The 71844-nt window shown below is 42.8% G+C and overlaps 3 protein-coding genes and 1 long non-coding RNA gene across 9 annotated transcripts; 1 reads left to right on the top strand and 3 right to left on the bottom strand.

Annotated features, from left to right (window-relative positions):
• Positions 1 to 286: 286 nt before the first annotated feature.
• On the bottom strand, positions 287 to 786 carry LOC130846181 (cornifin-like). The gene has a single exon (XM_057724268.1). The coding sequence runs from the start codon at positions 784 to 786 to the stop codon at positions 493 to 495; it is 294 nt and encodes a 97-aa protein (XP_057580251.1). The 3' UTR covers positions 287 to 492.
• A 21024-nt stretch (positions 787 to 21810) lies between these two features.
• Positions 21811 to 38230, top strand: LOC130846187 (uncharacterized). 2 transcript variants are annotated; one of them, XR_009051531.1, is made up of 4 exons: positions 21811 to 21931; positions 26845 to 26943; positions 33949 to 34004; positions 37899 to 38230. It is a non-coding gene; the product is annotated as an uncharacterized LOC130846187 (long non-coding RNA). The 2 variants fall into 2 exon arrangements; XR_009051530.1 differs by lacking the exon at positions 21811 to 21931 and having other exon boundaries at positions 26794 to 26943.
• LOC130846153 (cornifin-like) lies at positions 22110 to 23952 on the bottom strand. Its single transcript, XM_057724209.1, has 2 exons — positions 23846 to 23952; positions 22110 to 22762 (listed from the first exon to the last, which is right to left on the bottom strand). The coding sequence occupies exon 2, from the start codon at positions 22741 to 22743 to the stop codon at positions 22402 to 22404; it is 342 nt and encodes a 113-aa protein (XP_057580192.1). The 5' UTR covers positions 22744 to 22762; positions 23846 to 23952; the 3' UTR covers positions 22110 to 22401.
• SPRR4 (small proline rich protein 4) lies at positions 34260 to 65644 on the bottom strand. Of its 5 annotated transcripts, XM_057724253.1 has the most exons (3): positions 40145 to 40365; positions 34887 to 34963; positions 34260 to 34805 (listed from the first exon to the last, which is right to left on the bottom strand). In XM_057724253.1, exons 1-3 carry the CDS (start codon positions 40200 to 40202, stop codon positions 34713 to 34715), a joined length of 228 nt encoding a protein of 75 aa, XP_057580236.1. In that variant the 5' UTR covers positions 40203 to 40365; the 3' UTR covers positions 34260 to 34712. The 5 variants fall into 5 exon arrangements, with proteins under 5 accessions (XP_057580236.1, XP_057580219.1, XP_057580229.1 ...); XM_057724236.1 differs by lacking the exon at positions 40145 to 40365 and adding an exon at positions 65592 to 65644 and having other exon boundaries at positions 34260 to 34963; XM_057724246.1 differs by lacking the exon at positions 40145 to 40365 and adding an exon at positions 48666 to 48857 and having other exon boundaries at positions 34260 to 34963.
• Positions 65645 to 71844: the final 6200 nt, after the last annotated feature.

The raw sequence follows: 71844 nt of genomic DNA, 5'->3' as shown, positions 1-71844 counted from the left end.
TAATAACTTGATGATGGGTGATGCCTTAGAGGGCCAGGATGGGGAGGGTGGGGGGGGAGTCGTGGGAGGTAGGGGATGTGGGGATATGTGTATAAATACAGCTGATTCACTTTGGGGTACCTCATAAGCTGGTACAAGAGTGTAGAGCAATTATAGTCCAATAAAGAGCTTAAAAAAGGTGTTTTAATAGAGGTAGGAAGGGAAACATGCATTTCTTCCCATCCAAGTTCCCCCTTCAGATGAACCCTGAGCAACTGAAGACTAGCAAAGCCACGAAGGCCTCCTGCATAACTCAGAGCTCAGAGGACTCTTCAGAGTGTGTAAGGAAAACCTCATAGCACATATTTTTAGGATGTAAACAAGAAAGAGGCTGTGACTCAGTGTGAGACAATACTGATTACAAGATCGACACCATGAAGACACAGGAGCAGAAAGGAAGAAACTATTCAGTATCTGGAGGTTGGTTCCTCAAGGGCATGGCTGTGGATCATGTTACTTCTGCTTGGCCTTCTGCTGGGCTGGGCCTGGAATGACCTTTGAAGGGTATGGCTCTGGCACCTGGGTGTTGCCAGGCTGAGGGACCTTGGCGTATACCGGTTCAGGATCTTTGGTGGGACATGGCTCGGGAAATATGGAATAACCTTGCTCTGGAAGCTTTGGGTGGCATGACTTCTTGATTATGGGAACAAATGGCTCTTGAGGTGGAGGCTGGCAGGGCTGTTTCACTTGCTGCTGCTGAGGCTGGGGAGGTGGGATGCAGGGCTGCCTCTGCTGGTAGGAGCTCATGCTTCAAAGGTGACTGGACCTGGAGACAGAAAAGCCGACTCAGTGGTTTGGTAAAAGAAGGAGAAAGCCAAGTCTAATGACAAATATCTTATTTCATGCCCCTTCAGAAATGAGAGCCTCTCCTCTTTATTTTTGTTTCCCTGAATTTGAGATCAAAGGAAACTTTGGTGATTCCTGTACACTTTCAAGAGGAGAAGTTTAAAGGTGATTTATTTTGCTTCATGGGAGTGGATCCTTTCTCTATGCTTCCTTTCTTCCTGGTGATTCTGAAAACCTACATTAGCAACATAACATATTCCTAGGATTGATTGAGGCCCCAAGCTTTCAATAAGTTGAAAAAGTGATAAAATTTAAAATCTGGAGTCTACCCTCTCGTGTCCCTCACGTAGAGTACCTCAGTTCTTGTGGAAAAATCACTGAGCCCACGCAATTCCACCTGTGAGCCTCTGTTCATATTGTCTTCTCTGTGCATATTTCTGGAAGGCTTTCCATTCTGTTGCTGCTTGTTCACACACGCTCACCCCTCATGGCTCTCTTCCCAGATGCCCTCTGCCAGATCCCAAGTCATCCTTCTCCTTCTGCCTCAGCACAACACCTGCTTCATCCTTGCCACTAATCACTTTACATGGAGTGTGTTTGTAAATTACACCCATGTATTATGTTCTCTGATGGATCATAGGTTCACTGAGCAGAGAAAAACATTTCTTTTGAACATCCAAATAGCCAATGCAGTGCCCTGAATATTTCAAATTATCAATATTAATTAGAGAGAGGATTAAAATGTCACTAAAAGTGCCCTGGACATGGGCTGTAGTTTATATCCTCCTGCTAACTGAACAGATGATCAACAGAAACCATTCCCCTTTTCTGACCCCCAAGTTCCACAGCTGCAATCAAAGTGAGAAGTCAAGAAGATCTATAGTCACCTTAAACATAAATTACTTTGCATTTAAAATAAATATGTCACAGCATGGCAAAGAGATCCTAATCAAAATAGAACACCATTGGACAAATATTAAGAAAATTCAAGTGGGGAGTCTCACCTGGTATACAGGAAAGTTTGAGTTGTTTGGCCTCTTGGGTCTGGTGAGAAGTCTCTGGTCAGCTGGCATTTTATACAAAATATGAGTCTTGCCTTAAGGTAGTGGAATTTTTTGGTGGGGGCTAATCTATGTTCTTTCCAGCTTTTGTAATGAAAATCTCTAGCTTAGCATTTTGGGGGGCACTTATTGTTTGACAGTGATGTCACTTGGGTCTGTCCTCACTGTCTACCCTTTGCGGTGTGGCTGCTATGGCCAACAGGATCCTTGGGTGGTGACAAGTTAAATCAAGGAGAAGTTTCAGGCTCCTGGGACCAGAAATAACCATGCCTCTTTGACAGGACCCTAATATTTAGCTCAGATTAATTCTGTTCAGCATTTTAATTTCCCCAGTGGATATGGAGATGAACAGTAGGCACTACTGGTTCTCCTGGGAGGCCATGGAATGGTGGCAATAAGTGAACCATCTGATATTCCATCTCTTAGTGGATCCAAGCCTGAGAGAGGAAAAGAAAGGCTAAAATGCCTACTTTGGAAATGCCTCACTCTGGAGAGAGCCTTAAGATGCCATGTTGACCACAGCTAGTACATGTCATTGAGGATGGGCACTCATGATTGACTGTCTTTGTCCAACATGATGGCACAGTCCTGAAGACCCTGCTTCTCATGGGATCTCTCTTCTCTGTGGGAAACAAAGAACAAGAAAGCTCTGATTCTCTGAGTTTACATACCAGTCACATCCTCTGATCGGGATAAGATGAAACAGAGGTCACCAACCCAAAGCTGACGTCAATGCACAATCTCTTACTAGGTGTGGCCCTTGGGAAATCCAAACATTCTTAAAACTCAGAATGTGTCTTGGCTCCTCCCTTGCCATTGCTCTACCTCTCTTACCTCCCATGAACCTGAGTCCCAGGCACAGCCACCACCAGAATCTCCTTTCATCAGTTCCCTAAAGTCCTAACTGCTCTTTATCCCCTTACATTTTCTGGTAGATGCTCAGGTAATGGGTAATTATTGTTTTCCCTGATAGATATATAGGTTCACAGAAGGGAGGGAGGGAGGGAGGAATGAGGCAAAGAGCGAGAGAGAAAAGGAGGGAAAGAAGAAAGGAAGAAATGAAGGTATGAAGAAGGAAGGAAGCAAGGAAGGAAGGAAGGAAGGAAGGAAGGGGAGAAAGAGAAAGAGACAATAGCATTATTTTAGAAAGATGTCTAAAAACTGCTTTGACAACCATAAAGTGACTTCCTGGAAATGATTCACTATCTTATGACAGGCCTCATGGTATGAGCTGAGAAGCTGAGGGACCATCACACTCTTGCCCTGCTTCTTTCCCCACCCATATCCTTCCCTCTCTGCTGCTGTTTGCCCTGCCATGACCCTCTAGGGTGGTACCAGTGCCACTGTCATATGTAAGCTCTAGTCTCCGGTGTCACATTAGTTCTTCTCTTAGGTTGGTCCAGGTCCCTCCCTTTCCCAAAACCACCTCTAAGAGCTCCTGACACAGTAATCTTCGACCAGATCCTGCCCCACTTCCTGTAATTCGTATCTCCAGAGAAACTGCTTCTTGTTCCTCTGCATGAATCTGGGTCTTTCTCATGTCTTAAACTGATTATGGACCTTGGTTCTAGAAGAAATTCCTTTCTCATTTCCTGACTTCCTTCCCTGGTGGGCTCTCTTTTGCTCTGTCCTAACCCATGCCTGTTCACCCTAACAAAAAACTCTCTGGCATCAACCACTAGAACCTTTAGTTTATCCCAATCCTGCGGTTCCTGTTTAGACTGGCTGGGTGTTGAGGTTCTTTCTGTCCTTCAGAGAAGCTTGGTTTCTTCACCAATGCTATATGCACTAAGGAAACTGACCCCTATACAGGGTGTGAGTCGCATCACTTCTGATGGTGAGTCCCACCTCCAGAGGTACCTTTTCCACTGGACCCCTTTCCTGGGGGCAGAAGGCTGCAACTCTTTCCACATCAATGGCCTGGATCTTTCTTGGAACCTGTATATTGATGGTTTGGGGTACTTTAAACACTCTCCAAATCTTCTAGTCTTGCTCTTTTGCCAGCCATGATTGTATGGAATTCCCACACATGTCCTTAGACTCTGCCTTTCCTTTCTTGATCGTAGGTTCCAGAAAGCCACAGCATGAGATGTCTGTGGGAATTTTTAATGCATTTGTAGAAATGCAGGCTTGAATATTTAATGCTTGACAGCCACAACTCACCACCAGAATACATGAGCTGTTAGATAATTCTTTCCTCTCTCATCCCCAGAGAAATCGCTTCAGAAACACAATTTTTTTACATTTAATATGCATAATTAGATTAGTTTGGATGTATGCAAACTCTCGTAACATCACCTCCACAGTCAGTAAGATGGACATATCCAACACCTCCCAGTGCTTTTTTCTCTCTCTTTTGTGGTGAGAAAACTCATCTGTTCTCTTAAATTCAAAGTACACTGTACCATACTGTTAACTATAGGCATTATGTTGAAGAGCTGATCTCCAGACTTTATTCATCTAGCATAACTGAAACTTTATATCCACTGAATAACAACGCTCCATTTCCCCCATACCCTCACCCATGAAAACCACTGTTGTGTTCTCTGCTTCTACGGATTTGACTATTTTAGATGCCTTTTATAAGTGGAATCATAGAGTATTTGTTCCCATGTGACTGGCTTTTTTCACTTAGGATAATGTTCTCCAGGTTCATCCATGTTGTTGTAAATGGCAAGATTTCCGTCTTTTTAAAGGCCAGATAGTATCCCATTCTGCTTATGTACCACATTTTCTTTGTCCATTAATCTGTTAATGGACATTTGTATTGTTTCTATATCTTGGCTATTATGAATAGTGCTGCAGTGGACATGGGAGTGCAGATATCTCCTGGAGATGGTGATCTAAATTCTTTTGGATATATATATACACCCACAAATGGGAAGTCTGGATCATATGGTAGTTCTATTTTTATGTTTTTGAGGTATTTCTGTACTTTTTCCATAGCTGATTATTTTATATTCCCACCAACAGTGTACAAGGGTTCTAATTTCTCCATAGCCTTATCAACACTTATCTTTTATACTTTTAATAATAGCCATTTGGAACCACAGAAGAGCCTAAATTGCCAAAATCATCTTGAGAAAAAAGAATGAAGCTAGAGGCAACACGCTTCCTGATTTCAAACTATATTACAAAACAACAATAATTAAAATGGTATGGTACTGGCATAAAGACAACTTACAGACCAATGGAATAGAATAGAGAGCCCAGAAGTAAACCCACACGTATACAGTCAATCAATCTTTGACAAGGGTGCTAAGAACATATAATGTGGAAGGAATAATCTCTTCAACAAGTGGTGTTGGGAAAACTTGCTATCCACATTAAAATAATAATAATAATAATTGGACCCCTACCTTCCACAATTTTCAAGAATCAACTCAAAATTGATTAAAGACTTGAAACTATAAAACTCATAGAAAGAAAACATAGGGGAAAACGTTTATTACACTGGTGTTGACGTTGATTTCATGGATATGAAACCAAAAGCACAGGCAACAAAAGCAAAAGTAGTCATGCAAAATTATACCAAATTAAGAAGCTTCTGCATAACAAAGGAAATGATCAACAGAGTGAAAAGGCAATCTACAGAATGGAAACCATATATCTGATAAGGGGTTAATTTCCAAAATATATAAGGAATTCCTACAATTCAACAGCAAAACAAAAACAAAAACAAATAACCAGATTAAAAAATAAGCAAAGGACTTGAACAGACATTTCTCTGAAGAAGACATACAAATGGCCAACAGGTATGTAAAAGATCCTCAATATCATTAAGTAGTAGGCAAAGGCAAATCAAAAAAATTATCAGGGAAATGCCCTTGGTGGTTGCCTACTTTATAACATATTCTTTGTAATGAACTTGTGTTCTCCTTTGCCTAGTTTCACTCCTTTTTAAACCCTTCTTCCTCCTCCCAAACATTACATTCCCGAAGAAGAAATTAGTTGCACATAAGACTTTGTTGTAGACTCTGTTCTGGGAGGATCCAGGCTGGGACATGTCATGAAACACATGCTCTATTTGAGATGCAGAAAGAGAAACACTACTGCTCAGTGATGGAAATCCATGCCTGGGTCAGAGAAATCATGTGATGAATTGGTGTAGGAAACTTGGAATTGACCTAAGGCCCCTTTTTGGAGGTTCTGAAACTGGCTCTGGATCTAGGCTGTTCAATGGAGTAGCCACTAGTCATACATAACTATTTAAATTTAAATGTGAGCATTTGGGACCCACAATGTGGAAGAGCAGCCTAGTAAAACAATCTTGCTCATGGCTGAACAATTGGAAGTCTGGCTCAGACCCTACACTGGTATATTTATGCGTGCTTTTTTACACACAGATTCTGTTCTTGATTTATTTCTGTGGGATTTTAAACCCTCAGTTTGGCCTGAGTCTGTCTCAGTGAGCCAGGCGTTGGCTCTGGCACTCCAGGAGCATGCTCTGGTGTTCTAAGATCACGATCTCTGTTATCATCAGCATCCTGCTACTGTTCCTAGCTAACTTGGCCACCACCACCCAGCAGGATCCCACTCAGCAAATTACTGCCCCACAGTGATGGTAACATAGCCTTCATGAAATGGTATGTCTACAGGATTTCAAATTTCAGAACTTAGTAGAACTTGAATAGCATGCGATGACTTAGTGGATTATACCAATCACTTAAACTCTCCTCTTGCTTCTTACTCTGTAGGGTTTGCAAATCAGATATAGATGAAATAATCTTGTACATTATTTACTAGCACAGCTTGGTGCCACTGCCTTGATTCTTGCTAAAGTGCCAGGAATTTTACTCTTTTTCTCCCCATTCATATTGAACCATCTGTACAATAATAGGACAGTAAAAAGACAAACCATCGTATTATTTTGTTATCAGTGTTGATATCACAGCCTCCCTGATAAGATCTCTGGGACCCCCAGGGACCTGCAGGTCACACTTTGAGAATCGCTGGTCTAGCATCCTATCCATAATGTGCCTAGATATGTAAAAATAAGGCAATGCCTACTTTTGGCCCAGCCACATTGGCTCCTGGGGCAAGACAACACACAAAGCCTTGTGATGGGGAAGACCTAAAACTTCACATATTACCATCTCAATAAAAGTAGCCTCCCAGGACTGTCATATGCTAGAGAAAGGTAAGGTTGAAGGAAGGCTAAACAGCTGCTGAGGATTTGAGAAATAAGATCAAACTATTAAAAGAAAAATCTCAAGTAGGTGTGAAATATTCACTAGATTTTCAAGACTTGGTATTTTAAAAAAGTAAACTATCTTAATAATTTTATATTGATTGCATGTAGGAATGATCATAATTTGGATATATTGGGTTAAAATAAAGTGTATTACTAAAATTAAAAAACACCCAAAAGCTCAACTTATTTTTCATTTGTATCCCCTATTCTCACAGAAATTGGAAAACTGGTTACATTTGTGTAAGGTGTTTTTTTTTTTTAAATGCAGAAATCTGATATTTACAGAGGGGTATATATTTATATAGGGAAGGCTGCCTCCAAAAAGTTTTGGGTCTCAGAACTGCAGAGCACCAGAGGTGAGAGACTCCTTACTCTTTGCGCAAATTACTTACTCTTCCAACTTGTCTTCTCTGAAAAGGGGTAATCATGTCATTCTTCACCTATCACCCATTTGAAGATAACAATGTCAGTTTCAGTTAAGAAAATCCTTTAAATACATCTCCCCCTTCCATATATACCTTTTTTTTTGAAATTCTATGTGACACAATGGGAAACATATATAAATCACTTCTGCTGCCTTTCAAAGCATGATGATTACCTCAAGAAAAAGCCTTTGAGTTACCTGTAGTGAGGTGGATGGACCTAGAGTCTATCATAAAGAGTGAAGTAAGGCAGAAAGAGAAAAACAAATACCGTATGCTAACATATATATATATGGAATCTAAAAACATGGTACTGATGAACTCAATGGCAGAGGAAGAATAAAGACACAGATGTAGAAACAGACTTGAGGACATGGGGAGGTGGGGAAGGAGAAGCTGGAATAAAGTGAAAGAGTAGTATTGACATATGTATACTACCAAATGTAAAATAGATAGCTAGAGGGAAGCAACTGCCTAACACAGGGAGATCAACTCGACGACTGCTGATGACCTAGAGGGGTGGGATAGGGAGGATGGGAGGGAGGCTCGGGAGGGAGGGGATATGGGGATATATGTATAAATACAGCTGATTCGCTTTGTTGTACGGCAGAAACTGGCACAACAGTGCAAAGCTATTATACTCCAATAAAGATTAAAAAAAAAATCTTCCCCAAAAAGAAAAAAAGAAAAAAGAAAACAACAACAACAACAAAGGAAAGTGAAACAGGCACAGAAAATTGGTAAACAAACTTTTAGTTTTACCGAAGGGGAAAGGTGTGTGAAAGGGATATATCTAGAGTTTTGATTAACATATCCACAGGAATACACATTAAAGAGATAATCAACAAGGCCTTACACTGCAGCAAGGGAGGTGTACTAAACGCTCTAGAATAATTTATATGTGAAAACTCACTAACGTGGAATACATATATGTATAACTGAACAACATTTTGTACTAAACTGAAAAAGACGACATTGTAAATCATTTATTCCAATAAAAGTTAACATTAAATTTAAAAAAAAGAAAAAGCCTTGTGCCACTGAGTTTTGATCTGAACTAGCTGTTTCTCATGAAGCATAAACTTAATTTTTACTTGAAAGAATAACTGATGGGCAAACTGTGGGTAGTCAGACTTGAGTATTCAGCAGACATTTTTTCAACTATGAATTAAGTGAGCCTGTCACTTCAGGGAAAACAGCTCACAGTATTTGTGGCAGTCAGACCTTAAGGTGACCCCACAACAATTCCATTCCTGGCATTTATGCTTTATGTATTCCCCTCCCCTTGAGTGTGGACCTGTCATCTGTTACCTGCTTCTGACCAATGGATTACAGAAAAGGAGATGGGATACCACTCCTATGATATTGTCATGCATGTGACTCTGACTTGCACTTCCCTTGCAGGCTTGGTGAAGCAAGAGACCATGTGCACATGTTAGAGAAGTTCACTTGGCAAGAAATTTGGACAGCCTCTAGGAACTGCAGGTGGATTCTAGGACCTGAGAGAGGATTCCATTGGACAGCCAGCAAAAAGTTGGAGCCACAAGGAAACGAATCCTACAGACAACCTAAATGAGCTTGTACGTTGGCTACAGCCTGGCCAACATCTTGATCACAGCCTATGAGACCCCAAGCAGAGGACCTAGCTAAGTTGTGCCTTCTAACCCCTGGAAGCTATGAGATAACAAATATGTGTTATTTTAAGATGCTGTTTGTTGTCACTTGTTAAACAACAATAGAAAATTAAACAGTATTTATTACTAATGATAAAATATGAACTTTTAAACAAAATTATAATTTTAGAAAATGTGTTGTCTTGGCCACTTGATTACACTGTGAGCTTCACAGCTTCCAACACTTAAAGCCTTTTTTCATGATATAGTAGGGATATTAATAAATGTGATTTTTATAATATATAATGAAATATGCCAACATTTGTAAGATCTGAAAAATTAAGTGAACCAATATTTTCAATATGATCAATTTTTGACTCTATAAAATCAGATATAAATGATAGGTAAAAGTACAAGATAGACCAATGATTTTTAAAAAATATTTCAAAAGACTTTATATTGAAGTTTTATATCAGTTCCACATTTAAAACCTCTTTAATACTTTGTAATTGATTTATTTCACTTTTCCATTTTTGCAGATCTCTTTAATTTTTAGATAGATTTTCACATCAACATCTGCATTTGCTCTATTTCTATATGTATTTTTTAACTTTTAATTTTGCAGAAATTATAGATTTACAAGAAGGTACAAAGCAATATATACCTTTGCCCCATCTCCTTAGATGTTAACATCTTACATAATTGTAGCACAATATCAAAACCAGGAATTGATATTAATACAATCCATTAAGGCTTATTCAGATTTCACCAGTTATGCACATGCTCGTGTGTGTGTGTGTGTGTGTAGCTCTGTGCAATTTTGTCACAGGTGTCGCTTTGGGGTCTATATCTCTAGCACTAGAGGACACATAGGTACAACTACAGGTGGTAGCAGAAAAGGCTGCACTGTGTTTGCTTTTATTCAAACTTAGGAAAGTTCAAGGAGACAAACAAAGGTGTTAGCAGAGACACGAGAATAAATGCTCGTATAATAAACTGGTAAATTCTGTCTTATCTGTGAGGATATTCTTTGATCACCTAAAGCTATAATTATAATAAACAGCTTTTTATTTCTTCTTTTTTGACATTTTTTTCTTTTCAGCAATTTGTTCTGTATTACAAAGATCCTCCATTCTCATGTCATCATTCAAAGAAGTTCACCTTTTGTGTAATAGCAAATGTTGATTGAAAGCAATAAATTACCCCAGGATTCAAACTCTAAATTGTGTTAAGAAGAAATTATCATTATTATGTACCATGAAGCTAAAGTGCTTTAGAAAATGAGGCAGATGCTGTTCCCAGAGATCATAACTTGACATCTGCCATGTGTTATCTTGAAAAAAAAAAAAAAAAAAGACATGAGTATCAAGAATTCCAAGTCACCTGATCTTCTCATACAGACTGAGATTAAAGTTTTAAAAGAGTGGCAATTATAAGAAATAGTCATTTATAGGATCAGGTAGTCCCAGTCATGGAGAAGTGGAATGGCTGGGCTTATTACCTCCCAACTAACACACAAGCCCTCTGAAATTCCTAAATGGATTGGGCAGGCATGCTGCTATCATAGGGCAAAGGCTCAGAAGTGGGCTCCCTGCTTCACCTGGCAGTGGCAATTGAGTATTCAGAGAGCGAGGTTCAGAAGTTCCCCTCAAGTGCACAGCATCATCTGGGGGAGGTAGAGCCCACGCAGCATCTCAGCAGACAGCAAATAGGCCCTTGCCATTTGGCAGGCACTTGGCTCTGCAGAGGTGTCTGGGTGGCTGGGGTGGGGGAGTGTTGAACATACAACAGAAACGAGATAAAAGCCAAAGCGAGGACCAACGTTACAGAGATTCAAGCGCACTATGCAGGGGGATGCAGAAGCCACTGGGAAAGCGGTTGGCATAATACCCAGGAGAGAGTCTCTTCTGAGTCAGAAACAGCCTACTGTTCAATGGGAACTCCCTTACGGAACGGTCCTCATCTAAAGCAAATTGTCTTCTTTTTTCTTCAGCACACACAGAGACTCATGGTGCTGCTAGGACAGAGCAATGTGAAGGAGAGAAAACCAAGGCATACCCATGAAGAGAACCAAATGTGCATTTCTTCGTCTGCATAGGTGAGATCTGCAACCAGGTTGTGAACCTGCAGTTTACCAACCTGTGTGTAGTTTGTGCTCCAAGTTCCTCACACAAAAAGCAGTACCCTGCCCTCTAGTGTTGGCTAGGTGAATAGCATTCTACTTCCCAAGAGGAAAGGGGCTGAAGAAGAGGAGGGGCTGAGACTGGGAGAACTCCACCTCTGCCTGATAACCTCATTTAACCTTTGGTGGTCCTAGGTTCAAAGCCAGTGGGCAAGACTGGAGTCCGTGGATGTGAATGGGGTGGATGGAGTGGTGCTCTGGCGGGGCGAGTTCCCAAAAAGATTTAGAATTGCATTGGGGTTTGTGCGGGATCACACACGCACAGAAAGATGTAACCTAACACCCTTCCCCTCTTTGGGGGCCACGGGCCTGGGAACTGCTGCAGGGCTTTAGAAAGGTTCTGGAAAAAATGCTTCCTCTAGCTCATCAATATCTTGGACTACTTTTCTTTTTTAAAACATGTAAAAGAAGTATTATAAATAAATGTAATTTCAATGTGTGGTGTAGAAAATGTTTAAAAACGTTAGGTCAATTGACTTTTTCCTCTTATTTTTTTAACTGAAGTATAGTTGACATACAATATATTAGTTTCAGGTGTACAACATAGTGATTCAACTTTTATATATACATTACCAATTGATCACCACAGTAAGTCTAGTGACCATCTGTCACCATGAACTTATTGCAATATTAACTATTTTGCTACATCCCTGTGACTTATTTATTTTATAACTGGAAGTTTGTTCCGCTTAATGCTCTTCACCTTTATTGGAGTATAGTAGTTTTACATTTTTGTGCCAGTTTCCCCCATACAACAAAGCAAATCATCTGTATTTATACATATGTCCCCATATCCCCTCCCTCTTGAACCTCCCTCCCACTCTCCCTATCCCACCCCTCTAGGTCATCAGCAATCATTGAGTTGATCTCCCTGTGTTAGGCAGCAGCTTCCCACTAGCTAACTATTTTACATTTGGTAGTGTATATATGTCAATGCTACTCTCTCACTTCGTCCAGCTTCCCCTTCCTGCCCCCTCCTTCCCCATCCTCAAGTCCATTCTCTACAACTGTGTCTTTATTCTTCCTCTGCTACTGAGTTCATCAGTACCATTTTTTTAGATTCCATATATATATATATATATATATATATGTGTGTGTTAGCATAGGGTATTTGTTTTTCTCTTTCTGCCTTACTTCACTGTGTATGACAGACTCTAGGTCCATCTACCTCACTACAAATAACTCAATTTCATTCCTTTTTATGGCTGAGTAACATTCCATTGTATATATGCACCACATCTTTATCCATTCATCTGTCAATGGGCATTTAGGTTGCTTCCATGTCCTGGCTATTGTAAATAGTGCTGCAATGAACGTTGGGGTACATGTTTCTTTTTGGATTATGGTTTTCTCAGGGTATGTGCCCAGTAGTGGGATTGCTGGGTCATATGTAGTTCTATTTTTAGTTTCTTAAGAAACCTCCATACTGTTTTCCATAGTGGCTCTATCACTTTACACTCCCACCAGCAGTGCAGGAGGGTTCCCTTTTCTCCACAGCCTCTCCAGCATTTACTGTTCCTAGATGTTTTGATGATGGCCAATCTGACTGGTGTGAGGTGATACCTCATTGTAGTTTAGATTTGCATTTCTCTAATGATTAGTGATGTTGAGCAGCTTTTCATATGTTTGTTGGCCATCTGTATGTTTTCTTTGGAGAAATGTCTATTTGGGTCTTCATCCCATTTTTGGATTGGTGTGTTTGTTATTTTGATATTGAGCTGCATGAGCTGCTTATATATTTTGCAGATTAATCCTTTGTCAGTTGCTTCATTGGCAAATATTTTCTCCCACTCTGAGTGTTGTCTTTTCTTCTTATATATGGTTTCCTTTGCTGTGCAAAAACTTTTAAGTTTCAGTAGGTTCTATTTATTTATTTTTGTTTTTATTTCCTTTACTCTAGGAGGTGGATCAAGAAAGATCTTGCTTTGATGTATGTCATAGAGAGTTCTGTGTATGTTTTCCTCTAATATTTTTATAGAGTCTGGCCTTACATTTAGGTCTTTGATCCATTTTGAATTTATTTTGGTATATGGTGTTAGGGAATGTTCTAAATTCATTCTTTTACTAGTAGCTGTCCAGTATTCCCAGCACCACTTTTTGAAGAGGATGTCTTTTCTCCATTGTATATTCTTGCCTCGTTTGTTGAAGATAAGGAGGGTTTATCTCTGGGCTTTCTATCCTGTTCCATTGATCTATATTTTCTGTTTTCATGCCAGTACCATACTGTCTTGATTACTGTAGCTTTGTAGTATGAAGTCAGGGAGCTTGATTCCTCCAGCTCCGTTTTTTCTTCTCAAGATTGCTTTGACTATTTGGGGTCTTTTGTGTTTCCATATAAATTATGTAATTTTTTGTTCTAGTTCTGTGAAAAATGCAATTGGTAACTTGATAGGGATTGCATTGAATCTGTAAATTGTTTTGGGTAGTATAGTCATTTTCACAATGTTGATTCTTCCAGTCCAAGAACATGGTATGTCTCTTCATCTGTTTGTGTCGTCTTTGATTGCTTCCATCAGTGTCTTATACTTTTCTGCATACAGGTCTTTTGCCTCCTTAGTTAGATTTATTCCTAGGTATTATATTCTTTATGTTGCAATGGTAAATGGGAGTGTTTCCTTAATTTCTCAGTCTGATTTTTCATTGTTGGTGTATAGGAATGCAAAGATTTCTGGGCATTAATTTTGTATCCTGCAACTTTACCAAATACTGTGATTAACTCTAGTAGTTTTCTGGTAGCATCTTTAGGGTTTTCTATATATAATATCATGTCATCTGCAAGCAGCGACATTTTTACTCCTTTTCCAATTTGGATTCTTTTATTTCATTTTCTTCTCTGATTGCTGTGGCTAAAACTTCCAAAACTATGTTGAATAATAGTGGTGAGAGTGGGCACCATTGTTTTGTCCCTGATCTTAGAAGAAATGCTTTCAGTTTTTCACCATTGAGGGTGATGTTGACTGTTGGTTTTTCATATATGGCCTTTATTATGTTGAGGTAGGTTCTCTCTATGCCCACTTTCTGGAGAGTTATTTTTTTTTTTATCATAAATTGATGTTGAATTTTGTCAAAAGCTTTTTATGCATCTATTGATATTATCATATGCTTTTTATCCTTCAATTTGTTAATATGGTGTATCACGTTGATTGATTTGCGTATACTGAAGAATCCTTGCATTCCTGGGATAAACCCCACTTGATCATGGTGTATGATCCTTTTAATGTGCTGTTGGATTCTGTTTGCTAGTATTTTGTTGAGAATTTTGCATCTATGTTCATCAGTGGCATTGGCTTGTAATTTTCTTTTTTTGCAGTATCTGTCTGGTTTTGGTATCAGGGTGATGGTGGCCTAGTAGAATGAATTTGTCAGTGTTCCTCCCTTTGCAATATTTTGGAAGAGTTTGAGAAGGATGATGTTAGCTCTTCTCTAAATGTTTGGTAGAATTTGCCTGTAAAGCCATCTGGTCCTGGGCTTTTGTTTGTTGGAAGATTTTTAATCACAGTTTTAACATTAGTACTTGTGATTGGTCTGTTAATATTTTCTATTCCTTCCTGGTTCAGCCTTGGAAGTTTGTACTTTTCTAAGCATTTCTCCATTTCTTCCAGGTTATCCATTTTGTTGGCATATAGTTGTTTGTAGTAGTCTCTCATGATCGTTTGTATTTCTGCAGTGTCAGTTGTCCCTTTTTTTCCATTTCTGATTATGTTGATTTGAGTCTTCTCCCTTTTTTTCCTGATGAGTCTGGCTAATGGCATATCAATTTCATTTATTTTCTCAAAGAACCAGCTTTTAGTTTTATTGATCTTTGCTCTTGTGACCTTGACTTCTTTTTCATTTATTTCTGATCTGATCTTTATAATTTCTTTCCTTCTTCTAACTTTGGGATTTTTTTGTTCTTTCTCTAATTGCTTTAGATGTAGGGTTAGATTGTTTATTCGAGATTTTTCTTGTTTCTTGAGGTAGGATTTTATCACAATGAACTTCCCTCTTAGAACTGCTTTTGCTGTGTCCCATAGGTTTTGGGTTGTTGTATTTTCATTGTCATTTGTTTCTAGGTATTTTTTTATTTCCTCTTTGATTTCTTCAGTGATCTCTTGGTTATTTAGTAGTATGTTGTTTAGTTTCTATGTGTTTGTATTTTTTTTAACTCTTTATTGGAATATCTTTGCTTTACACTCTTGTACCCGTCTTTGAGGTACACCAAAGTGAATCAGCTGCATCTACACATATATCCCCATATCCCCTCCCTCCCGCGACTCTCCCCCGCCCTCCCCATCCTGGCCCTCCAAGGCATCTCCCACCAAGTAGATCTCCTTTTGTTATACAGCAACTTCCCACTAGCTATCTATTTTACAGCTGGTAGTGTAAATATGTCTATGCTACTCTCTCACCTCGTCCCAACTTCTCCTTCGCCCCCACCCCAGCCCTGTGTTCTCGAGTCCATTCTCTACTTCTGTATCTCCACTCTTGCCTGTCACTGGGTTCATCAGTACCATTTCTTCAGATTCCATATATATGTGTTAGCATACAGTATTTGTTTTTCTCTTTCTGGCTTACTTCACTCTGTATGACAGACTCTAGGTCTATCCACCTCATGACATATAGTTCAATCTCATTCCTTTTTATGGCTGAGTAATATTCCATTATATATATGTGCTACTTCTTCTTTATCCATTCATCTGTTGATGGGCATTTAGGTTGCTTCCATGTCCTGGCTATTGTAAATAGTGCTACAATGAACATTATGCTACATGTTTCTTTTTGGATCATGGTTTTCTCTGGGTATATGCCCAGTAGTGGGATTATGGGGTCATATGGTAGTTCTATTTTTAGTTTTTTAAGGAACCTCCAAACTGTTTTCCATAGTGGCTGTACCAGCTTACAATCCCACCAACAGTGCAGGAGAGTTCCCTTTTTTCCATACCCTCTCCAACATTTATTGTCTCTAGATTTTTTGATGATGGCCATTCTGACTGGCGTGAGGTGATACCTCATTGTGGCTTTGACCTGCATTTCTCTAATGATTAGTGATGTTGAGCATCTTTTCATGTGTTTGTTGGCCTTCTGTATGTCTTTTTCATAGAACTAGAACAAGAAATCTTACAATTTGTATGGAAATGCAAAAGACCCCGAATAGCCAAAGCAATCTTGAGAAGGAAAGATGGAGTTGGTGGAATTAGGCTTCCTGACTTCAAACTGTACTATAAGGCCACAGTGAACAAGACAGTATGGTACTGGCACAAAAACAGAAAGGAAGATCAATGGAACAGAATAGAGAACTCAGAGATAAACCCAAGCACATATGGGCAGCTTATCTTTGACAAAGGAGGCATGAATATACAATGGAAAAAAGACAGCCTCTTCAATAAGTGGTGCTCGGAAAATTGGACACCAACATGTCAAAGAATGAAATTAGAACACTTCCTAACACCATACACAAAAATAAGCTCCAAATGGATTAAAGACCTACATGTAAGGCCAGACACTATCAAACTCCTAGAGGAAAACATAGGCAGAACACTCTATGACATACATCAAAGCAAGATCCTTTTGGACCCATCTCCTAGAATAATGGAAATAAAATCAAGAATAAACAAATGGGATCTAATGAAACTTAAAAGCTTTTGTACAGAGAAAGAAACCATAAAAAAGACAAGAAGGTAACCCTCAGAATGGGAGAAAATACTTGCCAACGAAGCAACGGGCAAAGGATTAATCTCCAAAATATACAAGCAGCTCATACAGCTCAATACCAAAAAAGCAAATAACCCAATCCACAAATGGGCAGAAGACCTAAATAGACATTTCTCCTATGTGTTTGTATTTTTTATAGTTTTTTTTCCTGTAATTGATATTTAGTCTCATGGTGTTGTGGTCAGAAAGTACGCTTGATACAATTTCAATCTTCTTGAATTTATTGAGGCTTTATTTGTGATCCAAGATGTGATCTATCCTGGAGAATGTTTTGTGTGCACTTGAGAAGTAATTGTATTCTGTAGTTTTTGGATGGAATGTCTTATAAATATCAACTAATTCCATCTGGCCTAATGTCTCATTTAGAGCTGGTGTTTCTTTATTTAACTTCTGTTTGGTTGATCTGTCCACTGGTGTAAGTGAGGTGTTAGAGTCTCCTACTATTATTGTGTTACTATTGATTTCCCCTTTTATGTCTGTTAGCATTTGCCTTATGTATTGGAGTGCTTCTATGTTGGATGCATAGATATTTACAATTGTTATATCTTCTTCTTGGATTGATCCCTTGATCATTATGTAGTGTCCTTCCTTGTCTCTTAGTCTTTATTTTAAAGTCTAACTTGTCTGATATGAGTATTGCTACCCCAGCTTTCTTTTGATTTTCATTTGCTTGGAATATCTTTTTCCATCCCCTCACTCTCAGTCTGTATGTGTGCCTAGTTCTGATGTGTGTCTCTTGTAAACAGCATATATATGAGTCTCTCATTTGTGTCCATTCAGCAAGTCTGTGTCTCTTGGTTCGAGCATTTAATCCATGCACATTTAAGGTAATTATGGATATGTGTGTTCCTATTACCATTTTCTTAATTGTTTTGGGTTTGTTGTTGTAAGTCTTTTCTTTCTCTTGTGTTTTCTGCCTAGAGAAGTTATTTTAGCATTTGTTGTAAAGCTGGTCTGGTGGTGCTGAGTTCTCTTAGTTTTTACTTGTCTGTAAAGCTTTTAATTTCTCCTTCAAATCTGAATGAGGTCCTTTCTGCGTAAAGTAATCTTGGTGGTAGGTTTTTCCCTTTCATTGCTTTAAGTATATCCTGCCACTCCCTTCTGGCCTGTAGCGTTTCTGCTGAAAGATCAGCTGTTAGCCTTATGGGAGTTCCCTTGTATGGTATTTGTTGCTTTTCCCTTGCTGCTTTTAATATTCTTTTTGGTATTTAATATTTGATAGTTTGATTAATATAAGTCTCAGTGTTTTCTTTATATGGTACTCTCTGTGCTTCCTGGACTTGATTGACTGTTTCCTTTCCCATGTTAGGGAAGTTTTCCACTTTAGTCTCTTCAAATATTTTCTCAGACCCTTTCTTTTTCTCTTCTTCTTCTGGGACCCCTATAATTCGAGTGTTTGCACATTTAATGTTATCCCAGTGGTATCTGATGCTGTCCTCAATTCTTTTCATTCTTTTTTCTTTATTCTTCTCTGTGTCAGTTATTTCTATCTTCCAGGTAACTTATCCGTTCTTCTGTCTCAGTTATTCTGCTCTGCATTCCTTCTAGAGTATTTTAAATTTCAGTTATTGTGTTGCTCATCACTGTTGATTTGCTCTTTAGTTCTTCCAGCTCCTTGTTAAACAGTTCTTTCATTTGCTCCATCTGTGCCTCAATACTGTTTCTGAGCTCTTAAATCATCTTTACTGTCATTATTCTGAATTCTTTTTCAAGTAGACTGCCTATCTCTTCTTCATTTGTTTGGTCGTGTGGGTTTTTATCTTGCTCCTTCATCTGCTGCATCTTTCTCTGTTTTCTCATCTTGTTTAATTTACTGTGTTTGGGGTCTTCTTTCCTCTGCTTGCAGGGTCATAGTTCTTCTTAACTCTGTTTTCTGTCCACAGTGGGGAGGTTGGTCCAGTGGGTTGTGTAAGCTTCCTGGTTGGGGGGAGGATGGTGCCTGTGTTCTTGTGTGGAGCTGGATCTTATCCTTTTGATGGGCAGGGTCGATTGGTGTGTTTGGGTGTGTCTGTGAGCTTAGTATGACTATAGGCAGCCTGTCTGCTAGTGGATGGGGTTACATTCCTGTCTTGCTAGTTGTTTGGCTTGAGGTATCTAGCACTGGAGCTTGCTGGCCTTTGGGTGGAGTTGGGTCTTAGTGTTGAGAATCAGACCTCTAGGAGGGAACTTGATGATTAGTATTCCACAGGTTCAGAAATTCTCTGGTGGTCCAACATCCTAGACTCAGCTCTGCTGCCTTGGAGGTCCAGGTCTGACCTCTGGCTGGGGCACCAAGACCCTGGAAGCTGCACTGCACAGAGAAAAAGGAGGAAGAAGAAGAGAAAAGAAAAAACAAAAGGAAGAAAGGAAAAGAACAGACAGAACCCTAAGACAGGTGGTAAAAGCAACACTAAGCAGTCAAAATCACACAAAGAAATGTACACACTTGCACTTGCAAAAAGAGAAGAAAAGAGAAGAAGAAGAGAAAAAGAAAAGAAAAGAAAAAGAGAGAAAACAAAGAAGGGAGTAATCAAATCAATAAACAAACACACATGCAAATGTATACAGTAAAGATTAAACTAACAACTACATAAAACCAGGAACAAGTCAAACAAACCAGGAAGTCCTCCTATACTTCTAGGTAGGTCTCTGCTACTGCTGTGGGCACTGTGGAGAGCTCAGACTGTGATCTGGTATTAATCCTGCTTGTATTTGCCCTCACAGTCCACAATTGCTCCCTAAGTCTACAGCCTCTGTTGTAGAAACACTCGTCTATGCAGGTAACCCACAGATGCAGGATCTATCAAGCCTGTTGTAGGTATTAAATCTGCTCCTCCTGCAGCTGTTTCCCTTTCTCTTATTTGGTCCTACAGTCCCCAGGGATCAGTTTTGGTTTTGGTCTCTGTGTGTGGGCTGCTCTCAGGCATTGGTTCCTGCCCAGGAAAGAGGGGGCAAAAGAGAGTGATTGGAGCTCACTTGCAAATTCAGACCAGGGGAAAACGGGGGATGTGGCAGTCTGATTGTAATTTGCAGGAATGCTTGCAGCAGCAGAGGTCAGCTTGAACCTGAGGTGCGCCAGGTATTCTCCTAGGGAAGTTGGTCTTGAACGTGGGACCCTTGGCGTTGGCAGGCTGTACCTGCTGCCAGGAGGGTGTGGCCAATGACCTGCCTTGCACACAGGGCCCTTGGTGGCTGCAGTGGCAGGCTCTGTGTTCCAATTTAGGAGCCATGGGTCATGGTGGTGCTCGCTCAGGCGCTGCTTTTCAGCCTGCGAGTTCATGGAGCAGCAAGCCCCTCTCGAGCACCCTGAAGCAAAGGTCTCCTGCCTCTCCATCTGGCCCAGGCTTTTCTCCAGACTCCCTCCCCGCTATCTGTGGTGCACTAGCCCCCCAGGCTGTTTTCACTCAGCCAGCTCCAATGTTCTCCTTGGTGTCTGTTCTCTGAAACCCAAGCCTTGGTGCCCAGCCCCTACCCTCCACTGTGGGGAGTGCTACTTGGCATGGATCCTCCATGCAGAAATCTTTCTGCTCTACCCCCGGTGCACCTGTTGTTGCTCTCTCCTCCAGGGGTTCTGAAGCTTACCCCGTCCATCCCTGCCAGTAAGGGGGCTTCATAGTATGGAAGCTTTTCCCCCTTTACAGCTCCCTCCTAGAGGGGCATGTCTCCTCGGGATTCCTTTGTCTCTTTTTTTCCCCTTTTTTCTTTTGCACCACCCAGTTTTGTGGGGATTTTCTTGCCTTTTTGGAAGTCTGAGGTCTCCTGTCAGTGTTCGGAAGGTGTTCTGTAGGAGCTTTTCCACATGTAGATATATTCTTAATGTATTTGTGGGGAGAAAGGTGATCTCCATGTCTTACGCCTCTGATCTCTTCCTGTCTCCCCCAACCCTTCACCTATTTTGCTTATCCCCTCAAACCCTTCCCTTTGGTGACCCCTAGTTTGTTCTCTGTATCTATTAATCTGCTTCTGTTTTCTTTTTTTGTTTGTTTGTTTTTCAGATTCCACATATAAGCAACTTTTCATTCTTTATTATGGCTGAGTAATATTCCATTGTATATGTATATATCACATCTTCTCTATCCATTCATCTATCAATGGACACTTAGATTGCATTTTATCAATATATCTTAATGATCTGCTTTCCCTCAAGTTTATGCTGACTTTTTGTCTCATACGTATTAACCTCTTTTCCTTCTGCAACCTGCCTAAACTTTTTTTTTATTTGCTGCACTTGCTTTTATGTGCCACTCTGAGAGGTACCCTGTGTGTGTGTGCGTGTGTGTACAGAGAAAGAGAGAGAGAGGGAGGGAGAGTGAGAAGGTGCATGTGTGTGTCTATCTGAAACACAGAGATGCATGTGTACCTCTGTGTCAGTGCATATTTGTGTGAGTGTATTTTCATATGGGAGAAGGGGTAAAGATCTCCCCTTTCAGGCTCCCCCAGGACACACACTGTGTATGCTACTCTCCTTCTGCTATAGCATTGGGGTCTTCATATTGGGGATTCAGTGAAAGGAAAAAAAAAAAAGACTTAGTTGATTGAATCAGTGTGTGTGTGTGTGAGTGTGTGTGTTTTGTAATTTTGGGGATCTATGTGTGTATCTCTCTGTGTATGAGTGCATGGGTAGATATGTATTGTGGATGTAGATGTGTGTGTTTCTGTCTGTGCGTGTGTTTAAGAGCTTGTCTCCACGTGTTGGGGGCGTCAGAAAGGGAGGATGAGTGCAGAATAGATAATCATGTTGAAACAGGAATAACAACAATTATAATAAGGAAATAAGAACAGAATAAATGTGATTTGGGTGCATGGACTCAGAGTCAGAGATGGCGTGAAACAGACACCAACTATACTCAGATATGAATAATTTACACAAGGACAAGAAGAAAGCCCTGCTCTAGCTCAGACTGCTGAAGGTAACAGGCCCTGATGGCCTTGCCTGCTTTGCCAATGCCAGCCCATCAATGCCTGTGAGTACAACCATCATACACACACACACACACACACACACACACATGTTCATAGTGCCCAGATCAGGCACTTTCTTGTTGTGGCCCTCACAACCAGCCCTTGCTGTGTGCAGTTCCTGCTTCAGGTGAAAGAACCTTGAAGAAAGCTGAGTTGGCCAATGACACACACAGCCAGCTATGGAGTTAAAAGTGATTTAATGGGGGCAGAGCAGGAAAGATTCACTTGATTCCCCCAACCCCAATATCCCTCTTCAGATGAGCCCTGAGCAGCAGGAAGACTAGCTCAACCAGCGAGACTTCCAGCCTTATTCAGAGGCTCAGGAGCCCTCCAGTGTGAGGAAAACTTCTTTAGGCAGGAGTTATGGCTCAGGGTGACAGCATGCTAATTGTAAATGGGATGCAGAAGCAGAATGGGAGAGGAGATTCAGCATCTGGTGGTTGGCTCCTCAAAGGCTTGTCTGTGGATCACGTCACTTCTGCTTGGTCTTCTGCTGAGTTGGCTCCGGGATGACCGGTGAAGGACATGGCTCTGGAACTTTGGGGTGGCAGGGTTCCGGAACTTTGGGGTGGCAGGGTTCCGGAACTTTGGGGTGGCAAGGCTCTGGAACCTTAGGGTGACAGGGCTCTGGAACCTTGGGTTGGCATGGCTCAGGAATCTTGGGGTGACAGGGCTCTGGCACTTTGGGGTGGCATGGCTCCTTGGTTTGAGGGACACATGGCTCCTGAGTTGGAGGCTGGCAGGGCTTTTTCACCTGATGCTGCTGAGGCTCGGGGGGTGGGATGCAGGGCTGCTTCTGCTGGTGGGAACTCATACTTCAAAGGAGGCTGGACCTAGAGACAGAAAAGCTGACTGAATGATTTGATTAAACAGAGAGGTAACCAAGTTAAATGCCAAAGAGATTTCATTTCAGTCCCCTTTAGATGAGAGAGCCTCTCCTCTCCCCTAGCTATACATGAGAGTTAAAATATGCTTTGAAATTTCTGGATCCTTTCAAGAGGAGGAGCTTAAGGGCAATTTGTTCTGCTCCATTTCAGTGAGATTCATTCCTTGGCTCTGTTTCTTCCCAGAAAAGTCATATCTGTCATTACACATACCCAAGACCACATGTCTTTTTGAAAGTGATAATGTAGAAACAACTGCAGTGTACACACCTCTAGTACCACACAGAACACCTTGCGACTTATAGGATGACTCTATGTGATCTAAGCTCCTACGACATCTTTCTGGCCTTTGCATACACAGTCCTCTCTGAAATGCTTCCCTTCCCACCTCTGTCCAAATACTCCTCCATCATAGCTCACATCATGCACCATCACTGGGAGCTCCTCTTGAGCATGGTTCCCCCAAACTTCCACCACACTTCCCTGCCACCCTCCCTCCCAAATACCTGTCACTATCTACCTCGCATTTCGTCTATGTGTGTGTACATGTGCTATCTTCCCTGCTAGCTTGTAAGTTTGTTGAGGAAGTTCTGTGACCATCTGATTTCTCCACAGTGCTTAGCATCGTGCCTTAAATACAATAAGTGTTGAGTAGAGGTCCATTCATAAGAGGTTCATCTTATGAATTAAAATTTTTATGATAAGTTATCATAAACAGAGAGAATAATGGTGTTGCTTAATATGCCCAGGGCCTGAGTTCTAGTTGTAACACTGCTACTAATTTACTATGGGAACTTGCACAGATCTGTCTCCTTCCCAGACCCCTAGTTCCACAGCTGTCCACTGAGGTGGCTGGCTTCACCAGCTCTAAGGTCCCTTCAAACCCAAACTGTGTTTCATTTAAAATAAAGATCCCCAATATTCTCTCTCTCCAGTTAGTACCCTGCTTCAGCCCTCTTACACGTTTGCCTTTGTCCATTTTCCAACACTGAAAAAATTAAAATTTCAAATGGATCCCAATCACAGACTCACCTGGCACACAGAGAAGAAGGGGTTGTCTGGTTGCTCCGGTCTGATGTGAAGTCAACGGGCAGCTGGCTTTTTATACAATGAATGAGCCCTGCCTCAAGGAAATAAAAATCACCTGGGGCCCCTCTGTTTTCATTCCTCAAACATGATTCACCCTACTCCCCTCAATTACCAGTTGGCTCAACTTTTGTGATGAAAACCACCCACTCGATATTTTTTGGCACTGGCTGACAATGATGTTACCTGGGCCTGATTCCCACTGCCACCCTCCCCTTAGACCCAAGTGTAGGGCTTGTGTTGAGGGAGGGGTGAGTCATGGGCTTTCTGGAGGGTTTAATGAGTTAACTCTGGAGGGAGAGTTGAGTCCTTTTGTGGCCTTGCCACCTTCCTGCTCTCTTTTTCCTTGAGATGGTTGTTCCTCACGTTCTGTGGGATGAATGCATTTGAGTACATGAACAAGTGGGAAGGGAAGGGGAACAGAGGAGCTGAGGGGGTCACGAGTGGTCTGCCTTATAAAGGCAGGTGCTAGAGATTACGGAATTGACTGACTATAGACTCCTTGTCTGGAATATCCTAGACGCTTATTTCCATTCCCGGCATCTTTCTCCTAACGCCATTGAACTAGATACATTCAGAATTACTTAATTATCACCCCACCCCCCCACCCCCCACCCCTCTCTGACTGATTGCTTATCTGGATAAACCTGCTTTGTTTTCACTAACCACACCTTCATCCCTCTCCTATTTCAGAGATTTTCAAAAGCTAATTCCTCTTCTGGGATAAACTTTTCCCTCCACTCCACCCAGCCTTCTGGCCGTGGCCCTTTCCTCTTTCCTAACCCAAATATATACCCCCCCCCCACCTGAAACCTGGAAGCCTTTCCTAATCACTTTCACCCCAACCCCATCCATGGAGCTGTCAGGGATGAATCTGCCTCCATATCTTGCCCACTTCCAACTCTAGACCCAACACCCGAGGATCCTGCTGACTGCAATATTTTCCTCCTCTCTCTGGCTCTGTATCTTTTGGGGGCTTTCTAAGCATCAGAGCTGTGTCTGCTCAAAACAACCATGTTCCCATGGTTAATATTTGTATCCTCATTCATTCACCAAACATTAACCAAGCCCTTAATATACACTAGTCAGGTCTCATTATAGGAGCTATCCCATTACAAAGACCTCTTCCCCTAACAGAGTAGGGACTTCCTAGGGCGAGGGACACAGCCTAATTCAGAGTCACTACTTTAGTGGATCTCAGAGACCCTCACTCAGTCCATGCTCCTCAAGTGATAACTGAGTTTGAGACCATGAGATGTGAAATAACTCCCCCAAGATCAAACAATAAACACCACGAGAAAATGAATTCTACACAGAAATCCTATGTTCACCTTTGTCCTAACCCATCCTTGCTCCTAATGCCTACAGAGGAAATTAAGCCCAGGCAGGAAAATGATTAAAGGTGGAAAGAGGAGCTCAGCCTTCCTGGCTTGGATCTGGGCTCACTCACAGTCCTGGGAAAGTACTGTATGAGTGGCAATGTGAGGTCAGAAAGAGCCTTGTCTTTTGGGTAAGCCTTTAATATTTGCTAAGATGAATCCTCTTAAGTAGGAATAAAGCTGCTTAATGTTTGAAGTGACTCTGGGGATAAACAGAAGGTGTTTCCAGCACTGCCAAAAATAGGAGGGGGCATGAGTTAGTGCAGGTGGAAGTAAGGGACTCATTTAGTTTATCATCACTCAGTAGACCAGGGTCTGAGAGAGGAAGGGAAAGGCTGAAATGCTAAAATGCCTGTTCTGAACCAGAGTTGCTTTCACCCTGGAGGAAGTCCCAGGGTGGCATAGTGACAGAGCCTGGGTACCCTGAGCAGTAACAGCATTGAGGATGGCAGAAGGTGAGTAGCCTCTGAGCACCTGCCCAGGTACGCCCTCCCTCCATGATGGCTGGATCCTGAAGCCATGGGCTTTTCTTTTCTGGGGACATAAAAACAAGGATCCCCTGAGTCCTTTGGCATTTTCCTCTGATCAACAATATGAAATGTAAGTCGCTGCTTCAGTGCTGCCCTCAAAACACAATATGTTAATAGGTGTGGCCTTCGGAAAATCCTAACCACCCTTAAATCCCAGGTGTGTGGATAGCTCCTCCTTCCCCTACCCCCAAACACATGTTTATAGAGTACCTGCTGGTTCCACAGGTGGTCACCTCGTATGACCTTGAGTCCTGGATGAGCCCCCCCACTGTATCCCCATAGTCATGGGTCTGCATCCATCCTTACATGGTGCCTGGTATGTAGTAGCTGCTCAGTGAGTTGGCAGTTATAGAATGACTGACTGACTGACTGACAATGCATGAATGAATGGGTGAGTGGATGGCATTATTTGATTTGAGAAGTCTCTCCTCTTTTGGGATGAGTTGGGGGAAAGAGAAAGGGCTCAGTAAAGGACAGACAGCTTCCGCTGTCCTTTCCACCCAATGTTCATTGTCAGCCAATTTAATGACCTGCCTCCCTCTGGGCTACAACCAGCACCATGACCACAGTAGGCTCCAAGCCTCTTGCCTCACTTTAGCTCTCCTCTGGGCTTGGACCAGGTCACTCTCTTCACCCAAACTCCCTCTCTAAAGCCCCTGACAGAGGGAGCTCCAGGCAGAACCCTGCTGCTTCACCTGGTAGGATTCTCAGTGCTGAGGAAACTGTTTCCTGCCCTCTGTCCTGTGATGTCACCCAGCTTGTCTCAGGCCCTTTAGGATCTGAACCTATTAGGTCCTCTGAAGGTGGGGTACTCTGTGCCCTCCCTGGGCCTTGGCCCTGGATGCAAAGGAATTTCCCTGTCGCGCAGTTCCCCGCCCTGGCCAGAGTCTCCTGCTTGCCTGGACTTGTGCTTCCTGCACTCCACCCTGCTCTGGATCCCGACTCTGGAACTTTCCCTTGACCCCGATATCATTCTGCCTGTTTGTTCATCTGAAGCTCACTCAGTGGTTGGTATTAAGTCCACTCTCCCTTTCAGGAAATCTCTGTTTCTTCACCATCAGGGTTGGGTTAGCCAGTGAATCTGGCTCCACAAACTCCCCACATAAAGAAAGAGGAAACTGGCTGGCTTCTGAGGGTAAGTACATCTCTCAGAATTTCTCAACCTTTCACAGGAGCCCTGCTGCTGCTCCTCCCAGGCCAAAACCTGGCTCCCCTGTGGACCAGCTGGGGCATCTTCCCTCCACTAGCTCTGAGCATGCCTGAAGTTCATCACTTAATGCACAGAGCAGGCAAGAGGGACCCCCAAGCCTAGGAACACAGTGATCACGCCCTTCCTTTTCTGACCTAGGTCACTCACTCCTTTACTTCCCCAAGGCCCAGAGCATGCAGAGACTGCCATGCCGAATTTGAAAGTCAGTTACCATAAGAACCCATATTTTAAAAAAACTTTACTGTCACCCTCCCCCTGACCACTGTGAGGAGCTCAGGAGACCAGAATGTTGGCTGCCCATTTCAGGCTAGGATGGTTAAAGGAAAACAAAGTCTCTATAACACACAGTGTCCCCCATCTGAAAAAGAGGAGGAGAAGAAGAAACACTGGATCCCAGGTGTTTAGAAGCCTCCTGAACACTTTGGCAAAGCAGGCAAGAGAAGTGATGGTTGCCAGTTTGGATGCTGAGGTGGAGAGAGCACTTAAGTCCTACCTCTGGAGAACCTCTACCCAACCCTGTCCACAGGGAGCAAGAGACAAATGGGGGTAGGGAAGGGACTCGGTCCAGGCTTCCTAGCTTCTTTTTGTTGTTGTTGGAGTATAGTTGATTACAATGTTGTGTTAGTTTCAGGTGTACAGCAAAGTGAATCAGCTATACATATACATATATCCACTCTTTTTTAGATTCTTTTCCCATATATGTCATTACAGAGTACTGAGTAGAGTTCTTTGTGCTTTACAGTAGGTCCTTATTAGTTATCTATTTTATATATAGTAGTATGTACAGGTCAATCCCAACCTCCCAGTTTATCCCTCCCTCCCTTTTCTCTCCTGGTAACCATAAGTTTGTTTTCTACATTTGTGACTCTATTTCTGTTTTATAAAGAAGTTCATTTGTACCATTTTTTAAAGATTGCACTTATAAGTGATATCATATGATATTTGTCTTTCTCTAACTTACTTCACTCACTTACTAATCTCTAGGTCCATCCATGTTACTGCAAATGGCATTATTTCATTCTTTTTTATGGCTGAGTAGTATTCCATTGTATATATGTACCACATCTTCTTTATCCATTCCTCTGTTAATGGACATTTAGGTTGCTTCCATGTCTTGGCTATTGTAAACAATGTTTCACAGCTTCTTTAGCAGCAGAATCAGACAGAAACCTATCTTCCTAAGAATAGAGTTCCTTACCATCCCTATTTTCTCTTCCCAGTCCCTGAAGGGATGGATTTACATATGGCTTGTCTTGCTTGAGGCAGGTAGAAAAGAAAGGACCTAGGTTTAGTGTCTGGCCCAGTTGTCTCAAAGCTTTGTTATGCCCTTGTTAGTCAGATGACCTAAACTTTCCACACTTCAGCATCCTAGTCTTTAAAATGGGAACTCTAAATTGTACTTCACAAGACCAGTGTAAAGATTAAATAAAATGACGCCTCAAACACTATTAGGATGAATGGGCTAAAAATGTACATACTCATTCTTGCTAATTTGTCTCATTCTTTCCTTTCACTTCAGATCTGATGAATCTTCTTCCTACTGTCTCTGTGTTTTCCCTTTTTCTTCTCTCAGTGTGTGTGTGTGTGTGTGTGTGTGTGTGTGTGTGTGTGCATGTGTGTGTGTGTGTGAGAGAGAGAGAGAGAGAGGGAGAGAGTTCCGAAGGGCAGGCTGCCCCCATCCTGAGTGCGGCCACACGCTTGGGCTTTGTGATTCCTTTAACTCCCCTCATTTTTTCCACTACACTTTCAGATGTACATGTTTGTCAGATTATATACATCTTGAGTTATTGGACAGTGGCAATGACCACACAGTCCATGCTTTATATGAGTTGGACTGTGTATGTGGGGGGGGGGGGGAGGCTAAATTTGCTTGGTGATCATGCAATGACCTGGGAACGCCCTAGGTAAGGAAACCGAGACAGAAAAATGTTAAGTAACTCTCCCAAGAGGTCATAAAGATAGGATGTACCAGGATACAGTCCCTTAACAACTTTGCTGTTTTGCTTCTTAATACTAGCAGGATGTTCTCTGTGCTGGAGAGCTACTCTTAGGAGGAGGAGAGGCAGGAGGAGAAGGAAGAGGAGAAGAAGAGGGAGGAGGAGGAGTCCTGGCTGGGTCCTGACATTCCCACGTGGCTGAACTGAGCAGTTGCCCATCTGTTGTCTTTTCAAGATAGAGTTCCTCTATCTTGATGATCAAAGACACGGATAGATATATATTTTTATTGAGGCATTGAGTTTTGAAATGGAATCTGGGATTGTTCAGACTTATGTCCTAGATAAATGCTCCCCCACTGATCACTCATTGCCCCTTGGGCTGCTGAAGGGGCAGAGTGATAGCCGCATGACTAAATATCTTTGCACAGAGAACCAAAACCCTGTTGGAGATGGCTGCTGTTTGCAGCTATTGGTTCCCTATTGTTTGTTCAGCTGTCCCTGTTTCATCACTGATCTACCTCTTAAAGAAAGCACCTCCAGAGTGCAGAGCGGCCTCTATAGATCACAGGTTTGGAAACATACAGTCCTGGGTTCAAATTCTAGTTCTGTTCCTTACTAGCTGTGTGTGTGTGAGAGACTGGGAAAGTTTCTTAATAGTCATAGCTCCTATTTGGCACCTACAAAGTGTTAGACTATGTTCTAGGCACTTGACACTAATTCCCACAATATCACTTCTGGGGCAGGTCATGAAACCCATTCTACAGATGTGAAAACTGAAGCACAGAGACTGTCATTTGCTCAAGCTTATGTGGCAAGTAAGTGGCAGGGCCAAGATGCAAGTCTAGCATTGTGACTCTGAGGCCTTAATGAATCTCAGTTTATCTTACCTATAAGTTAGGAATGAAAAGATTTGCTTTCAGAGCTGTTATTAAATGAGATTATATATGTAAAGCAATTACTGTAGTGAGTAGAGCGTAGTAGATGGATTCCAGATATCAAGTGCATTGCTTCTCTTGAGAGTCTGAAGTACATCTGTTATTAGAAACTCATCTCCAGTGACTCAGAACATTCCTTAATTTTCTTGGTTTTTGAAGTAGTCAGCCATTTATTTAACAAGTATTTGCTGAATGACAACCACATGTCAAGCATGAAGTCCCAGCTGATACGAAGTCTGATGGAGAAATGGGCAGCATTCTGTGAGCTTCTGGGATTCAAAACCCATCAGTGCGGAGTGTTCCCCCAACTGACCTCAGCATAAGAGTCACTTGGGATGCTTCTTAAAAAATACAGCAACAGGGCTTCCTAGGTGGCACAGTGGTTAAGAATCTGCCTGCCAATGCAGGGGACACGGGTTCAATCCCTGCTCCAGGAAGATCCCACATGCTGCGGAGCAACTAAGCCCGTGCGCCACAACTATTGAGCCTGCACTTTACAGCCTGTGAGCCACAACTTTTGAGCCCATGTGCTGCAAATACTGAAGCCCACATGCCTAGAGCCCTTGCTCTGCAACAAGAGAAGCCATGTTAATGAGGAGCCCACTACCACAACGAAGAGTAGCCCCCACTCACTGAAACCAAAGAAAGCCTGCGCAGAGCAAAAAAAGACCCAACACAGCCATTTAAATTAATGAATTAATTAATTAATTAAAACAATACAGCAACAATCTCTTCATCCTAATATAATAGAAGTGGCTAAGGGAGGCCTGGGGATCTGTATTTCTAAAGTGTTCATCAGGTGGCTTTTGTGATCACATAAGTTGTGAAACACTAGATTTTAAAACCAATGGCTTTTCTATCTTGATTGCAATTGACATTATCTGATATCTTTAAAAAATATCCACATCTGGACTTGAGAGTTATTTAATCAGTTGATATTTTAAAAGTCCTCAGAGACAAGCAGGTTTGAAATTCACTGCTCCAACAGAATATCTCAGCTCCTAGAACTTGAATCCAGACAAAGAGCCCCAGTCCCATTACTTCTCCAGGTGGAAGGAGGTATAGGTAGGTGCTAATTTACCTGGGCACGTGTTGATGTTGATGCAACTAGATGCCCATATATGTGAGTGTTTGGCCTGAGGATATTGGGAGCCTTGGGAAGCAATTAAGCCCCATCCAAGGAAGGCTAAATTCTTCCATGTACCCTTGAACCCCCACCTTCCCTCCAGGGAATCATCAAAAGACAGGCTTGGGCTGGCTTGGCTGGGCTGGTCCTGGAGTCAGTGGCCTGGAGGCAGGAGATGGTCCTGTGTCACCTGCCTGGACACCATCATGCTCATGGTATGGAGACTTTTTGGTGAAGTAGAGGAAACAAAACTTTACCTCTCCCTATTTTAGGTTTTTAGCTTGGACTCAAAAAAAAATATTAACAAGAGAAAATCAAACAGTTTATTAATGCACACATCACTCTAAAACAGAGAGTAACCGAAAGCCATGGCCCAGGACTGTGGCTTATATAGCAACTTCAACAATGAACAATACATTTGTAGAGAAATGACAAGACAAAGGAAAGCAATTTTAGACTTTCAAGGGCAGCAAACTGTGGGAAGGTGAATAAATGGGTGGCAACTAATGGAGGAAGGTTGGTTTGCAGGTTCCTCTGGCACCATCTCTGGTCTGGTGAGACTCTGTCTCTAGTGAAAGAATGTATATCCTGCTTGTAGGCCAAAAGGGGGGAAGCTTTTATTTTTTTTTGGGGGGGGGTTATTTTTTGTGCTTGCTGTTTTTTAATTGCCTTCAGCTCAAAATAATTTTATGTCAAAGAGGCATATTTGGGGTGATATTCTGATTTCCTTCAATGGGTTAGAGGTCCATGCTTCCCACTTCCAAGAAGCTTCTGGAAGGGCCAAATTATGACCTTTGGAGTCCCAAAGTACTGAAAACTATAGTTTTCTGCCTTCCTCCTTTGCCTGCCCATTCAAAATAAATCTTTATTTTTCAAAATCACCTAAAATGCACAGTTGTTGGTTCTTTTTAGATTTCCTGGTTACCACAGTCTGCAATTGTTCATGAAATCTGACCTTCTTTCATTTGTTCATTCTCTCATTTTCTGGGCTTTTTCTGTGCCCAGAACATATGGACCCTGCATATTAGGAGACCAGCAGATCTACTCTCATGGGAATAGAAAGAGTGGGGTAGGGAACAGCACTCACAAAAATACGAAGTGCCCCCCACCCCAGTGCATGGATCTGCTTAATTTTAGAGCAGGAAGAAGGCATCCAACCCAGCTTCTCATTTTTATGGACGAAAGACTGAGGTGAATAGACTTGCTTAAGATGATAGATTTATTTAGTAGCAGAGCTGGAACTGACCCCACATCTCTTCTTTCCTGACCCAGAGTGCTTGCCAGGCTGGGAAAGAGACAGTTTACAATTAGCATAGATTTCTGAGTCAGTAAAGAAACTTCCATATGGCCACTCTCTAGGCAGAGGAGTGTCCTTAGGCTAATGTTTTGGAACTACCCTCTCCAGTTGTAAACGATGATAATAAGACCAACCATTTATTGAGCATATACTATACCCAGCCAATTTATAGACACTATCACCACAAAAATCACAAAAATCATGCAAATAATTATTAAACCATTACAGCTTTTCACATATGAAAAAACTAAGGCTTGGAATCTAAGTGACTGGATACAATCGGACAGCTAGGAGACAAGAGATGCTGGCATTCAATGATGTTCAGTCTGACTACAGAACGCGTGCCCTTTCTTCAAAGGAACTGAGTGTCAAAACAGCTCTCATGCAGATGCCCAGGCCTGTTACTTAGTGAAACTCTGCTGGATGGAGTTAAATAAAAAATTTGTTTCCTTATGAAGGGGATGGGTCCTTCATATTCACAAAGAGATGAGACTTTGTCCTTGGCCATTGGTGTCAAAGGCATGGATGTCTCTCCCTCCTCACTGAGCTAATAACTTGGGATTCAGGCTACAGAAGAAGAACTCATTGTTTTATTCACTCCAATTAACTAAAGTCTAAACAAGTCTGTCAGCCCTGGAACCCAAAAGTCTGGGTGGGAGGACTTGTCAGGGCCTTCCTGATAGACCTGGAAGTCATCTCTGTGTGACTGAATATCCAGCTGGGGCTTTGGTGGAGGGAGCCAGAGAAGGGATTTGCTAAGATATACCAGCCTTTCTACCCAACAGAGGAGTTGATTCTGGATGCAAGGACTGGGGCTCAGAAGGGCTGTCAAATAATTATTTGGGTTAGAAGCATTCACTGCCGAATCTTATCTGTTTTTAGAACATTTTGACTTTCCTGGTTAATGCCTATACCGGGTAAGTTTTAAGTAATGACTACTTATAAATATCAACCACAGATGGAAACTTGAAGGGGAAGTGGGGAAGGTGATATTAACTCCTTTTCAGGCCAGTGTGTTAAGCAAAGAAGCAATTTCTTATTGCTGTTGCCCAATTAGAATTCAGTGAGCAAATCCCAATGGAAGAAGAAAACTCAAAGGGAGAAAATCTGGCTGTGTGTTTAGCGACTCCTGCCCACACAGGTTCTCTCCTTCCAAGTCTCATCTCTTTTTATATCTGGAAATTTTGCTGCTTCTTTCTAATGTAGGCAGCCTATCTCAGACCAGAGTTAGGAAGCCAGCTGTAAAAACAGGACTTCTCTCATAAGCTGCGTAAAGTTGGACTAACTGACAAGCCAATTGTAAAATTGCACATACTCTGTAAATGGCTATCCCTGGAACAACCTTTCCCTGCATGAAAAAATGACTGTGACATTCAAAGAGTAGACTGAGACTCAGGATAGACTCTCAGGAGGGCTCTGGGAAAGCAGTATGGCAGAATGGAAAACTATTCTCATGCTAAAACCTACTAAATATTAGATGGGTGAGCAAATAAGTGAGTGAATGAGTGAGTGTGAGGTAATGAATAAATGAATGGACAATAAATAAATAAATACGTGAAAAATTCATTTGCATGTGTTCATAGAAGTGCTTTGTGGTACTCATGTCATTTATGCATGTTTTGTCTGCTTTTTCAGAATGACAACTTCCAATAGGCAAAAACCACCATCAAGTGGGCTGGGGATTTCTAATGGTAGGTGCAAAAATTTCCACCCTTTGTACTTCCTTAGATACAGTTAGTTGGCAAGAGTCTCCCAGACTCTTGTCAACTGGTCCCCGGGATTTCTCTCCCCCTCTGAAATGTGTCAGGATCTCACGCCCTTCATCATTAGTTACTGGAGAGCACCTGTGCTCCTGAGGCTGCATCAATGTACTCACGCTCACTTCCTCCAAATATCCCCTCTGAACCAATGATTGCATCACAGACTGGGTCCAGGACACATACAACGACATGAAGCACAGATTTATTAGAGGAAGAAACAGGGGGAAGCTCAGGGGTGGGGAGTTGGGGAAGGGAATGAAGTAAAAGCTGTGCCTCAGCTTCTGGTGTCCCCGTGAGTCATGGTGGAAGCCCAGAAGAAGCCCAGATATATTCCTTGCTTTGTGACATGGATGGGGCCATAGCTGTGGCCAGACTGGAGGCTGGAGAGGCTGAGACCTCTCTCATGTTCACCTAGAAGAACATCAGAGTGGGGTATAGAAGAAGACTGGGAGCAAGGGAGTGTGTGTGATGAGAGGCTCAGTGGGAAGAAATCCTGACAGCGCTTCATTGGACCCCGGGTAGGAGGATGTGGGAGAGAAGGGCAAATCCTGGAGCTGGGGGTGGGTGGAAGAGGAGCTGGAGGAAGAGAAGGCTCCATCTGGTAGCCTGGGTGGTGGAGAGGTGTATCTTGGTCCATCCTTACTTCTGTTTACTCTTGGGGGCTTGCTGGGCTGAGGGACACATTTGCTGGGCTTGTATGGCTGTGTTCTTGGGTGGGCATTGCTTCTTGCCCTGGAAAGCACATGGATCCTTAGTTTTGGGTGCACACGTCTCTTGACACTTGACAGGGGGTGGCTGACAGGGCTGCTTCACCTGCTGCTGCTGGGCCATCTGGGGCGGGCACTGCTGCTGCTGCTGCTGGGAAGACATTACTGCAGGAACAGGTGAGCCTGGAAGAAACCCAGGCAGGGACATCATGAGACAAGCTCCTTCTATCTCTTCTATCTTCTGACTCCTTAAGTGTTTTCTCACCAGCAAAGGATATGATAAGTGATTAATAGCTTCAAGTTGACTAATGGATTGAGTCACACACACCCATTGAAATCTTCCTTTTCTCTTTCTTCCTTGTCTCTGCTACTTTGATTTCCTATCTTCATTCATCTTCCTATGGACTCCTGACACAATTGAATACATAATTTATTTCTTAGTCTTAACAGGAAATAAGATGGGGTGCTGAACTGAGGATTAAAAGGTGGCTCAGATATTTTACGAGATCAAGGCATGAGATCTTGGCTGATGGGTTGGAAATGCCAACCATCTACCTTGGGAAGTGCAGACAATGAGTGTGGGCAAGGATGGAAAGGCATGAAGAAGACGGCAAGAGCAGATGCTGTCTTAGAGGGAAGCATCATGGTTTGTAAGTGATGGGGCTGGAGTAAACCTCTCTACCCTTGATTTACCATGGGATGCAAAGGCAAGTCATTTAATGTAGTTGGGGGACAGTGGTTCTAGCCCTCCATGGAAAAATGGGGAATTGAAGGTCTAAGAGATCACTGGAGGTAAGGGACTATAGGAGGATGTTTTACCAAGAGACAGCCTGGTCCAGAGGAAAGAACATTGGTCAAGAAGGCATAGGCATGGGTTCTAGATCCAACCCTGGCACTCACTGGCCAGGCTCATCTCTGGGAATTCTGCCTCCTCTGGATCTCCATGCCTTTATTTGGAGGACACTGATCTGGAAGGTCTCTGAGGCCTTTCCAGCTCTGACATGTTTCTCTGGTTTTCTTTGCAGGCACATTCCTGATCTTCTAAACTCATGACTATAAAGGAAGTATAGGTCCTAGGTGGCAATCATGACAGTGAGGCATGGGAGCTGCATAGTATAAAATATAACATTTAATATACCAGCTTCTGTAAATCTAAAAGAAAGCTTGAGAGAGCTTGCTGGTAGGGCGGAAAAGGCAGAAAAGGCATGAGAAACCTTTGGAGGAGGCTACAAAATGCTGCAGCTCTGAATACCTCCCCTCTTGCCAGGGACTCAAACCGAGAATTAGGAAATTAGTTGGACCTAGCATTGGTGCGAAATGGAGATTGAATTTCCTAAATAACAATTAGTGTGACATTTCCTTGACATGAGGCTTATGTCACGTCTCTGGTTACCCAAAAATAGGAGAGGAGCTTGGCCTAGCGGCTCAAGACAGTTCAAGGAGGAAGAAAGGGCCCAGCAGGTCCCAGGAGGACAAATGCATTACCACTTACCAGAGGCACAAGCCAGAAGCCAGGAGAGACAGCTGAACACAGGTCCACATCAGCTACTCCTGGGAACATTTTAAGGGCTCCCAACCTGCCCCAGGCACCTGGCATGGCCCTCATTATCACCTTCCAGGGAACTCCTCACCCACTTCTCCCACCTGCACTTCCTCCAGAGACTTGCTTTACTGGCCTGTTTTGATGAAAACCACCCACCAGATATTCCAGCATTCTGGGTCCCTGACTACCTGAGCTGATTTCATTCACCTAAGATATTTGCTCAAACTCAAGGACTCAAAGCCTTTTAAAAATAGAAAAAAATCTGAAGCTGTGTCGACTGAGAGGTATAAGAAACATGTGAGAAGGAAGAGGAAAAGAGGGAAGGAATATAGGCTGAGGCTACTTCCAACAAAAATAGGAACATCACTTTTTCTGGTATTGCTCTCATGTACTGAGCGTTCACAAGTGCCCTGCACTGCGGTCACCCTTAGAGCCCATTGTTTTATTTTATCTTTATAGCCCCTATAAGGTGATGTTGTTGTTACAATTTTGCAGGTGAGAAAAGTGAGGCTGGGAAAGATCACATAGGAATTAAATAGTAGAGATTGGATTTGAACTCAGATCTTGAGGATTCAAAGAAGCCAGACTCTTAAGCATTGTGAAGGGACACATGACACATAGAGCTTATGATCTGCCCAACCCCAAAGGGACTGTTCGCATGGTATTCTACAAAAGGCTTCCTTTTGATCACAAGTAGAGGAATGTGAATGGTGCCCCCAAACTTAATCAACACGGTGGTGCTGTCCCCCACCTGCTCACCAGGAGTCAGGCTGCTCTGGGTATAAGTGATGGGGAAAGAGGGTGGGATAGAATTTGGCTTCTGGGGTAGAGTTTCCAGATAAAATATAGGGCAACTAGCTAAATTTGAATTTCAGATAAACAGAATATTTCAGTATTAGTATGTCCCAAATATTGCAAGAGACCTACTATGAAATTTCTTGTTGTTTATCTGAAATTCAAATGTAACTGGGAAGGCTGTATTTTCATTTGCTAAATCTGGCAACTTTACTCAAGGACTTATCAGACGGGAAGAAGGAGCCCTGGTCCTCCCTCCGCTTGGCCTCCTAGGCCCTGGGGTAGGGAAACATGGTATTCTGGGAGGCTGGTCCATTTTTGGACCACTGACCCAAACCTCAGGATCCTGCGGACTAGAGGTCATTGACATGCTGATTTCTTTCATCAGCAGAGCAAAGTGTAAGGCTGCCAGGGAAGTGAAAGAAATACCTAACCTTCCAGAGCATTTTTCATACCCGTTGCCTTATATAAACATCATGGCAATTCTTTTGAGTTGTGCAAATCTCATTTTATAGTTTAAAAAAGTAGATCCAAAGAAGTTCACTGACTTGCTCAACATGTAGCTAGCAGGGGTGGATCTGGGCGGGGGCCCTGGCCCAGGACTCGTTTCTACTGCATCACAGTGGCTGGCGTCCCTACTGTGGACAAGTGACTGTCATAGGGTGGGAACCCTGACTAATGTTCTTTTCTGAGCTTCCTGTCATCTATAGACTGAACAGTGATCATTTTTCAGGGTTAGCCTCACTTAAAAGGTGATCTTTTTCTTAATTTTCCATGCAGGCCAGGCCTCCTTCTCCACCTCTTCCTAAGCCCAGCAACTTTAAGAATGTAGCCCTCTGGGTTCCAGATTCCAGGTCCTGCATTCCATCTTCAAGACAAACACCTTTTCCACCTACACCGCTATCTTCCCTGCTCCCATTCCACCATGCTCACTGTGATGCAAATTCTCCATAAGGGAAGCATGTGGCAGGGTGGATTTGGCATGGACACAGATTAAGGTGCTCTCCCATGCGTGGCACCTAGAAGGCATCAGTGTACGTGTGCTGCTCACGAAGGGGTGGATTGTGCCACCCGTCTCTGTCACCCACACAGCTTCTCTGGAATAAACGTTACTTCTTATCTTTCCCAGTCTGCTCTTTGGCGTCTTAATTTGTCCGAGTCATTCAAGCTCACATGCATCTAACACGTTGAACTTTTCAAAACTCTGGCACTCAACTTCCCTCTTGGCCACATTATTCCCCATTTTATAGAGGGAGAAACTGAGACTTGGAATGAAGATATGCTTGACCCAAGGTCACACAGGGTTAATGTCAAAGCCAGGGTTGGATCACAGGTCTTCTGACCTCACAGCGATTTTCAGTCAGCTGAAGTGCCTGCATCACTGGGTCGCTTCCCAGCGGTGGTTACGTTAATGACAAGATTCGGAAGCTGGTTCAGGTGGTCTCCACCTCTTGCACCGGTCCCCCGCCTCCCCTTCCTCTTTCCTCCCTGGCATGCAGGCACTCTCTTTCCCGCCAAGCCTGTCCACCGTTCTTCCTCTAAGAGACCCTAACTGATCCCTCTCCCCTACACTGCCAACAACAGATGCATTTTTATTAGACATTAAACCTTATAAAGCACCTCTATATACAGTTTTCACAATACTCTATGAAGAAAGCTCATTGTATTATTAATGTTATAGATGAGAAAATCATGTTTCTGATAGTGGCTGAATCCAGAATCCAGAAAGGAGGGCCCACCCAAGTCTCTTAAATCTGTAATGGCTCATTGCCAGGCACCCTAAATGGCTGGGGGGGGGGTGGATTGTTCTTTAAAAGGAGGGGAGACTTCCTTGTACCCTCAAATCACCCCATGTACACAACTCCTCCAGGTGAGGCAGGCCCTGAGAAGCTATGTGGAATGATGACTCTGTAGTGCCCGCTCCCACCTGTAGCACCCCAGCCTGGCCACAGGACTGTCGCCTGATCGATCGTGAGTCCTGCATCTGCTCTCTCAACCTCAACAGACCACGTTGTATTGAAATCAGGAAGCCAGGTTCTGCATCTTGCCTCTCCAGGGAGCAGACACCTGAGAGCAGGTGTGTGCCCATAATTCCATCAGGGAGGGGAGGACATAGGCAAGAGTCATTTCTGAAGGTGAGTCAAAGCTTGAGAAACCCCAGCCCCACCCTGCAGACAAACAATGGGGTGACCTGGCAGCAGAGACCTGACACTGGGAGGGGAACTCTGCCAAAGACAATGCTAATCTAACTCTCCATCTAGACACATCTTCATGAGGGCACTTTTGTCTCTGGGCTTTCAGGGGAAAGAAGGGTTGTTGATGGCTCTATCTGGAGACACGTGGGACATAGTTATCATGTTATTTCCAAGAATGAAACAAAGTAAAACAAAAAGGAGAGCTCTGGGTTACTCATGAGAGGCTTTTAGGAAGGGAGGGCTGTCCTTGCAGAGAGGACAGTGCAGGTTTGGGGCTGCCAGTATTCCTGTACTTTAGCTGCTAATTCAGTAAAATGAAAAGTTAAAACTGAGAAAATTGCATCTTATTTTAAAAATCATAATCATGTGGTATTTGCTTTATCTTAATTTCTGTTTGATACTTTAACCAGCAGTCCTGGCTTAGAACATTTCGCCTTTGAGTTAACCTCCACTAATTACTTAACAATCTGTAAACAAACACTTGAGAAGATGCTACTTAAAGAGAACTTGTGACCCTTTCTTTTCTAAATGTGGGAAATCCATTTGCAACATGAATCATTTCCCCCTCTAATTTATCCACTTACAAATAAGATGCTCAGATCCTAATGTGATATATTCTGCATCATAGTATTAAAAGCAGTCCCATGGAGAGAGAAGAGTGAGAGGATGAGTCTCCAGAAAAATGTAATTAGTTAGTCTCCTCCCTCCACCCCTTGTCCCTCTATGTCATGTTTCTAGAAGACCCTCCACAGTCCTAGGAGTTATATAAGTGGGGAAATAAAGTCCTGGACCTGGTGAGAGGTTCGTTCAAATGGAACACCATGGACTCACCTGTGGAAGTTGAAGACTGGCTATGGTTGGGGGTGGGGTGAGTGACCAAAACATCCATCTCTGGGAAGAGTGCCCATGTCGGCCTGTTGGGAGTCAGTGGTGCTGAAGCACTAGTCACCCTCTTCTTGGACGTGACATAGTGTCCTTAGAGACACAGGGAAGGAGCCAGTGGAGTAAAGAAATAACTCTACTGATACTTGCCTCTTACTACCTGTGAGATGTTGGGCACATCCCTTAACTTGTTTGGGCCTCAACTTTGTTCTCCAAGATGAGGTGATTGGCTAAGATTCTGTAAACATATGATTAGGTCTGGGAAGGCAACCGTGTTTCATCCCTTTGAAATCAATAGTGAATTTAGAGGACTGAGGTTGAGTTCCAGAAAGAGTGTGGATATTGATTAGAGATGTCTGCTATGAGAGGCAGAAGTGGCCACATGTGCAGGCAGTCACATCCCCAGCTTAGCCTAAAGCAGATAGTGTTATATTAGGATTTATGAGTGAGAATAACTGAGACACTTGAAGAAGGAGAAAGATAAGAACTGTTTAAAAATCCTGCACAAGGTGACACCACCTAGAATTCCCATCTGAGCTCCTACCTTTCCTTAACACAGCTGTTAAGGGCATTGCTGTTCCCAAAACTCACCTCATGCTTTCTTGCCTCAAACCACTTGATCTGTGATGTCACTCTACTCTCAAACATCCCAGTGAAATTCAAGATAATCTCTAAGAACCATTTAAAATGTTGCTGAAATTGAGCAGGACCCTGCTGGGCCCTCCCGTGTCCCCAGTTTCTTGTTTGCAGAAAAAGGCTTTAGTCTTCCAAGGGCCTCTCCTGAGTCACAAAAGCCTGACTCAAGAATTAATTATTGAAAGGATGTACACATGTAGTGAAAAAAGTAGCAGTTGGGCCAGAAGAACTGGTTACAATTTACACAGTAAATCAGTCATACAGTAGTCACAGAATCTTTAGTTCCTCCCTGAAGTACATAGATAACGATATCTGAGACACATTCCTGAGTTGTTTTGCAGGTACTGTCACTGCCACCAGAGGGAAAAAGCTAACTGCATGATGACCAGACTGTAGCTATGACATCTATGGTTTGCACAATTCCAGGAACTGGCCTCAAGAAAATGGGAAAAAAATTGAAGATTAACTGTACTTAAAACAATCAAGATGACACTGACCAAACCAGTTTCAAGGTGATTGTCGGAGCCAACTGTGATTTTCTGCCTGTAGCCCTCACCTGCACATCCTTGACACTTTCCTTTGTTTTTATTTAATTAATTATTAATTTTTTAGTCCAAATAATTTATTGGCATATTAACTCTTGAAAAAGAAGCCAGGTTTGTCTTTCAAGCAAGCCCAACATTTCTTTTATATTTTATATAGACTGCTTCAAGCTCTTATATATTTCTAACAAAGATAGCTGGCTTTGGATCATCAATCAAAATTTCAAAATCTTTTGAAAGGGTCTAGTAGGATTTATTTCCTTAAAAATATACTCTATCTTTTGACCATAGTTCTTCACAATATCAAAATAAGAAAAATTTAAAATATAATCATCTCATGTAGAAACTCTAATATAAACAGAACCTACTGATCTTCCTATGGGTAACAGAAATAAATGACAGAGACTCTGAAAATCTGGATGTTGCAACACACTATTGCTCCTAATGCTAATATTGGGCTAATTCCGTTCAATGAAAATAATTTTAATGACTACTTCCTAGACCCTGCTCACTCATTTCCTCTGTAGTCACTAGAAATTTGGCTTCTACTCCTACCAATCTGCCAACCTACAGAGAAAAGACAGGAGATTTCCTTTGAAGGCTCTTGCCCTCTGGTCAGCACCTGGGAGACGGTTTTTGGGATGCTAGTCTACCATCTTCCCAGGTTGCCGGCTTTCTGAATAAAGCATCTTTCTTTTTCCACCAAGCCTTGTTTCTCAAACATTGACTTTTGAGTGACGAGAAGGCCAGTTTGAGCTCAGTTTCCGCTCCAGTTGGTGACATTACTTTCTCCATGACCTCTGTCCTCATTCTCTCCCCAAAGAAGTGTTTTCCTGGTCTGCTCAACCTCCACAGCTTGTTTTATTTATAACTATTTGGAGCACTTTTCATCTAATATTTTACTTGAGATATATATATATATATATATATATATAAAATAAAATGTATGTTATTTATTTATCTTAGCATCCAATGTAAGTTCCTTGATGGTGGAAGCAGTTTCACCCTCATCATATATTCAGGTGTTTATTATATACCCCCCATGCTAGCCAAGCACATCTTATGACCACTTCATAAATATAAAAAAACAGGTGAAGGCATAAATGAAAGGGTGAATGATTTTTAAATGAATGAGTTGACGTGAATGACAAACACAAGGTTAGACATTTTGGCTTTACAGTTAGAACCAATGAAGTGCCAAGGTTCTTTTTGGATTAATCCATCTTTCCAAATTCAGGTTGATGCTTGACCTTGCTAAATAGGTCTCTCTGTTTATCCCAACCACATGCATTGTCTTTATATTCCCTCAAACTTGAAGGTCAATGCTGAAATCATCCATTACTGTAAGAGACCTGGATGAATGTGTGTGTATATGTGGTAGGGGGGTGGTGCTTCTTTATACCCAAACAAACTGTGAGCTTCCTAAAAGCAGGAAAGATGTTCAGGACAGAACTTACAGTTGGTAAAAATTGGTACTGGGATAGACTAGCTAATTGGTGAGTGGGTGGTGCAATTACTAAAGGATGCAGTTGAATGAGTGACTCAGTGAGTGAGTAGAAGATGGAGAGAGTGTGTAAATAAATGTATAAATAAGAAATGAGCTGGCAAACTAGCTGATTGACTGGCTAGTTCATTGAACAACTGACTAGCTGTCTGGTTGAGTGGCTAACCAACTGATTTACTGACTGGCTGACCGGTTGGCCAGCTACCTGATGGCAGATTTTCAAAATCAGATCTTGGTATAGTATAGCAAAGGAGGCTTTCTTGGGAACATGGAACTAACGGCACAAAACAAAAGAGGATGCTCTGTATAGGAGCCCCTAAGGAGTGTGTCCTATGAACTGGACAACCATTTCTTAGTTTTCTTTCTTTCTTTTAGGAGTTCTCTGTGATTTCCATTCCTGGTCAACTGAGCTCAGTGGATGTAACTTCAAGTGAAGACTGAAAAGTCAGAGGCAGCCATGGTGGGACAGTGGCTCTCTTCCTGTAAGGAGGTAGTTGGGACAAGAGGACATTTACCCACTGGGGAGGCTGATTGTTTTCTGGGCCTTGGGCCCTCGGGGTGAGGATTTGGGGCTCAGATTGTCTCTCAGGTCAGAGAAAGGGGCCTCTGTGATGGTGGCTGAGATAGGGAACCAAATCAAACAGACAAATTAGCAGATCCTGCAAGCTGGGCCAATTTGTCTGGTTGATGCCCTGCTCTCTGACCATAGAGACCTTCCTTGGGAAAGTGATCGCAGAGGCAGCAAGTACGGGCTGCCTGACCCAGCCTCAGCCAGTGTCTGGTGATGACCGAAACCCCCAGCTTGGACCAAGGCTCACAAGTGCTGTGCTGTGATAGGCCCTGTGTATACTCAGCTGACTAACATACAAATACACCAACCACCACAGCCACATCCCTCCTGACCTGGATGAGATGGGAAGGGATAGGCAATACCTTGTATCCATCGTAATCAAGCCACTCCATGACCACACCCTTCAGCGATTCCCCACAGGCCTCAGGATAAAGTCCAAGGTCGCTGACATGGGTGAAAAGGCCCTTCGTTCTCTGACCCTTCTCTGAGAGGCTTCTAATCTCCTCTCTCTCCAGCCATCCCACCTTCCTCTCTCTCTCTGCACAAATACTCTGCTGTTCCAGCCATAAGCTATGATAACTATTTTTTAATTTAATTTTTTAAATTCAATTTTATTTTTTTAAGTTTAATTTTTGTTTTATATTAAAGTATAGTTGATTTACAATGTTGTGCTAAGTTCAGGTGTACAGCTAAGTGATTCAGTTATACATATACATATATCCATTCTTTTTTCAGATTCTTTTCCCATGTAGGTAATTACAGAACATGATGACTATTTACAGGTTTTTTTTGAAAAATAATATTCTGTCTTTTCACTCTTCCTCTGCCAGCAAGCCACTCCCTCTGCCAGGAGTGCCTGTCCCTAATCTGTGCCTGACTAATCTCAGAACTTCAGAAACTAGTTCACTTCTTCCCTGAACACCCCTATTCTGTGTTACCCAGCCAGGATTTGGTGCCTGTGTTTGTTCAGAAAGCTCTTGTCCTGGTGCCTATTCTGCTCTTTTGGACTTGAATTTCCTCTGGTCCATCCCTTTGCAAACTGTGAGCTCCCACAGGGCAGAAATAACATTCCCTACTCTCCTTTGACTCCTACAGAGTGTCTTGTCCATGATAGACATACAAGGAAAGTGTGTTCAAACAAACCAAATATGTGGTCAGTCTGGAGAATACATGAAAGTGGCTTTTCTCAATGTGTGGCTGTGAGAGGACACATTCTCTTACAACCTCTGTCTGATGCAGTGGAGCCCAGTTTCCTCCCCATAGCTGGGGCTCTCCCTTCCTGGTGCTTTTTGTCCTTCTACGCTGGCCCATGTCAAACACGCCTTCTTTGGGCTTCATGTTCAGCCTGTGTTTTTCTTCCTTGCTGGATTGTGAGCAGTAACCTATCTTTCTCAAGCTTGGTTCCTCTTTCTACTCAGGGCCTTGGCAGACTTTTGCATACAAGAGTACTTAATGAGGGTTGGCTGGATTTTCTAGGGCACTACTCAAGTTAAAAAAAAAAAAAAAAAAAGACAACACTGGAATCAATAATTCCAAAGGGCAGATATCCAAGAATCTCTTTTCACAGGTAAGGTAGACTGTGCTATGTTCATAAGTGTTTTGCTGCCTGTGCCCCTTTCCCCAGGGAGTATCCTCCCCTGCCTCATTGATGATGGTAGCCCTGGCCATGTGACTTGCGCTGCCTATAAAATGTAAATCTTAAGAGCCGTGTTCAGTACACTCTGTTCCCTCTCTGCCATGAGGACTGACCATGTTGCAGATTGAGGCTGCTCTGTAGGCCTGCATCCTGAAGTCAAATTGAGGTGTGGCAGGGCTGCAGCTGACCCTCAGAGGACATATAAGCTGGGCAAGCAATAAACCCTTGTTGTTTTAAGGCACTGAATATTTGGGGCGCCTTAGTTACTGCAGCATGACTTAGCCTATCCTGACTGATAAATGGGGACATGCAAGAATGAACATCTTTCTTCCAAGGAGATTGCTGTCCTAGTTCTGTTTGACTTTGCCCAGAGGGAAAGTACATACTTTCCAGTGTATGCTAAGTAGTAGCTGAGACAGTGACTCAGGTGTGTGTGTACGTGCCATGCATGTGATGTGTGTGGATATACGTGCTCATGCTTGAGAATAGGGGACTGCACACGGGGTGGGATGCAGGAGGAGAGGGGAGGGGAAAGGGAATGGAGGAGCCAGCCTGGGCTTACACACTACACAGCATGGAACATCTGCTTGTGAGCAGCTGATCTTTTCCTACAAATGACTTTCTGTCTGCGGTTGGGAAGCTAAATAAACCTGTTCCTCACTTTAGCCACAGGACCATGTGCCAAACCACATCATACATCAGCCCCAGACATTTAGGGCAGAGTGCCACCTGCTGGGACTTCCAAGTCAGTGCAACTATTTCCAATTTTAGCAGAGATCCTCCCTCAGAAGGCTAGTTCAGACTCAGATGCCAAGGTGACCCCGGTGAGCCCTTCACTTCATTTTACAGGCAGAGAAACTAAGGACCTCAGCCAGTATGTTGTCCTCTGATGGCCTCTCAAACTGGGCCACACTGCCCCTAGAGGGAGGGACCAGTTACTTCTCTATTGGAGCCAGTGCAGTTCCAAGTTTCCCTTGCTGGTTAAAGATAGCAGTGGGTTTTGAAATAGACAGACTGATTTGGGTCAGTGCATGGAGTGGGGAAGAGGCAAGGACTCTGTGTGGTTCAGGAAAGCCAACCTGGATGGAAGGTTCCTTGCAAAGGTTTCCATTTACTGAATAGTGACTACGTAAAATGCAAGAATCTCTCTGTCTTTATCTACAATTCCTGCCGGAAAAGCACTATGATGTCCTTTTAGCAAATGAAGAAACTGAAATCTAGAGAGGTTAAGTAACTTGCCCCGAGTCAAGTAGATGGTTAATGGTTAGGTCGGAATTCAGACCCATGTCAGTTTAGTTCTAGGACTGAACTCTGCATTGCATCACACCGTCTTGCCTCCAAACTATAGACTCTCCATGCCTCTTGACTGCATCCTTCCTACACAGGGCTTGTGGATAGATAGGGTTCAGGATGCACTGGCCACTTGGCATGGTTCTTTCAGGGAATCCATAGACTACAGAATGAGAGCTTGCTAAGCAGACACCCAGTGTGTGCAGGGAGCAAGCCTTGACTGTAGAAGGCCCCAATTGCGTGTGAAACTACTGCCTCAGAACCCCATGCAAGTCCTTCCGGAATGCAGCTTATATTTATGGAAGATCTATCAATACCTAGCCCTGGGTTTGATGAAAAAGCAGGCAGTGAGTAGGGCAGGAGGACAAGTGACTAGGTGATTACAACAGAGCATGATAATCTCCAGCCCAGCTAAGAGGAGCATTCGAGGGAAGCTGTAGGATGTTTAAATCCCCTCTGGGGTTCACAAAAGGCTTCTGGACAAGGTGATATCTGAGCATAGACCCCTGCCACCTTTTTCCTTTAAGAATCACTACCCCAACAACCCACTTTTTCAAAAGATCAGAGAAGAAGTTATGAAGCACAGGTCTAGCTGTGGAAAGCCTCCAAGTGCTGGAGTGTGCCCCTGGGTTGTGAGGATATAGCGGCCTCCGGCCCAATATAGAGGTAGAAGGAGTTTGTAATCAGCTGAAATCTGAGATGCATGTGCTCCTTTGTTGGTACCTGCAGGCATCCTGAGTACATGTCTGGCCTTTCTTACCTCTTTACAAGGTTGCTGGTTCCTGCTCTCTGATTCTGTCTTTTCTACTTTCCCTCATTCCATGGCACCCATCCTGCAACCACAAGTCACCAGCCTCTGGGATAGCAAAGCCAACGTTATTCTATGAACTACCCCCAGTCTGTTCTAAGGAGTGTTAAAATAAGCATCTTTAGAGACAAGACTCTGATTTTTAACTTTCCCTCCCATGAGACATGATGGGAGACCAGTAGGAAACCTTACAAAGATTATGAGAGCTGGTGGCATTTTCCTGGCTTCCCACAAAGAGAATAGCATGCTTGCATGCATGTATACAACACACACACACACACACACACACACACACACACTTTGCAGGGAGCCAAGGCACAAAGTCCCCATCCTAACCTAGTCTCATGCAGAGAGTGGAATAAGGATATTCAATGAAGACTTGAATAGAATGTGGCTGACTGCTATCAATCTGATTTAAAAAAACCACAAGCTGATCTCTTACCCTCTCCCAACAGAGATGCTCTAGCTCTGTGCACATGTGTCTTGCCATTCACTCTATTTCTTCAAGGCCATTATGATCAAAAAAAGAGGGCTCCTGGCCACTTTCACAGCGGCCAGAATGGAATGTCTCAGCATTCCAAGTTTTCAATCAGACATCACCTGGAGTTCTCTCTACCAAGCACTGTACCAATGCAAATGAAAACAATGCAGCCCCTTCTTGCCCTGGAAAAGTTTTCAGCTCAGCCTTCAGGGGAGAGTAGAATTAGCCAAAAGGATGAGCTTGTATCAAAGACAGACATATTTGCATCCCAGCTCTTCAGCTACCAGCTGTATGGATGTGGGCAAAGTTTGTTACCTCCTTGGAACTGCTTTTGCTCATTTACAATATAGGAATTTTTCTTTTATGGTAGTAATGAATACTATATAGGATAACAGTGTTAAAATCCTAGTTTGGTACCTTGCTTATAGTAGTAAAGCTCCCTGCTTTTAAATATAAACATATACATATTTTTATTTATTTATATATCTAATATTTAATTTAAATATAATTAGAGATTGGTTCAAGATGGTGAAGTAGAAAGATGTGCACTCGCTCCTTCTTGGAGAGCACCAGGATCACAACTAACTGCTGGACAATCATCAATGTGAGGACACTGGAAATCAACAATGGGGACGCCCCAAACCCAAAGACAAAGGAGAAGCCACAATGAAATGGTAGGAAGGGTGCAATCACGATAAAATGAAATCCTGTAACCACTGAGTGGGTGACTCACAAACTGGAGAACAATTATATCACAGAAGTCTACACACTGGAGTGAGGGTTCTAAGCCTCAAGCTAGGCTTCCCATCCTGGGGGTCCAGCAATGGGAGGAGGAATCCCCAGAGAATCAGACTTTGAAGGCCAGTGGGATTTGATTACAGGACTTTGACAGGACTGTGGGAAACAGAGACTCCACTTTTGCTGGGCACACACAAAGCAGTGTGCACACCAGAACCCAGGAGGAAGGAGCAGTGACCCCATAGGAGACTGAACCAGACTTACCTGCTGGTGTTGGAGGGTTGTCTGCAGAGGTGGGGAAGCTGTGGCTCACTATGGGGACAAGGACACTGGAAGCAGAAGTTCTGGGAAGTACTTATTGGCATGAGCTCTCCCGGAATCTTCCATTAGCCCCACCAAAGAGGCTGTAGGCTCCTGTGCTGGGTTGCTTCAGGCCAAGCAACCAACAGGGAGGGAATTCAGCCCCACACATCAGCAGACAAGTGGCTTAAAGTTTTACTGAGCTCTGCCCACATGAGCAACAGCAAGCTCTACTCACCACCAGTCCCTCCTATCAGGAAGCTTGCACAAGCCTCTTAGATAGCCTCATCCACCAGAGGGCAGACAGCAGAAGCAAGAAGAATTAATCCTGCAGCCTGCAGAATGAAAACCGCAATCACAGAAAGTTAGACAAACTGAAAAGGAAGAGGACAATGTACCAGGTGAAGGGACAAGATAAAACCCTAGAAAAACAACTAAATGAAGTGGAGATAGGCAACATTACACAAAAAGAATTCCGAATAATGATAGTGAAGATCATCCAGGACCTCGGAAAAAGAATGGAGGCAAAGATCGAGAATGTTTAACAAACACCTAGAATAATTAAAGAACAAACAGCTGAAATGAAAAATACACTAGAAGGAATCAATAGCAGAAGAACTGAGGCAGAACGGGTAAGTGAGGAAGAACCGATAAGTGACCTGGAAGACAGAAAAGTGGAAATCACTGCTGCAGAACAGAAAAAAGAAACAAGAGAAATGAAGACAGCCTAAAGACCTCTGTGACAACATTAAATGCACCAACATTTGCATTATAGGGGTCCCAGAAAGAGAAGAGAGAAAGGACCTGAGATAATATTTGAAGATACTATAGTTGAAAACTTCCCTAACATGGGGAAAGAAATAGCTGCCCAAGTCCAGGAAGTACAGAGAGTCCCAGGCAGGATAAATCCAAGGAAAAACACTTGGAGACACACAGTAATCAAACTGACAAAGATTAAAGACAAAGAAAAATTATTAAAAGCAACAAGGGAAAAATGACAAATAAAATACAAAGGAACTCCCATAAGGTTAGCAGTTGATCTCTCAGCAGAAACTTTGCAAGCCAGAAGGGAGTGGCATGATATATTTAAAGTGATGAAAGGGAAGAATCTACAACCAAGAATATTCTGCCCAGCAAGGATCTCATTCAGATTAGATGGAGAAATCAAAAGTGTTACAGACAAGCAAAAGCTAAGAGAATTCGGCACCACCCAAACAGCACAACACCAATTGCTAAAGGAAATTCTATAAGTGGGAAACACAAGAAAAAAGGACCTACAAAAACAAACCCCAAACATTAAGAAAATGGTAATAGGAACATACATATAGATAATCACCTTAAATGTGAATTGATAAAATGCTCCAACCAAAAGACATAGATTGGCTGAATACCAGCTACAAAAACAAGATGCATATATATGCTGTCTATGAGAGACCCATTTCAGAACTAGGGACACATACAGACTGAAAGTGAAGGGATGGAAAAAGATATTCCATGCAAATGGAAGTCAAAAGAAAGCTGGAGTAGCAATACTCATATCAGACAAAATAAAGAATGTTGCAAGAGACAAGGAAGGACAATACATGATGATCAAGGGATTAACCCAAGAATAAGATGTAACAATTATAAAAATAATGCACCTAACATAGGGGCACCTCAATACATAAGGCAAATGCTAACAATATAAAAGAGGAAATTGACAGTAACAAAATAATAGTGGGGGACTTTAACACCTCACTTACACCAATGGGCAGATCATCCAGACAGAAAATTAATAAGGAAATACAAGATTTAAATGGCAAAATAGACCAGATAGATTTAATTGATATTTATATGACATTCTATCCAAAAAACAGATTACACTTTCTTCTCAAGTGCACATGGAACATTCACCAGGATACATCACATCTTGGGTCACATATTGAGCCTCAGTAAATTTAAGAAAATTGAAATCATACCAAGCATTTTTCCCAATCACAACACTATGAGATTAGAAATAAATTACAGGAAAAAAAACCATAAAAAAAAAAAACAAACACATGGAGGCTAAACAATACACTACTAAATAACCAAGAGATCACTGAAGAAATCAAAGAGGAAATCAAAAAATACCTGGAGACAAATGTCAATGAAAATAAAATGATCCAAAACCTATGGGGTGGAATAAAATCATTTCTAAGAGGGAAGTTCATTGTGATAAGATCCTACCTCAAGAAACAAGAAAAATCTCAAATAAACAATCTAACCTTATATCTAAAAAAACTACAGAAAGAAGAGCAAACAAAAATCCAAAGTTAGTAGAAGGAGAGAAATCATAAAGATCAGAGCAGAAATAAATAAAATACAAACAAAGAAAACAATAGCAAAAATCAATAAAACTAAAAGCTGGTTCTTTGATAAGATAAATAAAATTGATAAACTTTTAGCAAGACATATCAAAAAAAAAGAGAGGGAGGACTCAAATCAATAAAATTAGAAATGAAACAGGAGAAGTTGCAATGGACACTGCAGAAATAAAAAGCATCATGAGAGAATACTACAAGCAACTATATGCCAATAAAATGGACAACCTGGAAGAAATGGACAAATTCTTAAAATGTACAACCTTCCAAGACTGCACCAGGAGGAAATAGAAAATATGACCAATCACAAAAAATAAAATTGAAACTGTGATTAAGAATCTTTCCACAAACAAAAGTGCAGGACCAGATGGCTTCACAGGTGCATTCTATCAAACATTTAGAGAAGAGCTAACTCCCATCCTTCTCAAACTCTTCCAAAAAATTGCAGAGGAAGGAACACTCCCAAACTCATTCTACGAGGCCACCATCACACTGATACCAAAACCAAAGATACTACAAAAAAAGAAAATTACAGATCAATATTACTGATGAATACAGATGCAAAAATCCTCAACAAAATACTAGCAAACAGAATTCAACAACACATTAAAGGGATCATACACCATGATCAAGTGGGGTTTATCCCAGGAATGCAAGCATTCTTCAATATATGCAAATCAATGTGATACATCATATTAACAAATTGAAGAATAAAAACCATATGATTCTCTCAATAGATTCAGAAAAAGCTTTTGACAAAATTCAACAACATTTATGATAAAGACTCTCCAAGAGGTGGGCATAGAGGGAACCTACCTCAGCATAATAAAGGCCATATACAACAAACCCACCGGAAACATCATTTTCTCAATGGTGAAAAACTGAAAGCATTCCCTTTAAGATCAGGAACAAGACAGGGATGTCCACTCTCACCACTATTATTCAACATAGTTATGGAAGTCCTAGCCATGGCAATCAGAGAAGAAAAAGCAATAAAAGGAATCCAAATTGGAAAAGAAAAAGTAAAACTGTCACTGTTTGCAGATGACATGATACTATTTATAGATAATCTTAGAGATGCCACCAGAAAACTGCAAGAGCTAATCAATGAATTTGGTAAAATTGCAGGATACAAAATTAATGCACAGAAATCTCCTGCATTCCTATACACTAACAATGAAAGATCAGAAAAGAAATTAAGAAAACAATCCCATTCACCATTGCAACAAAAAGAATAATAAACTTACCTAAAGAGGCAAAAGACCTGTACTCAGAAAACTATAAGACACTGATGACAGAAATCAAAGATGACACAAACAGATGGAGAGATATACCATATTCTTGGATTAGAAGAATCAATATTGTGAAAATGATGATATGCTACTATACAGATTCAATGCAATCCCTATCAGATTACCAATGGCATTTTTTACAGAAGTAGAACAAAATATCTTAAAATTTGTATGGAGACACAAAGACCCTGAAAAGCCAAAGCAATCTTGAGAGAAAAAACAGAGCTAGAAGAATTAGACTCCCTGATTTCAGACTATACTACTAAAGTACAGTAATCAAGACAATATTGTAGCAGCACAAAACAGAAATATATATCAAAGGAACAGGATAGAAAGCCCAGAGATAAACCCATGCACCTACTGTCAACTAATCTATGACAAAGGAAGCAAGGATATACAATGGAGAAAAGACAGTCTCTTCAATAAGTGGTGCTGGGAAAACAGGAGAGCTACATGTAAAAGAATGAAATTAACTAACTCCTTAACACCATACACAAAAATAAACTCAAAATGGATTAAAGACCTAAATGTAGTGGCAGGGGGAGGCAGGGGGAGAAAGATGCTGGCAAAGTAAAGGGACGTGGAGTGCATCCCTCTCCACAGATGCATCAGGGATACATCAAAAGAGACAATATTTCCCACAGAGAACCAGCTGAACACCAGCAGAGGACCTCAGACACCAGAAAAGACTGCAAAGATCCCGACATAACTGTGTAGGACAGAGGGGAAAAAGAAAAAGGAGAAAGAGGAGGAGAAGAAAGCAAAGGGACGGATCCCACACCCTGGGGCGGGGAGATCTGAAACAGAGGGGAGATTGCCGAATTCAGGGAAACATCCCTTATCTGACAGGGGAACCCCTTCTCCAATGGGGAATTTCATCAGGTCAGAAGTGAGGCATTTGGGACTGTTCAAAGAGGGTGAAGCAGCTGAGCTATGGCAGATGGAAAGAGTGAGAAACATACGGAAGGTCCACACCACAGGTCTCCGTGTCTGGACTGAGACGTGGGTTCACAGATGAACAGGGGGTCTGGGAGCTGGAACGTGGGAACTGGAGAACTGGTTCAGGGTGAGAAACACTGTTGGCAGTGGGGAAACGGACTGAGGGGACAGGAGGGAAGAAATCCACAGCAGAGAATGCCTACTGGGGAAATCTGCAAGGCCATGGCAGCAGCTAGATACTGCTGACTCACAAGCAGGGGGGAGGAGCCGTGGGTGTAGCCTCTCTCTCAGCACCTGAGATGGACAAAGGAAGGACCCCTCTGGGCCTGGCTAGTGCAGTCAGGGATGACAAAGGCCCCTGGGAGGGGCTGGCCTAGAGTGCCTGCAGCCAAGAGCCAGGAGTCTGCAGAATGGCCCAGCTCTGGAGACATTCTATTCACACCTGAGCCACCGGCATCCCTCTGCAACAGGCTCCAACACTACCAACTGAACCACCATGACCCAGGCAGGGCACCACAGGCAAGTCATATGCATGGGGGAGGAGCCACGGTTGTAGTTGCTCTCTCAGCCTGAGCCACCAGTGTCCCTCTGCAACAGGTGCCACCAACACCACCTGGACTCCCACAACCCAGGCAGGGCACCACTGCTCACTCACTCCCAGGGGAAGGAGCAACTATTGTACCCTCTCTCTCCCCACACACCTGTGCTTACAAATGAACAATAAAGGAATCTCTGCGGGTCACAGAGTAATACAAAAAAAACCCAAGGCAGGTAGAAGGACACTTACAGCTGACACCCCAAGGAAACAGAAATATAATTGCTAATTATATTTTTCTGGTCCATTCTGGGGTCAGCTCTAGCTTTTTTTTTTTTTAATTAATTATGATCTTAGTCCTAAGGGATCTACAAATTTAATAATGTATTTTTTTCTTCTATTTTTATTTTTAGTCTTTTTATATATTTATATTTCTAGCTAAGTTTTTTGTAGTGCTGACTCTATCTCTCCTACCATCTTTTCTTCTCTTTTATACATTTCTATTTTTTCCTTTTTCTTTTCATATATCCAGTCACACTACACTCTTCTGTTGCCCTGTCTTCTATCCTTTTTTAGTTTATTTAATCTTAATATACTTATAATCAATATTATCAGTTTGCTCTGTTTCCTTGCTTTATTATCTAGATGACACACTGCTTTGGTTTTTATTATTAGGTTTTGTTTTTATCTTAGTTTTAATTATAATTGTCTGATATTGTTTTGGGAATCTTCAGTCTGTCTAGTGGTACTATTGCTCTTTATTATATTTGATCATAGCTTTCAAAATTTCCCAAGATTTATGTTTGTGTGTTTGTTGGTTTTTTTTTTTTTTGTTTTGTTTTTTGGTTTTGAATTTCTGTTGATTTTCTCTTTGATTGTCTGATTGCATAGTGGGGTTCTTCTGTCATCTCTTTCTAGTGCCTTATTTCTATTGGATTCAGTATTTGTGTGTCTTGTACACATATATGTTTCCTTGATTTAGCATTTGTTTAACTCAACACTCTGCCATTAGTCTGGGGATTGGACAGTCTTCTTTAAACACCTTTATTGCTAGGACAAGCAACCTCTGAAGTCTGGACTACTCAATCAGAAGTCAAGTAAGAGGCTCTAGGGAGGGAGCACTGAATCCAGGATGCCAGACTACAAGGGAGTCCTCAGCCATAAGGAAGATTAACTGCAGAGAACTCTCATGGAGCCCTGTTTCAGAGTCTAAGACATGGCTTTGTCCAACTGTCTGCAACTACCAGTGCTGGACACCTCACAGCAAACTACAACAAGACAGGGACACAAACCCACCCATCAGCACACAGACTACCCAAAGCCATATTAACCTCACAGATACCCTAGAACACATTACCTGACATGGCCCTGCTCATCAGAGAGAAAAGACACAGAGCCACACACTGGAAAGCAGGCACCAGCCCCCCCCCCACCAGGAAGCCTATTCAAGACACTGGACAAACCCCGCCACAGGGGGCAGAGGGCAGAAATAAGAGGAACTACTATTAGGCAGCATAGGGAAAGGAGAAAGCGAATCCTATAAATTAGACAAAGTGAGAAAACAAAGAAACACCATGCAGGCAAAGGAGCAGAAAAAAACCCACAAGACCAAATAAATGAAGGGGAAATAGGAGAACTGCCTGAAAAAGAATTCAGAGTAATGATAGTAAAGAAGGTCCAAAATCTCAATAACAAAATAGAGAAAATACAAGAAACAATTAATAAAGACTTAGAAGAACTAAAGAACAAACAAACAGTAATGGATAACAAAATCACTGAAATTAAAAATACTCTAGATGGTATAAACAGCAGAATAACTGAGGTAGAAGAACGAGTAAGTGAGTTGGAAGATAGAATGGGGAAAATAACTGCCACAGAGCAGGAAACAGAAAAAAGAATAAAAAGAATGGAAGACAGTCTCAGAGACCTTGGTGACAACATTAAGTGCACAAACATTCGAATCATAGGCATCCTAGAAGAAGAAGAAAAAAAGAGGGTCCAAGAAAATATTTGAAGAGGTTATAGTGGAAAACTTCCCCAACATGGGAAAGGAAATAATTAATCAAGTCCAAGAAGCACAGAGAGTCACATACAGAATAAACCCAAGGAGAAATATACCAAGACACATATTAATCAAACTAATGACAATTAAACACAAAGAAAAAATATTAAAATCAGCAAGAGAAAAGCAACAAATAACATATAAGGGAAAACCCATAAGGAAAACAGCTGATCTTACTGCAGAAACTCTGCAGGCCAGAAGGGAATGGCAGGATATACTGAAAGTCCTGAAAGAGAAAAAACTACAGCCAAGAATACTCTATCCAGCAAGAATCTCATTCAAATATGACAGAGAAATCAAAAGCTTTACAGAGAAGCAAAAGTTAAGAGAATTCAGCACCACCAAACCAGCCTCACAATTACTAAAGGAACCTTTCTAAGTAGGAAACGCAAGAGAAGGAAAAGACCTACAAAAACAAACCCAAAACAATCAAGAAAATGGTAATAGGAACACACATGTCAATAATCACCTTAAATGTAAATGGATTAAATGCTCCAACCAAAAGACACAGATTGGCTGAATGGATACAAACACAAGACCCTTACATATTCTGTCTACAAAAAACTCACTTCAGACCAAGGGACACATATAGACTGAAAGGAAGGGGTTGGAAAAAGATATTCCATGCAAATGGAAGTCAAAAGAAAGCTGACATAGCAATACTCATATCAGACAAATTAGACTTGAAAGTAAAGACTGTTACAAGAGACAAGGAAGGACACTACATAATGATCAAGGGATCAATCCAAGAAGAAGATATAACAATTGTAAATATCTATGCACCCAACATAGGAGCACCTCAATACATAGGCAAATGCTAACAGCCATAAAAGGGGACATCGACAGTAACACAATAACAGTGGGAGACTTGAACACCCCACTTACATCAATGGACAGATCATCCAAACAGAAAATAAATAAGGACACACAAGCTTTAAGTGACACATTAGACCATCTCAACTTAATTGATATTTATAGGACATTCCACCCAAAAACTACAGAATACACTTTCTTCTCAAGTGCATATGGAACATTTTCCAGGATAGATCACATCTTGGGTCACAAATCAAGCCTCGGTAAATTCAAGAAAATTGAAATCATATCAAGCATCTTCTCTGACCACAACACCATAAGACAAGATATCAATTACCTGAAAAAACAACTGTAAAAAAATACAAACACATGGAGGCTAAACAATACGCTATTAAACAACCAGGAAATCACTAAAGAAATCAAAGAGGAAATCAAAAAATATCTAGAAACAAATGACAATGAAAACACAACAACCCAAAACCTATGGGATGCAGCAAAAGCAGTTCTAAGAGGGAAGTTTATAGCAATACAATCCTACCTCAAGAAACAAGAAAAATATCGAATAAACAACCTAAGCTTGCACTTATAACAATTAGAGAAAGAAGAACATAAAACCCCAAAGTGAGCAGAAGGAAAGAAATCATAAAGGTCAGATCAGAAATAAATGAAAAAGAAAGGAAGGAAATAATAGCAAAGATCAATAAAACCAACAGCTGGTTCTTTGAGAAGATAAACAAAATTGATAAACCATTAGCCAGACTCATCAGGAAAAAAATGGAGATGATGCAAATCAACAGAATTAGAAAAGATAAGGGAGAAGTAACAATTGACACTGCAGAAATACAAAAGATCATGAGAGACTACTACAAAAAAGTAAATGCCAATAAATTGGATAACCTAGAAGAAAAGGATAAATTCTTAGAAAAGTACAATCTTTAAAGACTGAACCAGGAAGAAATAGAACATATGAACAGACCAATCAAAAGTATGGAAATTAAGGCTGTGATTAAAAATCTCCCAACAAACAAAAGCCCAGGGCCAGATGGATTACCAGGCGAATTCTATCAAACATTTCGAGAAGAGCTAACACCTATCCCTCTCAAACTCTTCCAAAATATAGCAGAAGGAGGAGCACTCCCAAACTCATTCTAAGAGGCCACCATCACCCTGATATCAAAACCTGGCAAAGATGTCACAAATAAAGAAAATTACAGGCCAATATCACTGATGAATATAGATGCAAAAATCCTCAACAAAATACTAGCTAACAGAATCCAACAGCACATTAAAAGATCATACACCATGATCAAGTGGGGTTTATCCCTGGAATGCAAGAATTCTTCAATATATGCAAATCAATCAATGTGATACATCATCTCAACAAGTTGAAGGCTACAAACCAAATGATACATCATGTCAACAAACTGAAGGATACAAACCAAATGATAGATGCAGAAAAAGCTTTTGACACAATTCAACATACATTTATGAGAAAAGCTCTCCAGAAAATGGGCATAGAAGGAAATTACCTCAACATAATAAAAGCCATATATGAGAAACCAAAAGCCAACATCGTTCTAAATGGTGAAAAACTGAAAGCATTCCCTCTAAGATCAGGAACAAGACAAGGGTGCCCATTCTCACCATTATTATTCAATGTAGTTTTGGAAGTTTTAGCCATAGCAATCAGAGAAGAAAAGGAAATAAAAGGAATACAAATTGGAAAAGAAGAAGTAAAATTGTCACTCTTCGCAGATTACATGATATTATACATAGAAAACCCTAAAGACTCTACCAGAAAACTGCTAGCACTAATTGATGAGTTTAGTAAAGTAGCAGGATACAAAATTAATGCACAGAAATCTCTTGCATTCCTATACACTAACAACAAAAAAGCAGAAAGAGAAATTAAGGAAACTCTCCCATTTACCATTGCAACAAAAAGAATAAAATACCTAGGAATAAACCTGCCTAAGGAAGCAAAAGACCTGTATGCAGAAAACTATGACACTGATGAAAGAAATCAAAGACAAAACAAACAGATGGAGAAACATATCATGTTCCTGGATTGGAAGAATCAACATTGTGAAAATGACTGTACTACCCAAAACAATGTACAGATTCAATGCAATCCCCTTCAATTTACCAACAGCATTTTTCACAGAACTAGAACAAGAAATCTTACAATTTGTATGGAAACAGAAAAGATCCCGAATAGCCAAAACAAACTTGAGAAGGAAAAATGGAGTTGGTGGAATCAGGCTTCCTGACTTCAAACTATACTACAAGGCCACAGTGATCAAGACAGTATAGTACTGGCACAAAAATAGAAAGGTAGATCAATGGAACAGAATAGAGAACCCAGAGGTAAACCCAAGCACATATGGTCACCTTATCTTTGACAAAGGAGGCAAGAATATGCAATTGAAAAAGGACAGCCTCTTCAATAAGTGGTGCTGGGAAAATTGGACAGCTACATGTAAAAGAATGAAATTAGAACACTCCCTAACACCATACACAAAAGTAAACTCAAAATGGATTAAAGACCTAAATAAGGCCAGGCACTATAAAACGCCTAGAGGAAAACATAGGCAGAACACTCTATGACATCCATCAAAGCAAGATCCTTTTTGACCCACCTCCTAGAATCATGGAAATAAATCAAGAATAAACAAATGGGACCTCATGAAACTTAAAAGCTTTTGCACAGCAAAAGAAACCATAAACAAGACAAGAAGACACCTTCAGAATGGGAGAAAATACTTGCCAACGAAGCAACGGGCAAAGGATTAATCTCCAAAATATACAAGCAGCTCATGCAGCTTAATACCAAAAAAGCAAATAACCCAATCCACAAATGGGCGGAAGACCTAAATAGACATTTCTCCAAAGAAGACATACAGATGGCTAACAAACACATGAACAGATGCTCAACATCACACTCAACATTAGAGAAATGCAAGTCAAAGCCACAATGAGGTATCACCTCACACTGGTCAGAATGGCCATCATCAAAAAAATCTAGAAACAATAAATGTTGGAGAGGGTGTGGAGAAAAGGGAACTCTCCTGCACAGTTGGTGGGAATGTAGGTTGGTACAGCCACTATGGAAAACAGTTTGGAGGTTCCTCAAAAAACCAAAAATAGAAGCAGCATATGATGCAGTAATCCCTACTCCTGTGCATATACCCAGAGAGAACCATAATTCAAAAAGAAACAAGTACAATAATGATCATTGCAGCACTATTTACAATAGCCAGGACATGGAAGCACCCTAAATTCCCATCAACAGATGAATGGATAAAGAAGATGTGGCACATATATACAATGGAATATCACTCAGCCATAAAAAGGAATGCAATGGAGCTATATGTAATGAGGTGGATAGACCTAGAGACTGTCATACAGAGCGAAGTAGGCCGGAAGAGAAAAACAAATACCGTATGCTAACTCACATATATGGAATCTAAAAAAATGGTACTGATGGGCCCAGTGGCAGGGCCAGAATAAGGATGCAGATGCAGAGAATGGACTGGAGGACTCCGGGTTGGGGGGGGGCAGCAAAGGGGAAGCTGGGATGAAGTGGGAGAGTGACTTTCACATATATACACTACCAAATGTAAAATGGATAGATAGTGGGAAGTTGCTGTAAAACAAAGGGAGATCAACTCGATAATGGGTGATGCCTTAGAGGGCCAGGACAGGGCGGGTGGGAAGCAGTCACGGGAGGGAGGGTTTGGGGATACATATATAAATACGGCTGATTCACTTTGGTGTACCTCAAAAACTGGTACAAGAGTGTAAAGCAATTATATTCTAATAAAGAGATAAAAAAACAAAAAAGAAAACCTAAATATAAGACCGGACAGTATAATACTCCTAGAGGAAAACATAGGAAGAACACTCTTCAACATAAGTCACAGCAAGATCTTTTTTTGATCCACCTCCTAGAGTAATGGAAATAAAAACAAAAATAAACAAATGGGACCTAATGAAACAAAACTTTTTTTTTTGCACAGCAAAGGAAACCATAAACATGATGAAAATACAACTGTCAGAGTGGGAGAAAATATTTGCAAATGGACCACAAAGGATTAATCTCCAAAATATACAAGTTGCTCATGCAACTCAAACAATGCAATCAAAAATGGGCAAAAAAAAAAAAAAAAGGTAGAAGACCTAAATAGACATTTCTCCAAAGAAGACATACACATGACCAACAAACACATGAAAGGATGCTCAACATCACTAATCATTAGAGAAATGAAAATCAAAACTACAATGAGGTATCACCTCATACTGATTAAAATGGGCATCATCAGAAAAACTAGAAACAGTAAATGCTGGATGGGGTGTGGCGGAAAGGGAAACTTCTTGCACTGTTGGTGGGAATGTAAATTAATACAGCCACTATGGGAAACAGTATGGAGATTCCTTAAAAGACTAAAAATAGAACTACACTATGACCCAGCAATCCCACTACTGGGCATATACCCAGAGAACACCATAATTCAAAAAGACATGTGCTCCCCGATGTTCATTGCAACACTATTTACAATAGCCAGGTCATAGAAGCAGCCTAAATGTCCATCGACAGACGAATGGATAAAGAAGATGTGGTACATATACATAGAATGGAATATTACTCCGCCATAAAAAAGAATGAAATTGGCTTACTTGTAGAGATGTGGATGGACCTAGAAACTGTCACACAGAGTGAAGTAAGTCAGAAAGAGAAAAACAAATATCGTATATTAACGCATATATGTAGAATCTAGAAAAACGGTACAGATGAGCCAGTTTTCAAGGCAAAAATAGAGACACAGATGTAGAGAATAAACTATATGGGCACCAAGCGGGTAAGGCAGGAGGGTGTTGATGGTGGGATGAATGGGAGATTGGAGTTGACATATACAAGCTAACATGTATAAAATAGATAACTAATAAAAATTTTAAAAATGTAAAGCTAAAATCCACTCGATGGCCAAAAAAAAAAAAAAAAAAAAAATCAGCAGACATATTCAAGACTTTCCATAAGTAACTAGAGACTCAACTGGCTAAACATATGTCATTGTCTTCTGGTCCATGTCAGCATGAGCTCTGGCTGTTCATGAGCAACATGGTGTCCATGTTTTCACATGTGTTTTGCTAAACATCTGTATCTGTCTTCATCTTTAATTATCAACGTCTTCTCCATCCTTTGAGGGCCAACCCAAGTGCTACCACCTCTGAGGACTTCAACTTCTTTTAATCTACCACATTATTTTATAATTCTTTTCTGGTTTTTGTGATCCAAACATTATGTTTTTATGTAGTTTCTCTACTCAATGTTAAATTTCTTGAGAAACCATAGATATGGTGGTTGTGTGGTCAATATTTGTTGAATGAATAAATGAAACAACTTGAGTTAGAATTCATTGTGTAAGAGAAAGTAAGAAGGAAAATAAAATAAATGGCTTGGTAATAAAAATAATCAAATATAACATTTAAATATGAAACATTAAATATTTAATAAAATGTATTAAATATAACAAATATTTTAATATTTAGTTATATTTAAATATATCTATTTTATGTGTATACATAAAAGTGGCCCGAGTGTATGTGTGTATTGGTTCCCTGGAGGGAGGCAAGTTACTCCTAAGGCTGAGGGATCTTAAAATATAGATGTGGATTTTAACTAAGCTTGCTCTGAGCCTCTGGGAGGAATCCACACAAAATGTTCTGGACCTGGGTAGCCCCACATAATCCTCATCTCTTTACAGGTTTCCTGTGACTGTGACTAGTTAGCAGAAAAAGAGATTAAATAAAGATTAGAGTGAGTCACCTCCTATTGAGTCAGAACAGGAAGAAGGCTGTGAGAGGCTCCAACGAGCTTGACATTGTCACGGGCAGGTGGGGAAACTGAGGCCTGGGAAAACGAAATGACTTGCTCAGGACCACACAGGTGGCCAGTGGCAAAACCAAGGCAGCAACTCAGGTCTTGTGACTCTCTGTCCAGTGCTCTTTATGTGGAGCTATATTTAGTGCCTCTTAAAATCCATGGAAGGTGAACTTCCTTCTTGTATCAGCCCTTGGGGACAGAAGAGACTCAAGACCAAGGGCTGCCTGGAGTGCTGAGGACACGGAGAATGATTTCCATCTTATGTTGTTGAAGAAATGAGATGGAAGTATCATCGTCAGACACATGACAGCTGGCCTAAAATTCCAGAAGACAGAGGACTAACTACTAGGAGCCAGGAGTCGGGTCAACAGTGACTGTCCTCTGCCCCTGGAACACCCCAGAGAACAACAGCACTTACACACACATGTGTGCACGCACACAGACACACACACACAGAGTCGGAGGTGCCATAGTGACCCAGGAGGTCTCAGACCAAGTCTGTGCCTCTCTCTTGCTGTGGTCTGTGATATATCAGGAACACCAGGCCAGGGCCCATGCACAGACACGCAGGGGAAGGCAGAGCTGACTAAATGCTGCCCCCCCCACACCCCCAACAGGGCCCCTGAAAAAGAACTCATGGTAGCTGGAGCCTCCGTGCTGAAATCCATCACGAGCGGGGGATCCCCTGGGGCACAGCAGGGTGGGTGCCCTGGAGCACAGTAGGGTGTGTGCCCAGCAGCAGGGTGGCTGAGAGATGCCCTCACTTTCCCAGGGGGCTTGTGGAGGAGGGATAAGGGAGGGCCAGGCCTCCACTCCCTGTCAGAAACTCTGTTCGAGTTTCTAATTCAGGATTTGACCTGGGAGTTACTGTAAACTTAGAAAGATTAAGTTGGCTAAGGTTATACAATAAAAAAGCAGGGAAGAGTGAATTTCAACTCAACTCTACTGGGCTCCAGTATGGGTGTGTGTTCTTTTTTTGCACCATCCCACCTTCTAGGAAACGTGTCTATTTGCAAGATGTAACTCTATTCTCTCCTGAAGAAGGCACACTTCTTTCCAGGCCCTCGGCATCATCCCCTTCATCCTGGGATCTCTGTGCTTGGAAAGACACTCAAGGTCCATGGGCAGACATCCAGCTGGAATTCTGCAGCAGCCTGGGGAAAGGTCTGGACTCTATGCTCTTGGGCCGTGCATGTGAGAAGGAATGCAAATGTGAGCATCCATGTTGGTGCATCCAGATGTCTGAGTGTGTGTTGGTGTGTGAACACATATTTCAGAGTGATTGACAGCATGTGGTTACATGTGAGCCTGTGGTGAGCCGTGACCTCGTGTGAGGGCTCATGAATGAATATATGTGGGAATATGAACTTGAGTGTGCAAAAGCAAGTGTGCACAGGGCGTATATTCAACAGGTATGCTGAGGTGTTGCTGAATCCATAGTTGAAATGTTCAAACACCTTCTGTTACAGGGGGCAAAGAGCCTCCGCACCAACTCCTCTGCCTGCCAGCGTCCCTGCCCCTACCCTGGCTGGTGGCCAGCTCAGTGCTACAGCATCGAGAAGCTGGGAGGCCAATGCCTGTCACAGCCGGGGCCTCTGGGATGCAGCCCCATGTTCTATTCTCAGTGCTCACTGTCAGTCTCCAAACCTGCAGAATTCAATTTGAATAACAACCCTGTGTGTGTCATTTATATGAGTGTGTGAACATGCATAAGAGTTTTCCCCTGTACAAACACCTGTGAGATTGTGACTGTGTGAATCTGCTGCCCTTGTCTTCCCATTGGATGGGTGTGTTGTCAGTTCTGGAAGGGTGGAATCCAGGATGTGCTTCTTCTATCGACTAAGACGGTCAGAGCACTTGCCATGTTACAAAGAATACGGACCAGGGTTTGAATTTCAGCTCCACCACCTTCAAGATGTTGTTACTGTGAGCAAGTAAGGAGCTTCTCTGCACCTCACCCCTCCCTCTAATAGGAAGAGCAGTATCTACTTCAGTAGGGTGGCATCAGTGTGTGTGAGCACTTGGCCCACTCCATGCCTGGTACCTGCTTCCTCAGCTTATCAGCATCTTCCAGGGGACAGGGTGTGTCTCCAAAAGACATGCCTGTCTGTGTACACTGAAGGGGAAAATCACTGAAGGAAAGCCGGAGCTTCGCAGGACTGCCTCTGGAGCAGGATCCAGCCTGGGCAGGTGTTAAAAAGGGAAGATTCTTGAAGAAAAGGGCAACCACCATACGGGGTGATGATGGCCTAGAGTAAAACTTGTTTCTGCCTGTGAACACCCCTCAGACCCTTTGCCCTACACAATTGGTCCTTGTCCTTGTCCCCAGGATGTGCTCTGCCCCTCACACCTTTGCCCACTAAAGGTGTGGGGCCCGTGTGCTCAAGTTGGTGGCAATCAGGGCAGGGTCTTGCTGTCTGTCAGAGTGGTGAATAACAATAAAAGCAACAGTGAACATTCATCCAACACTTGCTATGGGTTGCATGCTATTTACTATGTATTTATATTGCTTCATTGAACACCCCTCCCCTTCACCCCCAGGAGGCAGATATTATTCCTTCCATTATACAGATGAGAAAAGTGAGACCTAGTTAATTTATGTGATTCACTCCAGCATAAGGGTGGATCTGGGATCCAAACCTAGTATGATGGGACAAAAGAAACATCCTCAAGATGGTCCGCACATAACACATGTGCACACATGCTAATTATGTCATTAGTGGTGAAGAAAGTTAAGTGGAGCCCAGAGAGGCAAAATTAAACCTTCTGTTAAGATTCTGAGTGAGAGAGGGTGAGGAAAGAGAGAGTAAGAACTCAAACGAGAGATTTGGGGGAAGGTCACGTATGGGAGTCAAGAGGAGATATTTGGAAGCAGAGCTTAATGAGGTATCTGAGTGTGGGGCAATGTCTAAAGATGCTCATCATTTTAAGGGAGTTCAGTTAAGGTTTATACAGCTTTTCAATATTTTTGGGGTGTCATACTTGAGTACCATTGAATGAAACACTGTGGGGGTAATACATACGTGACATGTGTCAAGAGACTGGAGCCACCCACCAGGTTTCTGTGGTGTTCAGCTGGTGCGGGTCTCTGCAGAAGTAAAGTGCTTTCATGACCATGGACCTGGGCTGAGATACACAAGGGCTGGCCTCCTGGGCACATCTGGCACTCACAGCCTTGGCTCCTGCTGTATCCAGTCCTGGAATGGGCTCCTCCCTGTCTACCCACATCACTGTCTTTCCATTCTGAAACCCCTACTCCAGGTGTTCCTCATGGACAAACAGTTTCTTGGAGCCCTGTGGTGGGTGACACAGAAATGGCCAGGTTCTCCTTCCTCCCATCAGCAGCCCCCAGAGTTCTCTTTCTGTCTCCTCTGAGTTCTGAGGGCATGAATGGGGTATTCGTAGCTTCCAACTTATCCATTAATTGCATGCCATCTCCTCTAAGTGTTCTTTGTTATCTTGGGGACCTCAGCTTGGTTTTCTTATGGGGATTATTAAACTAAGAGGCCCAGAGCCCTGTGTGTGTGTCTGTGTTTTCACAGCACCCATCACATTCTAAGCAAAGGGGAGGGGGAGGTACTTACCAAGGATGCACTGCTGGATTGCTGGGTGGGATAGATGGGTTGGTGGTGGATAAATAGATGGATGGAGCATAGCCGAAGGGCATGAAAAGAGATGATGGAGGAAGAAGAGACCAGCCAACCATGGAAGCAATGCTGAAGGTTCAGTCTTCAGCTAATTCTGAATTCTACAGGGTCTGTGAAATATGCTGGGGATAATCCAGACTTTTCCTTTAGGTTATGTTCCTTTCTGGCTCCTTTTGGGAACTTCTGCTGGTTTTCAGTGACTTCCCCCCCCTGTAGCCAGAGGCCAGAAAAGTGAGGCTGGTGTAAGAAAAGAGATTCAAACACTCCAATTTGTGAAATATTTTGTGAGAGAAGCATTTGGTGGAAAGGAATGCATATAGTGGAAGTATTAGAAACAAGAAGTTTAGATTCATTGTGTGTCTGAATTTCCAGGTTATCCCAATACCCCAAGAATTTAGGGACTTGAAAGTCAGAAGGCGGTGAGGGAAAAATAGCCCAGGAGAATCCCAAACTTTAGAAATAATGGGGGCCATGATGTCAATAAATGATTGACAGTGAATGTGTGTGTGCTGGCTGTATGACTGTTATATAGACTTTCTCCAAAGTACACATGTGGTTGGCTTGAAGACACTTTGGCCTTTCCTTTTCCCTGTGGGAGAATTGTTAAGCCCTCTCCTCCATTCATTTTGACCCATCAGCCCTTGGAGTGTGTTCTCTGAATTTCAGTTTATTTGCCTTGACTGTACTCTGTAGCTCTTGGCTGAGGATTCCCTTACTCTTTCTGTACCTACGTTTTCTAGACGGGCATCATCTCCCCTGTTTGCAAGGGGTGTTCTCATTTTCCATGGATGTAGGGATGTGTCACCCAGCTGCAGAAGCTCCCATCTCCCCTCCTCACCTTGGCAGGATGCTGGCAAATGTGCCTCCACTCGGAAGTGCCTCTCCCATGCCTTCTCCTCTACCTGCACCCACATGCCCAGCTCTTCTAAGGTCCTGGGATGGGAGCGGCAAACAGACTCTACAGGAATTTAAAATTGCCAGATGATGAAATAATCAAACTGAGACCTTGATGCCAGAGGAATTGTGTTTAATTGTTTGGAAAACATGAGCAGAAATGAAGGGTGATAAAAAAAAAAAAAAATGTCCGGGCACGCTGCCTAAGTTTCCAAGAGGCCGACAGGGCAAGATAGTTACATGTCAGCAAAGATGATTCGTCGTTTTAGAACCAGATGCTCATCTGAGATGGAAACTGCAGCTGCTCATGAATAAGACCTGGAGATCCAGGAAGCTGCCGTCCTGGGGCTGCCTTTCCCCGAAGCGTGGCTGCATCCAGAAGCCAGAGGTGAGTGGGGCTGGCCGCTGGCTGGCTAAGAGAGGGGAGTGGGCTTCCTGCTGTCTGTGCTGCCGGGGGCTAGGCCTCTGGTCACATGCCTGGACTTCCTTCTGCTTAGACTTGTGGCACTGCTAAGGGTGTGGGCACTTCTGTTGTCACTTGGGGGCACAGGGCTCCTTGCCGTTGGGTGGAGGCTGGCAAGGCTTCTTGGTGTGTTGAGGAGGGGTTAGCACTGCTTTGGTGGGGGACAGTACTGCCTTGGTGGGAGGCAGCACTGCTGGGGTGGGGGCAGCACTCCTTCAGTGGGGGGCAGTATGGTTGGGATGGGGGACAGTACTGCTTTGGTGGGAGGCAGCACTGCTTCTGCTTCTGCTGAGACATTCCGGCTAGATGTGCACTGGAAGTGGAAAGACACAAAAGTGAGGGATGCTGGAGCTTTAGAGAGGCTAAGCCTGGGAGAACCTTCTGCCTCGTTCACACCTGCCCCATTTTGACCTCACCCTGGTGGCTTCACCGATTGAAGGTGTTTGTGTGGGTGTGTGGGTGTCAGGATAAATTGTAGCTACAGTGTGTGGGCCACTTCAAGGTTTTTTCGAGACAATGAAATACGTAAGGCAGGAAGGAGAGAAGGAAGGGAGGAAAAAGCAATAAAAGAGAAGAGAAAGGGAGACCAGTACGTGAACACAAAGAACAATATAAAAAGGGAGAGAGAGAGAGAAATCAAGAGAGAGTGACAGAGAGATGAGACAGAGACACAGAGTTAGAGACAGAGAGATGGAAGGAGGGAGGGAGAGAGGGAGAGAGAAGGAAAGAATAAGACGGAAAGACAGGGAGAAAGGGAACAAAATATAACATACTGCCACTGCAAAAAATGTGGAATTGGGAACAGGATATCCTGGGATGTGAGTCCTGGAAAAACAATTAACCAGCTGTGTCACTTTGAGCAAGTTACTTATTTTCTCTGTATTTTCTTAAGGCTGTTGTAAGGATTAAATGAGCATATAAAAATCCATACATACATACACACATATATATGTATGTACATATATATGTGTGTACCGCACACATACACATACACACACACATATGCACCCATACACACCCATGTGCACACACATGTGCACACACAACACACATGTGCACACACATGCACACATGGACACCCACACACACACACATGCACACACACATACACACCCATGCACACACGTGCAACACATGCACACACACAGACACCCACCCACACAAATGCAAACGCACACATGCATGCACACATGCACACACACACACAAAACACACACATACACTTGCATACACACACATAAATGCACACATGCACACACACACATGCACACACACACACAGATGGAAGGCACCACAGTCACCCAGGAGGTGTCAGCAGACCTGGGCACAGGCTTCTGTGGTAGGCCTCTGTGACGGAACCCCAAGCCGGGGCCCGTGCACAGACATGCAGGGAAAGGCAGAGCTGACCAAATGGGGCCCCACCCACAGACAGGGCTCCTGATGAAGGATTCCTGGTGGCTGGAGCTGGAGCCTTCCTGCTGAAATCCATCACCAGCAGGGTATCACCAGGGGCATAGGTGCCCACCTGCAGGGTGGCTGAGAGGTGCCCTCACTTTCCCAGGGGGCTTGTAGAGGAGGGACAAGGAAGGGCCAGTGTTCCATTGCCTGTCAGAAACTCTGATTCAGTTTCTAAATCAAGTCTTGACCTGTGACTTATTCTCATTTTACAGCTTAGAAAGCTTAAGGGGTTAAGCTTACTCAATAAAATTAGGGCTCTGCCAGGCTCCAGGATGGGTGTGTGTCCTTTTTTTGTGCATTATAACACCTTCTAGGGAATGTGTTTATTTCGAAGATGTGACTGTATTCTTCCCTGAGGAAGGCACACTTCTTTGCAAGCCCTCAGCATCATGCCCTGCATCCTGGGATCTCTGTGCTTGGAAAGTCACTCGAGGTCCATGGGCAGACAACCTGCTGGAATGCTGCAGCAGCCTGGGTATGGTCTGGACTCTATGCTCTGGGGCCATGCACGTGAGCAGGCATGCGAATGTGCACGTGTGTGCTGGTGCATGCAGGGGTGTGTGAGTGCCTGTTGGTGTGTGAAGCACTATTTCCGGGTGATGGCCAGCATGGGATTGCGTGTCAGCCTGGGGTGAGCCGTGGCCTCGTGGGAGGCCTCAGGAAGGAACATGTGTGGGAATATGATCTGGAGTGTGCACGAGTGAGTGTGCCCAGGGCTCATAGTCCCCAGTATGCTGAAGTGTTGCTGAATGCATAGTTCAAACGTTGAAACACCCTGTGTAACAGGGGGCAAAGAGCCTCTGTGCCAAATCCACTGCCTGCCAGCCCCCTTGCCCCCAGCCTGGCCTGTGTCCAGCTCAGTCCTCAGCATCCAGAAGCTTGCAGGCCGATGCCTGTGGTCCCTGGGGCCTCTGGGATGCTGCCCCAGCTTCTATTCTCAGTGGTCACGGTCAGTCTCTAAACTTGCAGAATACTCGTTACTGCAGAATAACAACCCGGTGTGTGACACCTCTGTGAGTGTGTGAACATGCACGAGTGGTTCCCCTGTACCAACACGTGTGGGTGGGTGACTCTGGGAACCTGCTGCCTTTGTGCTCCCAAGGGATTGGTGCATTGTACGTTCTGGAAAGCTGCGATGCAGGCTTGATGCTTCTTTCAGCCAGGGAGACGGTCAGAGCACTTGCCATGCTCCAACATGTCCGGACCATGTCTAGTTTATCAGCACCCCCACCAACAAGCTGTAGCTCCTGTGAGCAAGGAAAGAGTGTCTCTGCACCGCACCCCAGCCTCTAATAGGAAGAGCAGGACCGACTTCCATAGGGTGGCATCAGTGTGTGTGAGGGCTTGGCACACGCTGTGCCCGGTACCCGCTTCCTCAGCTTACTAGACTCTTCCAGGGAGCTGGGTCTGTCTCCAGAAGGCGTGTCTGCCTGTGTAAACTGAAGGGAAAAATCCCTGTGAGCCAGAGGCGCCCAGGACTGCCTCCAGAGCAGGAGCCAGCGTGGGTGGGGGTTGCAATAGGGAAGATACAGCAAGAAAAGGGAAACCAGCATATGGGGTGATGCCGGCTTAGGCTCAGTCTCGTTGCTGCCTGTGAACACCACTCAGACCCTTGCCCTGCACAATTGGTCCTTGTCCTTTCCATCAGGATGTGTCCTGCCCCTCACACCTTTGTCCATTAAAGGTGTGGAGTCCATGTCCTCAAGCTGGTGGCAATCAGGGGAGGGTCTTGCTGTCTGTCAGAAAGTGGTGAATAATATAGAAGCAAGAGCGAACATTGGTCCAACACCTGCTATGGGTGACGTGCTCCTCCCTGCGTAGTTACGTTGTCTCCTTGAACATCCCTCCCCTCCAACCCCAGGAGGCAGGCATTATTCTCCCCACTCTACAGATGAGAAGAGTGAGACCTAGGGAAGTTATCTGACCCAAACCCAGGACGATGGGATACAAGAAAATTCCCCTATTCGGTCAGCACCGAAGCACCTGTGCACACGTGCTGTTTATGGTCATTAGTGGTGTAGACAATTAAGAGGAGCCCAGAGAGACAACAGGACACCTTCTCTAAAGTGGCTGAGTGAGGAAGGGTGAGGAAAGAGACAGCAAGAACCCAAAGGAGAGATGTGGGGGAAGGTCATATAGAGGAGGCCAGAGAGCCGCTATTTGGAAGCGGTGCTTAGTGAGGTGTCTGAGTGTGGGGCAATGTCTCCATGTGCTCCTCCTCATCAGGGAGCCCCGTTAAACTGTATTCAGCTTTTCAGTACATTTCTTGTGTGATACTTGAGTTGCGTTGAATGCAGTCCTGCGGGGGAAATGATTCTGAAACACAGGTCAGGAGCCTGGAGCCAGCCTGACCCTTTCTGTGGTGTTCAGCTGGGGTGGGGGGCTGCAGAGGCCACGTGCTCTCACCCTCGTGGCCCTGGGCGGAGACGTGGGAGGGCTGGCCTCCTGGGCACACCTGGCACTCGCAGCGTTAGCTCCTGCTGTAACCAGTCCTGGGATGCGATCTTCCCTGTGTCGCCGAATCCCACCGTCCTTCCACTCTGAACCGCCCTTCTCCAGCTCTTCCTCATGGACAGACTTTGCTGGAAGCCCTGTGGTGGGTGCCATGACAGCAGAGATGTCCTTCCTCCCCTCAACAGCCCCCGGGGTACTCTCTCTGTCTCCTCTGAATTCTGAGGGCATGAATGAAGTTCCGGAGCATCCGAGCCACCCATTAAGTAGGTGCCATGTGGTCTAGCTGTGTTTTGGTGTCTTGGGGGTGCTAGCTTGGGCTTCTAACGCAGGTAATCAAACCAGGAGACCTGCAGCGCAGTG

Source organism: Hippopotamus amphibius, chromosome 1 (genome assembly GCF_030028045.1).
Source record: "Hippopotamus amphibius kiboko isolate mHipAmp2 chromosome 1, mHipAmp2.hap2, whole genome shotgun sequence".
Classification (NCBI taxonomy): domain Eukaryota; kingdom Metazoa; phylum Chordata; class Mammalia; order Artiodactyla; family Hippopotamidae; genus Hippopotamus; species Hippopotamus amphibius.
The sequence above is the reverse complement of the archived record's forward strand: the minus strand, read 5'-3'. Positions and strand labels throughout refer to the sequence as shown.

What these genes read in the sequence shown, in the direction of transcription:
- LOC130846153 (XM_057724209.1), bottom strand. Translation starts at nt 22,743, where the DNA reads ATGAGTTCCCACCAGCAGAAGCAGCCCTGCATCCCACCCCCCGAGCCT.
- SPRR4 (XM_057724221.1), bottom strand. Translation starts at nt 40,202, where the DNA reads ATGGATGTTTTGGTCACTCACCCCACCCCCAACCATAGCCAGTCTTCA. An exon ending in CCAGTCTTCAACTTCCACAG is followed by an intron (nt 34,964 to 40,144) that starts GTGAGTCCATGG and finishes GGTTTCTTCCAG; the next exon opens with GCTCACCTGTTCCTGCAGTA.
- LOC130846181 (XM_057724268.1), bottom strand. Translation starts at nt 786, where the DNA reads ATGAGCTCCTACCAGCAGAGGCAGCCCTGCATCCCACCTCCCCAGCCT.